This window comes from Cyprinodon tularosa, unplaced genomic scaffold, assembly GCF_016077235.1.
Source record: "Cyprinodon tularosa strain WSP-4 unplaced genomic scaffold, ASM1607723v1 ctg275, whole genome shotgun sequence".
Lineage (NCBI taxonomy): Eukaryota > Metazoa > Chordata > Actinopteri > Cyprinodontiformes > Cyprinodontidae > Cyprinodon > Cyprinodon tularosa.
In genome coordinates, this window is record NW_024038980.1 from 1,094,557 (window position 1) to 1,166,499 (window position 71,943).

Below are 71,943 nucleotides of genomic sequence, written 5' to 3' on the forward strand. Positions count from 1 at the left end.
GCTGTAAATAAATAAAGGTAACAACTATAAATCTAGAAATTCTTACTTAAAAATCAAATTTTGTTATTTAAAGCTTATTGTATCAGAGAATGTAAATTTGTAATCTAAATTTTTACATAACCCCTTTTTGTTTTAGATACAATTACATTTAAAGTTTTGAGCTTTCATGGTTATTCCAAGTAGCAAATGTTGCGCTTGGCCTCACCATGACAGCTCCAGGCCCTCATTACTGGTAACTTAACTATAGGTCAACGTTTAACTTAAATAAGAATTAAACAAGTTTTGTTTGTTTTTTTGATTGACAGCATCTCTTTAGCATGAATTTGTGTTGTTGAAATTGAATATTAAAAGAATATTGAGTCTGTAACCGAAAAGCTAACTCCAAAAGATGATTTTCTTGCATTTTATAATAAAAACATAAAAGTTAACTAAACTTTCACCTTTTGAAATAACCAACAACTTAAACATATAAAGACTGGCGACTCACTTGATAAAGTTTATGATTGCAACTACATTGGTTTGCTGAGCTGACTTAAATTACTGTCCTTGTATTTAACACTTTTTCATTTAACATTTTAGAAGACATTAAAATTACATTGTACTGTCCTTATGATAAAGATGAGGCTTTATCATAAAAGGATGAGGAGGACATTAGGAGGCCCTGAATTGGCTGAAATCTACCCGACCCCTTCTGTGTTACTGTTGGCAGAAGATAAAACAAAGAATGCAGGAAGTCATTATCTAAGCATCTGATTGCAGGCAGGGAAGATTTGAACACAGGAAAATACTTTTCTCTAACAGGAAGGAGAGATACATAAGAGCATGGAGAGAGAACAGAGGAGACAAGATGCATCATATAAATTATAAATCTGATGTTTGTAGTTTAATTTGTTTTTTCATGTTTCTCAGCTTAGATTAAACTGCATATAATTGTTTCAGGCTGTGAATTTATTTATGTTATTATTAAACCTAACTTAAATGCTTCAGAGAGCTTATACCTTAACTTGAGGCCGATCATTTTTCTTGTGTCTTTTTCTAACCATATTGTTCCAAATCCAGTTTTGATATGTTTGAGCAAAGATCAATAATCAGACAAGACAAAGAAAGATCTGCTTAACTAAAATAAAGAATGTTTGGAGTAGTTAATGTTAAACCTTCAGACCTAAAGGCATCAATTGTGATGGAGAACTACCTCCATTTTCAACAACATCATTTCAAATCAACAATTAAGATGTTAGAAACTTGAACCCAGTTTCTGATCTAACAGGAGTGCGACCCAAACCAGGCTCACTGCTGACTAAATTCAAAATTATCTAAATTGTGTTTTTCCCTTATTAAAGACTTCAGTTTAACATATAAATTGTCGTGTTAGTGTATGTAAACTTTTCAAATTCTTTTCTAATTATGTCCAGGTATGACTTGAATAATGGTCCTTTTAGTGCTTATAAGGTAGCAAATCCCTGTAATTTTAAAGGTTATTTTTAAAGTTTATCTAGCTTTCCTGATAATTTTGATAAGTCTCTGAAGTTTCATATCGTTATACAGCAGGTATGGTCTGTCAAACTCTAAACATAGCAGTGATACATTCAGTCAACTTTATTTATTTGTCTTTCCTCCACGGTGCAGCTTGGCTCTGCAGCCCCCCCACTTTGTGCAGCAGAACATTTCTCCATCAGTGACTCATTAAAAGAAAAAATGAAAAAGCTTTCAACATTAACAGTCCCCATTTAACTCAGACATCAGTAACAAAGCGAGCTTCAGGCTGCTGAAGAGCAGCTCCACTGTTCTTGAGATGCAAAGAGTAACAGGAGGGTAGTTTAATGTTAAAACAGTGATCAGTTTAAAAAAGTCTAGAGTTCTGTGAATGTTAAATTAAATGACAGCTCATGCCCCCCACCCCCTGTCTGTGATAAATACCTGGCGCATTAGCTTTCTGGACTTGCTGAGCACACACTGCTTTATAAGGAAGCTAAACGACTGGGCATAGAGATGGATGGGACCAGAGTTTGGGTGAAATGATCAAAAGAAAAAACAAAACTATTCTTTGGCAACTACAAGTAGAGCACTTTTGGCTTGGCATTAAAAACATAAAAACATACACACCCCATTTTAAGACCATACTACTAAAATTAACGTACTACTAGGTCTGTCTTTCCAGAGATCTGTGGACGCCTTGATCTTTTGTCTGCAGAGATTCCATATGTTGGTGAGAAACTCACACCGAAAGTCTAGCGCTGCTTTCTGATTAGCAAATGCTGCTTGAATAATTATCTGACTCTCTAAAGCATGAAGAAAACATGCTGTAAGCAAACTGATGAGGTGGGAACATATGGGACAAAAAGTAAAGTGCTAAAATGTCTGAAATTGGCACAAAATAAAATCTCTAGATTTCTGTTAAGCTTCATGATTTGTCACCAGTAAGAATTACAGAAGTCTTAAGTTAAGGATCTGTGTCACTACTTGGGAACTTTGTGCTCATGTATTTGTTTGTCTCCAGGGATACTCTCCGGGAGCCAAGAGTCCTTCATATTTCAAGCCCTTGCCAGGGAAAAAAAGTCACGGTAAACGAATGACGTGCAGATATCCGAGGTCCGGGTACAGGAGGTTGACCAGCAGTGCCAGGAGGCGGGGCCCATCTCTGACACAATGCCCTGGGTAACGGATGAATTGGATGGCCTTATCTAAAGCCTCTTGTAGGTCAGCGTACTGCTTATTACTGGACATGGTCTCCAACATCAGCAACATCTGCGCCCACAGAGGGACAAAACAACAAATCAAGGAGTTAGGTTTAAGGAAAATATTACACAGTAGCATAAATAAAGCTGGGGTTGTACCAACCTGTTGTGCTTTTGCAGAAAGTTGTAAATCTGTGGTGGGTTGGAGTCGAAGCTCGGTCTCTGATGGCACCTGGATGGACAGGAATGCTGAAAGGCTGCGGACCACCACCCTGAATCTACACAGAGACCAGTCATTTACTCACAGTGCCTAACCTGGGTTTCTGTAGGTAAAATCTATGACTAATAACAAATCTAGTTACTAGCTCCACAGGCACAAATTCTTTAACGCTTATAAGATTTACTTTTAGTATACTACTGACATCACTGTTTATAAGGGAGAGAAGATTTGGTCTGTATGTCTTCTAGGGCTGCAACTAACGGTCATTTTGCAAATCAATTATCTGTCGGTTACTTTTTTGATTAATGGATTAATAGTTGGACAGCAGCAGGTTCTTTACATAAGCTTTTTACAGAGTTAAGACCAGGTGAAAGTAAAAGTATTCCCTCTGAGGGTAGTTGTGGATAGTGTCATAAAACTGGACAGATGGAGCCAGTATTCACGGTAAGACAGGCAGCGGGAAAGTTCAAAGCATTTTTTTACAGAAAAAAGAGCATAACAGAACTGAACAGAAGCGCAGAGCTGTGGATCTGAGGGTCACAGCGGCTACAGGGGGGCGGGGCGCAACCCATCACTGGCACTCATGTATATATATATATATATATATATATATATATACACACATATACACTCACCGGCCACTTTATTAGGTACACCTGTCCAACTGCTCGTTAACACTTAATCTCTAAGCAGCCAATCACATGGCGGCAACTCAGTGCATTTAGGCATGTAGACATGGTCAAGACAATCTCCTGCAGTTCAAACCGAGCATCAGTATGGGAAAGAAAGGTGATTTGAGTGACTTTGAACGTGGCATGATTGTTGGTGCCAGAAGGGCTGGTCTGAGTATTTCAGAAACTGCTGATCTACTGGGATTTTCACGCACAACCATCTCTAGGGTTTACAGAGAATGGTCCGAAAAAGAAAAAACATCCAGTGAGCGGCAGTTCTGTGGGCGGAAATGCCTTGTTGATGCCAGAGGTCAGAGGAGAATGGCCAGACTGGTTCGAGCTGATAGAAGGGCAACAGTGACTCAAATAACCACCCGTTACAACCAAGGTGGGCAGAAGAGCATCTCTGAACGCACAGTACGTCGAACTTTGAGGCAGATGGGCTACAGCAGCAGAAGACCACACCGGGTGCCACTCCTTTCAGCTAAGAACAGGAAACTGAGGCTACAATTTGCACAAGCTCATCGAAATTGGACAATAGAAGATTGGAAAAACGTTGCCTGGTCTGATGAGTCTCGATTTCTGCTGCGACATTCGGATGGCAGGGTCAGAATTTGGCGTCTACAACATGAAAGCATGGATCCATCCTGCCTTGTATCAACGGTTCAGGCTGGTGGTCGTGGTGTCATGGTGTGGGGAATATTTTCTTGGCACTCTTTGGGCCCCTTGGTACCAATTGAGCATCGTTGCAACGCCACAGCCTACCTGAGTATTGTTGCTGACCATGTCCATCCCTTTATGACCACAATGTACCCAACTTCTGATGGCTACTTTCAGCAGGATAATGCGCCATGTCATAAAGCTGGAATCATCTCAGACTGGTTTCTTGAACATGACAATGAGTTCACTGTACTGAAATGGCCTCCACAGTCACCAGATCTCAATCCAATAGAGCATCTTTGGGATGTGGTGGAACGGGAGATTCGCATCATGGATGTGCAGCCGACAAATCTGCGGCAACTGTGTGATGCCATCATGTCAATATGGACCAAACTCCCTGAGGAATGCTTCCAGCACCTTGTTGAATCTATGCCACGAAGAATTGAGGCAGTTCTGAAGACAAAAGGGGGTCCAACCCGTTACTAGCATGGGGTACCTAATAAAGTGGCCTATGAGTGTGTATATATATATATATATATATATATATATATATATATATATATATATATATATATATATATATATATATATATATATATATATATACATATACAGACAGACACCCTGCTAATCCAGCCTCTAAGGGTTTATTCTTGTTAATACCATTGATGGAGGCTCACCTATTAGAAACAGGAGACCTCTTCCCAAGGCCTATGGCTCCCAGCAGCCCAGAGTTCAGCCTCTCTTCTCCCAGCTGAAGCAGCCTGCTCTGCAGCCGTGCCAGCCCCATGATGACCCCTGACACCTCTGTGTTTCCGGCCTGAGGCTGCAGCTGCTCTACAGACAGGTTCAGAGCTTTGTGCCACCAAAGGAACAGCTTTGCTTCGTCTCCTGGACCACTGAGGATGGATGAGAACCACCATATTACCCTTTCTTATCAGGCTGCAGGTAACAGAGCAGTTGGAATGAATTAAGGTCCAACCTGGGAAAGACCTGCATGGTCCATGTGTTGATGAGAGCAAGGATCCTCCTCTCATTGGCTGCTGTGTATTCACTATTGAGGCGTTGCAGAATGAAGGCATAGAGGGTCAGGAAGCTGCCTCCTGATTGGCTCTCGGAGAGGAAGTCGTCCATTGTGAGTTCAGGCACCTGCAGTGACGCCAACACAGGGCCCCAACCTACAGACTTTTCCTCAACTAAAACAAACAACAAGAAAGAAGTTCAGGAATTACACTGATTGTTAAACTGGTTCTTTCAAAATCTAGCGGTGAGGAAAAAATAAAAACATAATCCTAAGTTAAAGACTAACAGGGATATACAGTGGCACATTATTTTGAAAAGAAAGATGACATGATTAATCTTTTTTTTTCTAAATAAAAATCTAAAATGTGTTGCAACCTGCTTTGGTTTGTAGAACCACCTTCAAATCTTTAAGGCTAGATATTTACCAGGATTTACATCATAACAAAGACATTTTTGGCCAATCAGACTGGATGAGGAGCTTCTGTATTTTTTTCAGTCACGCCACAGCAGTTAAACTGGATTTAAGTCTGGACTTTGACTGGGTCATCAACATACTTCGTTCTACTTCATTCCACACTACCTCTGTCTGTATGCTGAGGGTTGTTCTACTGAAAGGTAAAGTCTCTGACTCAGTCTCAAGTATTGGAGACTCCAACATGGTTTCATCCAGGATTCTCCTGTATTTAGCTCCCATCAACTCAGCCTCCCTGCCCCCTCCTACTCTGAGACGATGGTGCGTTCAAGGTTATATTATGTTTCAGCATTTGTTCTCACTGACCAAAGCATCCTCTTTTACAAATTTGCCCTATAAATGGCTCTTGGTAAACCTTATTCTCGTGGATTGCTTTCAAAATCGAATTTTTTAAAAGCCATTTCATAAAACTGCCATGCTGATTTCACTTTCTGATGATGGTTTGAATTGCACAGATGGTCAAAGCTTTGGATTTTGTTTAATTACCTAACCCCAAGCTAAATTCTTTACGGTATTTGTTTTTCCACAAATACATGAGAATCCATCTCTTCCTGCCAGCTTCAAAACATGTCAGCCAATCGGGCTGCAGTATTATGACTTAAAGGCGGACACAAAAACTGTGACAAAAGCAAGAGCTGCTGAGCCCACGGCCAGACCAAAGTAAACATGGCAGCGCAGGAGAGATTTAATCTGTGAAAGAGGAAGAATGTAAAAGTGTGATGTGGTGGTTTCTCATGGCGTCTACTGGTATTTCATTTGTTACTGTGATTTGTTAAAACCAAAGATTGGTGGGTGGGCATTAGGTGTTGCTTTGCCCAATCAGCTCGGAAGGTTCTGCTCAATGTTCCTCCTTTCCCAAACAGATTTAAAATGTGCTCTACACATATTAATGTGCAGAACTAAATCAGAGTGCTAAGTATTATCAATCTGGCTTCACAGGTTATTCTTAATCATCTTTACAGCTTTTTCCCTGATCAGCCTGCTGTGACTCTTGGTTTTCTGGATGCTGTTTATTCACTAATCTTCTCTAAATAACTTCACAAAAGAGTTTTGACAATACATTTATTGCTCACTAATTGACCGACTTTAGAATACAACTGGTTTCACTGGACTCCATTTTGTTTTATTAGAGTTAAAGGAAATACATAACAATTAATTGAACAGTGTCTAGGCTTTTGTAAAAAACCTATAAAAAATGTTATTCTTTAATTTTACAAAGAATTGTTATTGTCATTATGAAAAAAATATCAAATATCAAAGGAGAATAAATACCTTTGTAGTTTCCAATATCCTACAAGTTTATGTAGTGAACTGAACAAATGAAAAGAGGGGTGAACGAAGCCCTTGCTTACCATGGTTGAAGTAAGCCGCGATGCATGCCTCCATGATACGCGTCATGTGTCGCACTGATGCAAGACAGCGAGAGCAGGCTGTGAGCAAAGGAAGAATTGGACAGCCCTTCCCTTTCCTGTCCAGCCAGCCAATGACGTGAGCAGCCAGCGCCTCGCCTGTTGAGACCCCAACTCCATTGAGCAAAGTCAAGGCATTGCTGAAAAGAGCGCAGAACGCCATGTGCCTCTGCTCTAAACCCACCTCTGCAGAGGGAGGGAAACGTGAACACAAGGCAGGGAGAAAATTACACAAAAAGCAGATGATGCCATCGTCAATAGAGACTGTCAGGCTGCTCAGGGCAGCTCACCTGGTGGGTTGAAAGTAACAACACTTTCCAGAAGTGTCTCTAGCTGAGCCTCCAGGCTATTAAGATTGATCCCACCTCCTTGCTCCAATGTCACCAGTGACTTCACAGACCAAGAGATGTAGCCTCCGGCCTTCAGGGTCTCCTCCTGACAGAAAAAGGATAACAGACGGTTTGCTTTCTCCACTTTCAGCTGAAATTATTTTTAATAATTAAACACATTTTTACAGAAACAGATTTGTAAAAAGAGGAATGTGAAACTCAATTCAAGTTGTTCAGGGGTGTTTTGCAAAGATTTTTATGGTTGTTCTATCAGTTAGCAGCAGGATCACCAAGACAAAGCACAGGAGCATTGACTTATCTGGTTACTTATCTAAAATAATTATCACGGCACGGTTTTCAGTTGCTCCTAATTCAAATTTGGTAATCAGAGCTGGCAAATAATCTGGCTCATTAAAGTTTGAAATTACTTTAGATGATGCACGGCTCCTATTGGAACAGAAAATGAAACCCTCCAAAAATGCACCAAGTAGAACCAATATTCACTGGTTTAACACTTTGCACACAAAATAGTCTGATTATGCAATTATTGTCAATGATTATTTTTATATTTTCTATATTTATTACAAGTTTAAAATAAAATACAGCATCTTGAGATCAAAAATGTCTCTGGTGCATTTTCAAGACTCCACAGGAGCACAGAGAGGGTCAAGGATCTGCTGAAGACTAGTGATTAAAAAGTTTCATCTTGTGTCCTCCATCAGGGTCATTACAAAAAAACTTGGAAAATACATTAAGATGTTGATTTGGTGAATAACAACGTAAAAAAAGCTTTATTATAGCAGACCTGGTGTGGAGCTTCGCTGGGATGTGGATGGAGCCCTGCAGCCCCACGGAGTAATTTCAGAAGCAGCTGAGGGGCAGAATCAGCACTGAGCAGCAGAGATGGTTGGTAATGGGTACCAACGTATCCCAGAATGCCCTGGTATGAGGACAGGTCCATTTGATACCAGGGCAGACAGGTTGACTGAACCAGCAGACTGAGCAGAGGGGAGTCCTGGGGATTTAGGGGGAAAACATGAACTGAGTAAATATCTCTGACAATGACCTGTTTCCAGATAGATCTAGAATCACCTGTTTGCTGAGGAGCTGCTCTTCTTTGGCCAGAAACACCAGCATGTATAACAGATAGACCAACATGGTGTGAGAGTCCTTCTGCGTAATCAGCCCTGCCACAGCTGGATATGTTGCAGAGCTGGGCGGTGTCTCTAAGTGGTCACTTAAAACACTGAGCCAGTTAACTTCACACATCAGTTCCCCCATAAACAGGAAGCAGCTCTTGGGACTTCCTCTCTCCACCTGAAGACATAAAGTTCAGTTAAAGTCTGTTCTGCCAAACACCAACAGACATGGGAGAGTTAAGCTTTAGCGGACTACTAAAAACACCTAGTCATACCCAGTTACATGTTTATAATGATGTTATCTTCTATGACTGCAGAACCAAGGTTAATTCAAAAAGAGGTTGGTTGAACTTTAATTGTTTTTTCTTTTTAGAAGTGAATTTGCCATATGATTGAACTAAGGTTAAAACAGTTATTATTTAATCAATGCAATGAAAACATGGAAATTGCAAATATACAGTTATCAAACTGAGTCAATATATTTTTAAAAGGTTTCAAAATGAATTATAGTTTGTTAAATGTGGGTTTTTAATATTTCATTAAGAGGCTAATTCCTTATAATTTAATGAGTATTTGATGTTGGGGTAAAATGATTTTTGTTTTGAGTTTTACTTATATACGTGTTTGTGTTGTTAGGTTTTTTCACCTTTTTGGCCCAAAATAAAAGAAAGAAAGCAGTAATTGTTTGTTATTGAGTGAAATCCTGCATATAGTCTTCTGAAACAAGCCATAATTTCAAGTGGAGCAAACAACAGCTTAAACAAAAATGGATAATGGATCTAAAACATATCCCCAAATCATAATACACAATAAATTAACTCAATTGACTTATAGTACCAGAAAACTTAGGAGTGAACTGGTGGGGTGAGGAAAAAAGAAGCAATAGAGAGGATCAAAAATATAAAAGTGAAAAAAAGAACAAGTCATCACAGAATGACAAAGTAAGATGTGCATCAAAGTATATGCATGCTAGACCTAGTGATATATATGCACTGGTAATTAGGTTAAACATGGTCATATTTAAAAAAAAAAACTGCTATTTTCCTTTATTGATACTAAAATAAAAATGGTAGTTTCTACATTTTTTACTGTAAGATTATCCTGTTGCAACAAAAGGCAGATTTATGTTTTTGGCACATCTTTACCAGGGCTGCCAAACCAATATTTCTATATACACATCATCACTCTCTTAAATCATCTTCCTAAGGAAAGATTTATGGTTTTAGTTGTGTACGGTATTCAGTACTAGTAATGCTGGGTCATTTTTACATCAACGTTAATTAACCCCTTCTCCTTAGGAGCTGAAAGGATCTTAGAGAGTCCTGCTATATAGTCCTGATTAGCTAGCTCAAAGCTCTCCCGTAGAACCCGTCCCCAGACCAAATGCAGGAGGAGATAAACTCACATTGAATAAGTGCTCCATGAGCTGAGTGTCGGGGTGCAGGTGTTTCCAGGGCAGGCTGCGGAGGTGTGTGTGGTACAGGTAGAGCAGATACTCAGGCGTACGAGGGGAGGTACAGCTCTCACAGTACTGCATTAAACAAAGCCACAGAGCTCCTCTCTGACCTGGTAGCAGGCGATCTGAAAAATGAACATCCACAGAGACAGGATGGGTCAGCTGTAAAAACGTAAAAGAGAAGATGTTTGGATTCATTTGGTACTAGCTCTCAGAGTAAAACACCGATAAAAACATACCTCTGAATTTATGATGCAGTGCGTCAGTGAGCTGAACGTACAGACCAACCAGACATCCTGCAGCACTTGCATCCGTCTCCAGCCACGGGTAACACTTGGCATTACTGTGACACAGTCATTTATAAATTGGTATTTACTTTATTTCTACTTTTTTGGGAAAAATTCTCAAATATTATTTATCATGACTATATTCATATTTTAACTTTCCAATAGAACTTGCAATTGTTTATTACCAATGTATATTTCAAAAGTTATGTCAACTGGATGTTTGTCTGTGTGTTGAACCTTTGCAACACAGCAAAATCCTTGCATGTGTAAAAACGTCTGAAGCAACGAGTCGTTAGGTTCACTTTTCATTCAAAAACGATTTTGAATGAGGTCAGTAGTGTCGTATAGCAAAGGCAAATGTTATATAAGGGCAAAGCCGAACTGGAGAAACTAAGTAAAAAAAAAACAAACTGAATAAACAGTTATATATGAGTTAAAATTGTGTTTATAAACTATGATTAATAATTTTTGGAAACCGTTGAGTTTCAGATTGTTAATTTTGCAGTTTAAAATATAAATTTAACGTTTAGTCACAAGAGAGCCTCAGCATATGATTATAAGACACGTCTGAATACAATAGTTGTGTTGCTTACTAACAATGCTATACTGTGGATACATGCTATATATGCAGATATAGAGGAACTACTGAAAAAAAATGTAAAAAGCTATTTATAATCACTCTTACTGATATCACAACAAATATAAAAGCATCTATAGTAAGCATCTGATGCAGAGAAACTCATTCAAACTGGCTGATTATCCATGAAGTGTAAATTATGATACAAGCGGAATACATAATGAAGCCCTGCTTTATTGATTGGTATTTACTAACTTTATTATTCATGCAAGCACATTTTAAAAGAAATACAGCATTTTTCCCCATCTAGAAAAAGCATCATAAGATTGAATATTGTAACACACTTACCCTCCATCAGTAGTGTCCAGAGGAAAGACCCATGGCGTAAACAACTTCACCAGCTTACAGTGTAAATCCTGCAGAGCTGTGGGAGGAATGACACATTTCTTCTTTCAAAATGACAGAAAGCAGGTTTTTTGCAGCTCTCTACAGTATCTTATCTTTTTACCTTTTGTTACTTTGCTGCTGCCTACTGGTTCTCTGCTGCAGCTGATAAGCTGTGTGTTAATAAGGCAACCAATCAGATGTTCCCAGAAGGTAACAACGTCACTTATGTAGGGAACCCAGGCTGAGTAGAGGCCAAAGCTGCGGAGGTCGGCCTTACCAAGGCGGCTCCGCAGGAAGAAGTCACTCAGCCAGTTCACTGTCTCCTCAACCTGTTGGCAGCAGGAAAAACATGACCAAATTTGTATATTATACTGGAAGATATTTCATCTGCACCATGTTTTTTTTCAACAACAAAAAGGAAAGCTTGAATAAAAACTGACACGAGTTACCTGCTGAGGAGAGAGACTTATGGAGGATCTATGAGGGGAAGCTGGGACTCCAACTGCCGAGCTGAAGGACTGTTCAGGTTTGCCCTTACTGCTGCGGGATGGAGGCAAGCAACCCAGCACTCGCAGTGTCACTTTCCAGCACTCTGGACTCAACAGCTGGTCCGCAGAACCTTGATGAGATTGTAAAATGCTTTTAATAAAGAAAATCCACATCGACACATCGAGATACAAGGAAAGAAATGTGCCAGCCTACAGATAAACACATAAGTCAGCTTTAAGGATTTTTTTTTTTAAAGATTTCTATCTATTAAGAGGCTTTGAAACAAAGGCATGCTTCTTAAACTTTCTGAACCTAATATACAACCTTTCATTTGGTTTATTAAATGATTTTAGTCAAAGCTCAAAAACCCATATAGCATAGCAATGCAACTTATTTTACACAAAGATTGACTCTAAATGGTCCGCAACCAGTTAAATGTGCAAATAAATTGTGTTAATAAACTATAATAGACCATGTATGCAGTTGGGATTGTTTATTATGTTTATAGTTTGAATATTAATTTAACTTTCTAACAAAGAAAAGCCTTTGAAAAAAAAAAATCAAGGTTTTTCTAAGACTTTTTACCAATAATCTAAAACTGTATTGGTTTATTACTTACAATCCCAACAAAATCTGTTTACGTTTGTAGTTTTAATGGTTTTGCAAACAATAAAACACAAAAAAATGTCATATTCATATATGAATCAAGTCTTGGGTCTTACTATGTTGCATATAGGCAGCAAAGATTTCTTTTACAGGTGGGAAAATATAACGGAATATAAACAGACCTAAACCAAGCATTTATCGATATGTTCAAACAAACGTACTAGTCATTAGCAGACGCAGGCAGTCGCTGTAATGGTCAGGAAAATGGTGGCGTAAAAGCATGGTCCAGTGTTTGGCAAAGAGGTGAAAAGGCGTGAGAAGTTCAGGCTCAGGGTTTCGGCCGCAGACACACAGAGCGCCGTGGACCAGCTCCAGCAAACGGGTTCGCTCCGAGAACACGGGATGAGCCTCATTCAGCCACTGTGACAAATCAAACTACAAGAGAGGATGGACAAGCTGAAAGGTTATGTATACCTAATGTGTTTGGCACATTTTAATATCTTTATTTGCATCTGTCATTTCTCATGCCACCAAGTCCTATGCATAAAATAATATCTTGTCACAAATGTATCCCTCTTCCCTCACGCCTCCCATCCCACATCTAAGCGGCACCAACAGCCCACTCTTCTTGTCATGGCCTGAGGGTATAAACGTATACAACATGTATATTGTCCCAGAAAGTGTTAGCCTAACTAGACCCACCCGCCAGCAACCAAAAACATTTTTGCCTGCAAATAGCTTTGAATTACTCATTTAATCTCACATTTAGTCTGGTTTATCAGGCTAAGAAAGTGTGCTTTCTATAATGCCCAATGCCTTCTCTATTAGTTGTAATCTAAAGTGGATATTAAATGCATTTTCCACCTTTTCATAAGATGGGCACCTTAAAGAACTTGGATGGACAATAAAAGAAAATAACGACATAAAATACAGGGGAAAAGATACATAGGTAAGTAAATAAATAAAGAATTGTTCAGCCTCCTCCTGACCAGAGGAATAGAATCCTAACTTAACTAAAAATATTTGCACCCCTTTGGTCCAGTCTGGATCAATTGTTGATCAAGCAAAGATAAAAAGGAATTTAGCTTCAGATCCCTTCATAGTGTATCTATTTCTTTCTAATTGTAAATTAGATATTGCCTCCCTTATCCAGTTACAAAAGGAAAGTGGGAGAACATCTTTCCACATTAAAAGAATCAGACACCACACTAGAAGAGTACAAAAAGCTATAATTTTTTTGCCCCCCCATGAAAACCTATAAATCGAGGTTGTTTCTGCTGATCTGCATCTGTTATATTCAGGATTAACATGTGAATACGTTTTAGCTAATTTAGTCGTTCCCACATCTTTTCTATACATTTGGACATGAGCAGACCTTAGTGAGCAGCATGAAAATGACATCAGCAGAGTCCAGGTGAAGGGAGGTCACCACGTCTTGGTAGAGGACGACAAACTGATCTGGAGCGGCATTTGGAGTGAAGAAAGGGGAAATGAGAGGACAGAGGAGCCTCTGCTCCAGGATGGTTTTTAGGACACGGCCGCACTCCTTTGGATTGCCCTGGATGAAAACCTGCACAACAAAAGCACAATCATGAATTTAAACTCATAAGAAAAGTAACAATATAACAGTAACATAAGAGCAAGTTTTCTCTCCGAGCTCCAGAAAGCAAAACTATCTAAACTCTCTATTCTCCAAACTACTGAAAATAGATAAATGACAAACGCCTTAGGAAAAAAGCCACTCAGGCCGAGGAAACCACAATGCAGGGGGGATTTATTATTAAATAGACAAATCTTGCTGATTTAAGTGCGTGTCTGTTGGCGTTTGCTGCATGTTTCGCACCTGTCCGAGGATCTCCACACAGGAAGAGAGATACTGACGTGTTGGGGGGTGTCGCAGGGTGTCCTCATTCACAAAAGAGACCACCTGGTAAAATGCGGACACGCCCACCTGCTGCACTGCCGGAGAGTTCTGCACTTTATAAATATTCACCAGAGCCCTGAGAAAATAAAGCAGGAGATCTCTTTTAAATGAGATAAGAAGTCCGTATCCACTCAACTTTCCTTGTAGCAACGGTAGCTGTAGGTGGAGCAGAAAGGTAGATTTTTACTGACGTGATGAAGTTCTCAGTGTGGACTGCAGCCTGGGCCAGGTTCTGAGGCGGAGCAGCCATAGCATCGGTCTGCAGCTTCTTGATATCCCTGCGTAGTGATGTTATCTGGTTGTGCACCGCCTCCTGTCTCTGGACACATTCACACTACACAGACACACACATCAGAAAAATTGAGCAAAATCATCCTTTAAGCCAGTGGTTCCCAAAGTGTGGGGCTCGCCCCCTAGGGGGGGCGCAATGCCATTGCAGGGGGGGCGCGGGAAGCGGTATGGATGAATGAAGAAAAAAAAAAAAAAAAAAAAAAAAAACAGCGCTTGCTTGACTGAGCATAATGGACAGTTGTGACACTGCAACCCAGATTTGAGAAGATCTACAGCAAAAAGCAGGCTCACTACAGCCACTGAAAAGATGGGAGGATTAAAGTACAAAGAACAAACTCTCAGGGAGCTGTTAAATGTTTTCACTCCATTTTGCACAGAGGCTTTTTTAATGTATAGATTATAGCAAAGTTCAATATTGTTACAAATAAAAAAAAAGAAATATGTTTAAAATAACACAGACAACAAAGAATCCTCTTCTAATCTACATTATAGAACTATGAAAAAAATACAGTTACACAAAAGTGTTCCACTGTAAAGATGGTGTAGTTTGTTTTGTTGCAACCTGAAGTGTGAAATAAACTTCAGTGGAGTTTGAAAACAAAATATGTGTATAGATTTATTATATCTGGTTGAACGATGTGTGTGCCCAGTTTATTCTTTTTTTTGTTTTTTGTTTTTTGGGGTCGGGGGGATGGGGGGGGCGTGGAAATTTTATTGTAATCCAAAGGGGGGCCCAGAAGAAAATCTTTGGGAACCACTGCTTTAAGCCATGATTTTCTCACCCTGAGATGCTCATACCGTGACGGTGATGTTTGCGGCTCCCTGACAAGGCTGCCCTCCCTTCCCTTTGCACTCCAGGGCCATGCTAACTTGCTCCGGTCGGTTCTTGAAGAGCAAAGGAAGACCCTCCAACAGCTCTTGCTCCATCGCCACCTGCTGTGCTTCACGTGAAACTGCACTCCTAGCAACAAGGTGAAGTATTTTTGAAGCCAAGGGGGAACCTTTTTATTCCACAACAAACTGCAAGTGAGGACAAAAAACTGTGTGAATGTTACCTGGCCTGATCCTGTAAAACGCTGAGGTCCTGCTGTAAAAGTTTAGCGGAAGCTTTAGAGTCACTGAGGCAGGAGGGGGGAACCTCAGCCACTGGAGCCTGAAGAACCTGGAGCCCAGGGGCTGGAAGGGGAACCGGGTGCTTCTCCAGGTTAGACATAATGCGCTCTCGTCCTGGATAACCAACCACAAAACATAAGTGTTAGGATAAATAGATAAACAGTTCAACAAAAAGACGATCGGACGTTGAGAAACTGATTAAAGGATTGATTTAAAGAAGACGGATGGTCATGTGGCCAGACAAGGTGGATGCACCTGTGAAAACATTTTAAGGTACATCTGTACATACCGTTGCTGAGGCAGGAGTAGTCCGTGAAGCCAAGGTTTTGGTTCTGCAGGAAGGTTGGCTCGCTTTGCACCTTTTCCCACAGAGACAGCACCTCCTGCTCATCATACTGCAGACGCTCCTGGTCCACATACTCCAGCCACAGTTCCTTCAACAAAACATCCGGATAATTTGAAAAGTAATGAGCCATAATAGTTTAATTCTCTCCAAACCCGATGATGAAAGATAGGGACCCGCTGACCTGCTGCCGCTGCATGACCTGGGCCAGTCTGTGAGGCTCATACTCTGGTTGAAGGGAGGGGAGGTAAACTTCCTGCTTTTGCAGAGACTCATCATCCAACCACAAAGCAAAGACGCCAAACAGCCTGCAGGCAAACAATTTGTCAATTCACTACAGTATAAAGGCTTTACAACAACAGTGGTTGGACCAATTATGACCAATTTACCTAACAAGCTCTGAGTGGAGCTGTGGAGAGGTGAGGTAAGGCGGTTGAGGGTTATTCGGGCTTTCGTCCTCCTGACTCTCTGATGAAGGCGTCTGTGGTTGGGGCACCCTAAGAGCCTGACTCGCTGTATGGTGGAAATCAGAAACCTCTTGTATTCTCTGCCTCAGATCTTTTAGCAAAGCAGTCTGAGAAGAAGTCTGGAAGAACCTCCTGCCGATGCATCCCCCAGCAGCCAGCCTATAGGGCCACCAGTAAACAGAAACTTCTGTTCCATTCACTTTTTCCACTCACTATAAGTTTTTACTTTTGTTTAAATAAGAAATGTATCTTACCCATACTCTGGCCCAGGCTGTCTGAGATGGAGCTGTAGGAACTTCTGCCAGATCAGGGGAAGGAGGGGGTGGTCCGGTGGTGTGGCCAAGGCCTGGTAAGCCCAGCGATACACCTGAAGACGCTGCAGAGACGGAGCTACGGGGAGCTTCAGCTTCTGCTGCGCTTTCTAGCTCAGAACCAGAAACACTGTTGTCATGTATCCCAGATCCAATCTCATCAATTTAAAATGCCTAACAGCTAAGATACACTAGCAGTGTTCATATCTCTAATATGCTAACATTTTGTTTCCAAGGAACCAAACAGAGCTAATCAAATACAAGGTCTTTTAGGAAAGCGTCTAAAGTTCTTTTGACTTTCTCTACTTTTTTAGTTTTCTGGAGTCTAGTTCTATAGGTGGGGTTCACCACAAAAATATCACAAATAAGTCATCTGCAAACTTTTTTAGCTTTGAATGTTAGTCCATGTTGACAGACAAGGCTAACCAAAATTTTACTTTGATTATAAGCATTGTTGTCATTCATTCACATTTTTTTTTCTGTGTGAAATGATTTAACAGCATATAACTTCTGTTATTTTTTGAAAATAAGTTGAAAGCACAACTAAAACTTGAATCCCAACAGGGAATCTATTGAGAAACCAAATGCTTTCTGGTACTATCATTATTGAAACATATACGCGACCACTTTTCTTACCAGAAATGAGTTCATTCAAAATCTAACAACAATTAAACATTTTAATCATAGTTTATTTTTTTTTTTTTTTTTTTTTTTTTACATACCTGAGATATTTTCAATATGTCCAACTTTAAACTAATTGAGCTAAATTGTCAGCCTTAGATTTAAGTAAAATATCAGAACCAACCTAGAAAAAACTTGAATCCAAGAGATTCAAGGCAAGAGATATATCATAAAATTGGAGCATGCTGGAAAACCAGCCTCAGTGTCCAAACTAATGTCAGAAATGATTGTTGCTTTAATTTGACAACGTCAAGTTTGAGGAAAATCTTCTGCTGCAGTAGGATGGGCAAAGCCAAAATGTATGCTGTTTTGCAGGAGTACCTCCAAACTCTTCAACCTGGCCTGATTTGGATAAATTTGGAAGCTTTAATACTATAATCAATGCAAACACATCAAAACGGGTTTAGGAATAGTTCTTAAGGGGGACCAGACCTTAAAAGTAGTGAATATTTATGGCCTGTAACGGAGAGAAGTCTGTTACAGAAGATACAGCTATCAACACCAATAGGAGTGTGTTGAAAACCAGACCATTAGTTACTTCAACATTTTATTTTCCTTTGGGATTAATAAAGTATTTTTTAAATTGAGTTGAATTGAAAGCAAGCTCCATTTCAGGAAAGCAACCAAGCAATAGAAGCTGTACAGTTGTTCATAAGTTGGTTTGTATGTTGTGAAAATTATGCCAGGACTTAATTTATAGTTAGAAAAAAAAACTTGAAACTTATTTTAATCCTGTTAAAGAGCATTTGATCAAATAATAGTAAATATATGTGTATATTTCAGTCTCTACAACTTGGTCCATTTTTTTAGGGAAAGTCCAAAGTAAAGTTCAACTGAAGTTAACTATATGTATACTTTGTTTTCTGTACTGTTGTAGTGTAAGGCAAACTATGCCATGAGTTAGACTTAGACAACTTTTAATGTAATTTTGTATACACAGAATGTATACAAACAAAATTTCATTTTGTAAAGCCTTCAGACAGTAAACGAACATTTCCATTCCATAAGTAGACTACAGAGTAAAGTAAAGTAGAAATAAACATGTCATAAACTAGAACTGGAACTTTCCTGAATGAATCTACCTTTAATGCTTGATCTGGGGAGATGCCGGGTTCAGACAGCAGCTCATTCTCAACGCAACGTCTCAACTGGGACTCTTCTTCAAACATGCCCTCCGTGTTCAGAACCAGCCATGCAAACCACACCTGTGGTAAATAGCAGCCCTGTGAGAACTAGAACCAATACGATCTACAGAGCCCGTATGGATGGTCGCTTTAGAAATCCTTACTTCTCCATTTAGGGAATGGCCCTCGATGAAGGATGGTGTGGCATTTCCAGCAATCCAGCCAACCAGAGAGGAAAGCAGACCGCGATCTCCATGGTAACCCAAAGCATTCTGTATGCAGCATGTAAACAGAGGATATTTTACTGGTGCAGATATTTAGGATCCCTCTCCTCTGAGATCAATTTTACAGTCTCCAGCCATTAGACTCTCAACAATCCCTGATTTATATAATCACTGCACATACCTTATGTTGCTGGTAGAGGAGCTTCTGCACACATTCTTCCTGGTGATGAATAAATGCAGCACAGCAGATCTGATCCATGAGGAAAAGGACCGTTTTGTCACGATACCAAACATTCTGCTGAGTGAGAATTCCCACCCAAAACTCCAACACGGCGGCGGCGCCAACACGCCCGGCCCGGGAGCTCTCCACCACATGACTCTGATGAAAAATAAAAAACAATTATTTAAATTCCTTTTTTTTAAACTAATATCTTAGGAGAAATCAATACATAATAAATCAAACATGTTTGACTCCTTCCCTCTTAAAAGTGGCAAAGCTTTTATTAGTTGGTTTCACGACACATATTTGGATTTTATTAAATGCAGCTACAATTTAAAGTCGAAACTTTGTATTTGTTAATTGATCCTTTTCAAAGCCAGAACTGGTTTTGATATATATATTTTTGGATCAATATCCCCTTGTAAATAAAAAACGTTAAAGACTCAAGCATGTAGCTAGAATAGATGAAGCAGGTAAACATTAAGTTTTGGAAAATGTTTAAATTAAGCTTAAAAGCCAGTTTTGTGGCAGGAAACTACCAGTTCTATAAGGAATAGTAGTGAAATATCCCGCTGCCAGATGGTTTTTATTGGTCGAAAAGAGCATCTAGTTACAGTGAATCAAATAGTAGCACTAGACTATGAAAATGAGAATCTTTGTGATTTTGATCCAATATGGATTAGATTGTAAAATTATAAAGTAAACTAGATTCTAGTTTAAAGTCATTGAGTAGTTTTCCATATCATTAGGGAAAATAATTTTTCAAATGCATACTAAACACTGGAATGCAGTTTTTAATAATTTTCCTTCTAGATAACAGGATGAGATCTAACCTGACAACAGCCAGATGCATGTCTCGCTCCGCCTAGCGAGACATGCATCTGGCTGTTGTCAGGTTAGATGAGATCTGCTCTCATTTTATAAACCAAAAAGATGTACCTGAATGACACTGTTTAGGAGACGGACGTTGTCACCATAGTTTGTTCCTGTGAGCAGCGGCGCCACCCGGTGAGTGACCTGCTGCGTCACTCCTTGAGGACACACACTGTCGTACTGTAAGAACAGCTGGATGCAGCTGACGAAGCTGGCAGAAGATGACAGTTGCAGAAAAAAGATGTTAGTTTGGGAGAAGATGCAGCTCCAGCCTCCACCTAGGAAAAGAATACTGTTCTGACTTACTGAGAGTTGTTCAAGAGGTAAAAGCTCAGAGGGTAGGTGGGGGGCAGGATGTTATCCAGCAGATGCACAGCGGCTCTCAGGTGGCGAGACTGAATCAGACTTTTTAGCAACTCAACTCCATCTGTGCAGAAGTTTTCCAGACTGAAACCAAAAAAATAAATGTGACTACAGACTGACTACTGACTAAAGATAAACATCACAACATTTAATGGTGAGAACAAACCTGTGCCCCACTTTTGTCATGGCAAGGGACAGGTAGCAACCAATGGGGAGGCCAGCTTTTACAGCCCTGAGAACAGAGTGCATGCTGGGAGCATGCGTAAGTTCTGGAGGAGGGTTGGAAGCCAATGCAGGAACCGTCCAGCCTCCTTTAGGATTCTGGGCATTACCATGGAGTTTCAGCCTCAGCAGCAGCTGCCACGCCCACTGAATAAAGGACGCCTCTGGAGACACGCCCAGGCGGAGAACGCTCGCTAGATAAGACACCTTAAGTGGACAAAAAAGGGGAACATTTTAGAAATAAGAATCAATTTAGTCCTTAAGCTGATTGTGAGAATAGAGGGATAAGTCACCTGTTTGATTCCCTCAGATATGAGCCCACTGTATGGTTTGTCTGTGAGGTATTTCTGATAAGCTTCAGCCACCAGCAGAGCCACCTCACTGTGGAGGACAGAGGCTAGCGCCAAAGAGCCATCCTGCAAAATCCCCCCAAAACATTTTAGACTTTTCTAAACTCCCAAATGGTTTTCAAAAGTACTTGGAAAACAATATATTTAAACATGATCACCTGAGTATAACCCCAGTTCAGACCCTCCAGGATAACACAAGCCAGTCTGTTCTCCACAGCAGACAGCGGATTCTGGAGCAGCCAGGCTCCAATCACCGATATTTCCTCCCTCTGCGGCCTCCACAAACTCAGAGGAAGCTCCTTACACAAGTACAACGCCACCTAAAACACAACAAACAACAACTAACAAATGTAACATTTGACAATTAAGACAGATATCAAGTTTTATTATTATTTTATTATGATTATCTCTACATTAAACTACATAATTTATTTAACAATATTCTATTTATTTATCTCATGATTAGAGGAACTCACCATTCCTACAGTCTGGATAGTTTCTCTCAGTTTCTCGAGGAGCACAGAGATGATGTAGGGATGAGCTGTTGCTATGGCAGCCAGCAACTCCCTTCCTACCTTAGAGTAAGTTTCTCTGGTAGACAAACTGACATAAGACACCTGAGGAAAACCAGAAAAGCTAAGTTACATAAAGAGAGATATCTATTGTTTTTAGTTAAAAGAGAAGAATTTATCATTAATCTGAGTTATGTGGTTTGATGAATTGGACTCAATGCAAGCAGAAAGCAAATTAAGTGCTCAATACAACTATAATTTTTACAGATATTCCATAATTATTTTCCTTAACAATCAGTGTTTGCCAAAGCCCTAATACCTTTTAATTCAAAGGCTTTATGAGGTTGGAAATTTTTAATCATGTTCTAATCACAAACTTGAATCCATTTTTATTTGACATTTTGGGCTTAAACTAAGTATAGCCCAGATAAGGAGTTAGTGCTAAATTGCTTTTGCAAACAAAAAAGCTGCAATCAGTGGCCATGTTCCAGCTCATCTACCAAGATTGTGTTCACAATTGAGGACAGGTGCAAAAGTAGTGCAAAACACCCTATTAAGATGAGGTTTTTGTCTTTTACTATCTAACATCACTTGGTGTTTGGTATATTTATTTTGCTTATCCTGAAGGCAGCCATGATTTGCAGCAGCACTGTGCACAGATGGTAGGTAGGATCTCAATGTGGAGAAGAGGAATAACTTTTTCCGTTTATATGAAAATAAGCTAATTTGAAGAGTTATAGGCACAATTATGGCAGAATAGTTTCTGACATCTGGATCGACCCAACTGTCCGTAGATTAATGTGGCTCAAGGTTTTATGCTAATAGATTCATGGGAATCTTTTTCAAATACCTGGTAAATCAGCAGAGTTATGGTTGTGATGAATGCAGGATCAAAGTGGGGAGTGGGTGTCGCCATGTGTGCCAGGGCAGTGAGGAGGGAGATGCCATCAGAACTGTTCACTTCACACAACCAACCTTCAAATCTCTCCTGGTGCTTTGGGTCTGGAACAGAAAAAAAAAGAATTAGAGCGATATTTCAGGGAACACTATAAGAAGTCCTACAGCACCAGAAGTACAAAAGTAAAAAGTAAATTGAGTCTCTGTGCTGAAGCATTAATGCAAAGCATTTGATATTCAAACATGTTGGGGTTTAGTAAGAGCAGCTCTTTGAGCTGTGTTTTTTAAAATAATACCTCTGAGAGCCTGAATGCAGGATTGTGTGTCGCCAACAGCATTGAGAGTTTCTGGTCCTGCTGTTTCTGCACACTGCATGACATAAAGGACCTTCCAAAGCATAGAGCTGGACAAAGTTCCATAGGGCATCTCAGACATAAACAACCAGATACCCAACCTGTAAGAAAATAATTACTTAATGATTGTCTGCAAGCTGGGAGAAAATATTTAATGACTGCTTCTCTCACCTTTTGTTTCTGAGAACATGCAAAACAGCTCTGAGGAAGAGATGATCGTATTCCAGCTGCAGTTTCTCCAGAGTTAAAGAGTGCACATGAGAGCTGGACCCACCAGCGTCAGTCACACTCCTATACTGGGCCCAGTGGTCACTGACGTAACATACCGTCATTCTGAAGGGCGGAAGGGAAGTAGAACATTTTAGTTTTGGTCATTTCTGTCATCCTGATCTAACAAAGGGAGAATGAATCTGTAATATTTGTTTATATGCCTCATAAACTGACCTTATGATGTGTCCTATTCGCTTGACTAGTTGCCTGTAACGTGCTCTGTTGTAGGTTTGGAGGCCAAGGGCGAGAATCTCAGTGAGCGAGGAGGCAAAAGCAAAAACACGCATCATCTTCTGACTGGAGCAGGCCTGAGGCTCATAGACACCTGGAGGCAGAGCAGTGTGTTAGCTCATGTAATCAGAGGCAACAGTTCTGGGAAAAAGGTGAAATTGATTCTTCTAAGATGTATTAATTTTTGGATTTTACTGATGCGGCTGAAAAACAACAAAAACTAAAAAACTAAGAAATACAACGTTTAAATTTACAGGCAGCACTAGAAACACTCCACTTCTACTTAATGTTGACTTTAGTTGATAATAAGAGGATCCGTTGTTCTCATACAATCTTTCTAATATCAGTAGAATGAAGTTCCAATAACAGTTTCATACCGTAAATGAAAAACTTTCATCCATATTTCTCTAGTATCAACAAGCCTACTGTTGTGGCTTTTCTGAAGTCATTACAGAAGTTTATGTTTGGATAATTTTCCTGTTCTGTTCTCTTGAGGTTTGGTTATAATCTAAAAACATTTCTACCTTATCGCTCTAACGTCTGCTTATTTCCGTTTACTGGGTTTAACACTTCGTAAAGAATCTTAAGAAACCCTGTCCTATAGATGGGTGGTTTGGTTTAAGGGGTAAGTTAGCGATTAAAAAATTATAATAATCCCCCAAAATAATAAAATGGTTTGAAATGAATAAAAAAGTCTAATATCAGGCAGCTGCAAGAACCATGATCATTGGACTATGCACAAACATCTTATAGATAAAAAAGTGAGAATGCACAATAAACCCTAATTTGTGCATCTTTTTATCTTGTCTTTTAAATCACTTAATCTAAATGCTATAAAATCAATTAATCTTAGAAAGAAGAAAGTTTCAATTCATTGGTTGAATTCAAATTAACATATTTTGTTTATGATACATGATTGTGATAATTTACTAAAGTATCTTGTTTGTTTCTATACCGTCACAAGAAAGGGGAGGACTGTTAAAATGCATACCCTGTTTGCTCATGCCTAGCATGTGTGAATAGAGTTGCTGGAAGGGGAACTGGTTCAGCAGGGAGATTAGATCTTCCTCACAGAGCAGCAGCCAACTGCTCTCTGGATCTTCATCCTAAATACAACCAAGGCAAAAAACAAAAAAAAAAACAAAAACAAAAAAATCAGTCAAAGATTTCACTAATTTTTTTATTTTTTTTTTACATGAAAAGTAAAAAAAAGTGCTAGGCCCTCACTTTTCTTTAAAACACAAACAGATGTTGGCATTAAAAATGAAACGCAATATAAACCAACGGATGAAATCAACTGTAAAAATCTTGCTCAAAGGCAGCCCTTTAGTACCAGTATCAATCATGGTTTTCAGCAAGATGATTGATATTTAAAAAGTCAAGTCACTGTTTTTTTTTTCCTTTTTAGTTTAAATCATTCTCAGTTTATCAAAACAAAATTAAAAAAACATCAAACTAAAACATCCTGATAAAAAAAAACCTCTAGGCCCCTCTGAGATAACCTTTCTTTAAACAAAAGACTATACCACAAGTTAAAAAAGAATCCAAATCAAATGAAGGTGTAAAGAATATTGTTCTCATTATATCTTGATAAAGTCCCTTGTGTATCATTTTTAGATGTGTTTTTAAAGCACAAACTGGTTGTTGACTAAAATCTTTTTATGCATTAGCAGAAGAAAAATAGCTACCTCCTCTCCTCCTTCATCAACAAGGGTCCAGTTGCCAGACTCAGGACCTGATGCTGCTGAACTCTGGCTCTCACAAGGTTTCATATGACTCAGAAACTCAGCACGGTGTCTTTGGGGAAAAAAAAAAAAAAAATTATATATATACACATTGAGAGGGGTCAAACATATATTAAGGTCTACGCTTACAGGTTTTATCTAGAAACACAATGATCCACAATGTTTGGTTTCCTTGTGATACAAATACGATGTGACACAGAGGTCTGTTTAGATTTAGCCATTAGGATGCAGGTTGGGCAGTGAGCCAATAGAGATAATAGGATTTTGTGCTTTGGTCAGACAGGGCTAAAAGCATTTCTTCAACAAAAAACTAAAACTGATCTGTCGTGAAAATGTTAACAGGAAAATATCCCAAAATGTACAGTATAAATATTTAATTCAAAGTATTTATTTCTGTTTATTTTTAATGTTTAAGCTTACCTCTCAATGCTAATGTTTATATATATACACATTCATATTAATTTGCATTGTAACCAGATCTTTTATGAATGTTCACTGCAAAAAATTGAAATCGAAAATAATCATCTTTTCTTAAAATAAGTGCATGTTCTTTTTGAAATGAGGAGGTAAATGACACACTTTGGCAATAGAACAAGAATTTAAAATAAAAAAAGAGAAAAGAATAAGAAAAAAAAAACAATTTTGTCTCATTGAAGCGTATATTATCTAATTGTTTTATTTTAAGAGAAAAATACTCATTCCATAGGTAAATCATCTTATTTACCTACTCTGTGTCTAGTCTGTTTCTGATCTCTGTGAAAATGGTTTCTGTGTGAAAAGTACCCTGTAAATAAGTTTGATTAATCAAAACCCTTGAAGCGTTATTAAAATGCATGGTGTCCTGGATTAAACCATTCCAGGACATTTTACATTAAAAAAGCTCTAAGCAGTGGGTAACAGAAAATTGATGAGGAGTTGCCAGCGCAGTTTCAGTGTAATAAGTATCCAAACCATATGTACAGCTAAACATAAAATAAAACCATCCTTCTTTAATGGCCAGTAAATCCTGCAGAAAAACAGTTAGTTGAGCTGGAGAGAAGAGAACATCTGAGGGAAACCAAGACTTTGGAGGAATTACAAAGATTGTGCAGAGATTAAAGATTAAAGATCTCTTTCTATGTTTTACTCAAAGCGTGTTAGATCTTACACAAGATAAAGTTGCTCCCCTGACCCTCCGATAAGCAGCAGAACAACAATTGATAATGGGGATTGTTAAAAATATGATATGCTGGGATGATATTCAGTGCGTTAAGAGCACTTATTTCTCAACCAGGAGACCATTTACTTCAATCCCAGGTTGATATTATCTGGAGTTGTTTTTATGTTAGATTTACCAACAACAATAAGGGTTTCTGCACATCTTTACCAGTGATCCTCCTAAATGTGAATGGAACTGTTTATCTAGCTGCATAAGAACTGCTAAAAAGTCCTTATACTCACCTGGCAGGTGACATCAAAATAGATAACGCTTGCATAAAATGTTGCACTCCAGAGCTGTCTCCCAAAACCTTAATCTGAAGCAAATAAAAAAATAAAACAGTGAAGGAAACAGTGTGCAAAAAAAAGAAAAAAATGAATGAAGAAGAAATATGTCTCTTAACTTACTTGAAGGAACGATGCTGCCCACTTCCCAACCCCAGCAGGACAACAGAGAAGATGGCAGAGCAGATAAAGTTGCTCCCCTGACCCTCCGATACGCAGCAGAACAACAACCTGGCAGACGGTTGAAAAGAAAACAACATTAACGATGTTGAAAAACAAAATAATTTAGCTTGTGAATGTGGCACTGAAATGTATTTACCAGCCTCTCCAGCCACTGATGGATGTCTGTCTGGAACTGTGTGTCATCCAGGACTCGACGTGTGAAGCTGAACAGGACACTGATTGCCTCTTTCAGAGGCTGGAGAGAACAGGGCTGGGTTTGGTTTCCAGAGCAATCTAAAACTGGAAAAATAAAATAAAATAAATAGAATCTAGTTTACATTACTGGAGTTATGTTTGGAATTATGTTAAAGTTTCTCTGAGGCAAGAAAGATATTAAAAGTCTCACCTTTTAGTAGGCGATACAAATAGGATTCAATCTGCAGACGTGACAGCAGAGCTGTGTAGGCATGCAGCACCACCTTCTGGTGGAGGAGCTCACTGCATGCCTCCAACAGCACTCGCAGCTCAGACAGAGCACTCTGATTAAACTCTGCCTGCTGGAAGCGATGGTATCCACAAACCTTAACCTGGTCTGCACATACACCCTGGAGGAAGAAAAGCAGAAGACATTCAAACAGTAGCTCATTTTATTCATCCAAAAGCAGAACAAAATAATAACAGACCTGAAGTGTGAGCTGTTCATCTCTGAAGCTCCAGAGGCGATTCTGTGTGCTCTTGCAGTCAGATGACTGAGTGTGCAGCTGCGTGTGCGACTGGTTCAGCTGTCTGCGGCAGCGCCAGTAGTTCTGGAGCAGTTCTGTCAGTTCATGGTTCTCCTGACGGGCCAGTGCACAGAACCGGGCGGCACAAACCTCTACGCCTTCCAGCCACATTCGCAGCCCTTCACCTGGCTCCCATACACTCAGCTGCTCCAGGGTGAATGCCTGCAGTAGAGACGACACAAGAGAGCCACACAGAAAATACGAATGAGTAGACAAAGTAGTTGTCACAGACTGAAGTCATTTTAATAGAGTACTAAAAAGCAAATATCCTACCTCAGTAACTTATAAAATTAACATAAATTTATGTTTTCAATATATGCTTGTACTGTTGAGGGTCAAATGATAACATATCCAGATAACACCTTTAGCAACCATTTAAAATAAAAGCTTACTAAGGGGATTTTGTGACTTCAAGCTACCAATCTTTGCTGTTCCTGTTAGCTTTGAGTAGTAATTTATTTACATTTTCTTTTACCTCCTCCTAATTGTGTGGAGTGGAAAAACAAATTTGACTGAAATTATTCCTTTGAATGTAGATTTCCAAACTGGAAAGATCAACATCTAATCTGCTTTGTTCTCTTGTCTCTTTCTAACAGAATGAGGCATCGGTGCCAAATCCTGGATTACTTATTAATATTTAGGACAGTGGTATTAATAATAATCTTATCAGTCATTTTGTTTAAAGAAGCAATTCTTAATGTACCAAATATTGGATATTTCTATTTCTTTTTATTCATTCTTATTTCCATTTCTTTCAATTAAACTGCTGCAGCAAAAGACTTAATTTTCCAGGGATACCAGTAAGAGTATGTGATGCTGCTGCTGGAATCAGTCTAAAACATGAAGTATATAGATCAGAGATGTCCAAGTCCAGTCCCTGAAAGCAACTATCTTGCAACATCTGGATGCATCCCTTCTCAAACACACCTGGACAAAATGGCTGATCAGTATTCACTTCTTCTGCTCCTGGTTATGAGCAATCAGTTGATTCAGGTGTGATGAGAAGAGATACATCCAAAGGTTGTAGGATAGTAGCTGAGGAGTATTGGTGTCCCTGTTATAGATGTTCCAATTACGATTTTATCTGGTTGAAAGTTAAGTGTTACAACTTTAACTTAATCGTATGACCACAGACAGACTAACTCTGTGTTAATACGGTCAATTCGTTGAGATTACCTGCATTTCTGGGGCTGTCTTTGGCAATTCTGGGTACAGTTTGCTCCTTGAAAGCTCAGTTACAGATTTCAAAGGATGCAAACACAGAGGAGAGGATTCTTGTTCCGGTAGTGCCAACACTGCTGGTTCCCTGGCACAGTTTTTCACTGCTTTGTCGTAGATCTGCATCATAGAATCCTCCTCCAGGACCGGAAGAGATGGGTACAGCGCAGGAGCACTTGGGTTGCCAAACTGAGCTGTTAAAAAAGGCTGTTTCCACATTTGCTCATCTTTTCCTGATGTAGCAGTTTGTGATGCAGCTTCCAGCGCAGCACCCTGAGCTTCCACACCATCATCTTTTTCCACCCTGTTTGACTCAGTCTGTTGCACTGTCTCTAATGGCGTCTCTGACAGCTTCAAACCTGACTGTAGAGTCTCAATCAGTTCTGATGTATTTTTAGTCTGTGCTGAGGAAGTCTCTTGTTTCTCTGTGGGCTTTTCTGATGGCTGTGTTGATGTTTCGGTGGTTTGGACAAGATTCTCTTGATCCTCTTCTGCCTCCTCAGGTGGACAAGGGGGCAGACTGAGGGGGATCTCCGTGAAGCCAGAGGTGTAAGCATCATCGCAGACGGCTGGTAGACATGGAGACTTCTTCTCCTCCTCTGCTTGCTTCTGCTTTTTTCCCAACTGAAAACATAAACATTTTCTTTAATAATAAAAACTATGTCATACATATATCCACAGACCAAAGAATATCAAATATTTACTGTGTTTTAACTAATAAACCTGGTGTTTAAAAAAAGACATGAAACAATCATGGATCTTCCTCGGCTACAGCCTGTCATAACAGGAAATCTGCAGAAATGCAAGAAAGGGAAATTCTAATTTGGGGTACGGTAAGTAAAATTTAGCCCTGGACGCAGGCGACCCGGGTTTGAATCCGGCCTGTGGTCCTTTCCTGCATGTCTCTCCCCCTCTCTCATACCCCCTTTCCTGTCAGCCTACTGTCCATAAAAACGAGACGCTAGTGCTGTAAAAGCTAAAAAAAAAACTAAACTAAAAAAAAATATATATATATATATATATATATATATATCAAATCAATTGGAAGAACATATAATTTTAATTAAACTAAATGATGTAGAAATTTACTTTCATTCATAGCAGAGCCATAAGTGGCTCTTTTATTCTCTGACTCTAATAATATATTTTAAATGATAAACTATTGGCCCTTTGTTACTGGTTCATGCTTTTTTGTGCCCACATGAAGACATGGTGGCCCCCACCTGGCTAGTAAATATTATCTAGAACCGCCACTGTTCCACCAACATACATCTAGACGGGCTCTGGGATGGACAAACAGGCAAACTTGATGCTTCTGCAAGCCCTGATGTTAACTATACTGACAAGTTGTGAAATGTACTTAAAAGTTCAACCATTCAAATCAAAATCTATCAATCCTACCAAGATGTTTAATGAAAATATTATTAAAATCTACAAAGATATTGTGATCAATGGATTTAACTTGCTAATTAAGGAACATAACCATGATGTAAATATATCTTAGCACACTTTAGTTATAATTCAATTATCGTGAAAAAATAATTATTGTTAGATGCCATTTATTTTGGATAAACAAATATTAATGTTTTTAAATAATGACAGCATATAGTAAGAGGTATTACTAGTAATATCTGTTCATTTATTTGACTATCTTTGTAAAATACAACGATCATTCAGTTTATTCTCTTTACTTCGTTCCTCAGATGAAGGTTGCAAAGGGTCCTTTTTATCTACTGGATCAGAATAAAACGTTTCAGAGAAGACAGTGCTGTTTGGGGTAATCACCTGAGATTTTCCGCTGGTTTTTGTTTTGGTCTTCTTCGGTCTCACAGCCTCCATTTTTTGCGGCCTGATCCCATCAGCTCAGATCGAAGCAGCACCGAGTCCTCTTAGAAGCGTGGAGACAATGATCGCATAACAACAAGTCATAGTCTGCTCTCAAGATAAACAATAAGCAGCAGCTGGAACAGTCAGTCAAGTTCCGGATGTGCAGCCGAGTTAAAAACAAGTTTTTACATATATAAAAGCGACATATGTATCCCCCGTTGGATAATATTTAGTGAGACATCTGAATGCCTAACATCGTATCCACTGTTTTTAAGAAAACGAAACCAGTGTCTGTTGATACCTAACTAAGCTAGGCTAATCCCCAGATCTTCGCTCGTAATGATAAACATATATTCATTTATGTCTACCCACACGTCTCTGGGTCTTCCTGCCTATTTCTTTAATCATTAAAATATCACTAAAACTCATAAACTACACTGTCACGCGGCAGAAACCCCAGTGTGGTGGTCAGCTGTCATTTGTTTTGTTTGCTCCAGGAACTACAAGATCGCAATCTGCAGGCACGTGAAAACTCCACCTCTCTACGGCAAACGGGAGCAGCCAAACGTTACCAAACTCAAACACTGTCCTCAAAGGTTATGTTTAAAACTCTTTAAAATTAAAACGGCACATTTTTTACATTTAAAAAAAGTAAGGAATTAAGAAGAATGTGTAATAACACAAATTTATATAAAAAAAGGAAATTCGACCATTTTACAACTAAATGCATAATAAAATTACATCAAAGTTATGTCTAAAAAAATAGAACAAAAAAAAAAAAAATGAACCCCCCAAAAACCCAGAAACAACCACCCTGTTTTTATGTTATATTATAAAACTGCCAGTATTTCTGTATCAATTAGAACACAAGACATGCAGACAAAAGCCTTCAATAGATTTTATCAGGATTTTATTTTGCAGATGAACAAATAATGCACAATAACATTAAAGGATAATGACACAGGTTTTGTACATTTTTTTTTACAAATGAAAATATTTTGGCTGTTTAGTGTGCCTTTGTATTCAGCCACTGAGGCCGATAATTGTTAATTGATAATTGCAATCATCTTATTACAAATAAAACTCCTTATGAGTAGGCTATGTCTCCACGACACAGCTTGTATTTCAAGACACTGAAAATGTTGTCAATTCTTTATTGCAATCAGCTTAAGATCAGCCAGATAGAAGAAAAAAATATTTTTTTTTGTCTTTCAAAAGAATTTTGATAGGATCTAACTCTGGGTTTGAATAAGGCAAATGTAGCTATTGGACTTCCCATCGAGCTTATCCCCGCTGGGGTTGCGAGGGGCGCTGGTGCCTCTCTGCAGCAGTCAATGGGTGAGAGGCGGGGTACCCAAACCATTATTTGTAGTATTAGCTATATGTTGGGACATTTCGCTCTGAAAGGATGCAGCATATTGGTCCTTAATTCATTTACAGTATTTAATAGTCTTTCTTTAAGTCCTTAATCATGTTTACTTCCATTTATCTCTTTATAAACTTACACCACTCTTCCAATATTTGAAGAACAACATACATACATAATGATGCAGCCACCATCTTGTTTCAGTATGAGGATGGTGTCTTAAGGTGGACATAATATGTTAGCTGTTCATCACATTAAGAATTTTGCTTGTTCTCCAAAAAATATTCTCCTTTGGTCTCATCTGAAATGAGCACTTTCTTCCACACACTTGCTTGGTTCCCTAATGCTCTTCTTCCCCGCTCTTTCAATTTAGATATCACTCATGCCCAAGTAGCTTTGCAGTTATACAATACTCTTCTCATCTCTGATGAAGAATTTAACAGATCTCCGTAAAATGATCACAAATTATCATCTAATTTCATACCCTAATACCGCGGTTCTCAAAGTGTGTGGCGCGACCCACTGGTGGGGAATTGAGACGTGACAGGTGGGGCGCGCCAAGTTCCGATGTGTGTGTGTGTGTGTGTGTGTTGTGTGACTATAAATGTAGAACATGTGAGAGCAAACTGTCCTTATAGCTGTATGTTGCCGCTTTTTAGACCAATCAAACCCACAAAGTAATCATTACTAGCCTACATGCAGTCTAATTAAAAGAACATTAGATATGAGAAACATTTCACCTGGAACTGAAGTGCCAAAATAATGATTGACGTGACGTCGGCATATTATTTGTAACGGAATAAACTTTCGCGCCCCAGTGTTGCCTTTGTCGCTATATTTCAGACCCCTCCAGCGACTCTTTTTCAAAAAAGCGACTAGCGACAAATTAGCGACTTTTGGAGACTCTTACGTGAAAGCACGTATCGTTCCTTTTCTTGTCCTCCAGCGGCAGGTGCTGCCGTGGGGCGCCTCCTCCGTCCCAACCCCATTCTCCCCCGCTATCGCAGGAGTCCCTCTCAGCGCTGCAGTCAGACACACAGCATGTTTACCCTCAGCGTCCAGACTGCAAATAAAGCGCATATGCGCCGGGATTGACGGCGCAGGTTGATCATAAATAACTGAATTTGAAATATTTTATCTTAAATAAATAACGGCGTTTGATTCACACAGCCACATGTTCATGTTTTACCGTGATTTGTAGGCTCCTTGGTGGACCAAAAGGGAAAAAAGAAAACATTTAAAAAAGTTTTTAAAAAATTGTAACTCCGCCATAGTGTCATATCTCACATCCTTCACTGAAAACAAAATACAGATCTCAGCTGAACATTGAGCATGACTTGAGAGTGGCAGTATCAAGCCTGCAACCCCGTTTTGAGAAACAGTGCAATGCAAAACAGGCTCATTGCAGCCACTAATGCAGGGATAAATAGACCTGTCTTGCCAGATGGATTTAACTTCTTTTCTTTGATTAACAGATTGCAGAGTGGCACTTAAATTTTTTCTATCTTTGAGCTTGATACAAATTTTGACACAGCTGCATTTTTATTTTCTTTTTTTTTAGCTTGCTGTTATTTGATGTAGATAGTTTGTATTTAGATACTACTTGTTACTTCAATAAAATTGGAACATTTTAAGATTGTTGCATATTTCATTAGCATTGTGTTGGGGCGATGGGGACAGGCGGGGCTTGAAAATTCCCCCTTGTCCAAAGTGGAGAATGACAGAAAAAGTTTGAGAACCACTGCCTTAATAGAACTTCCTTCCTGACCTGTCAGCCGTGTCCCTTAGTTTCCACAATGCTGATGGTTATTTATGTTTTCAGACAAACACCTGAAGCCTTCACAGAACAGATGGAGTTAAACTGAGGGTAAATTACACAAACACAGGTGGATGCTTTTGACCAATTTAGTGACTTCTGCAGTTTATTCCTTGCACAGAATTTTTGGGGGCATCAGATTAAAAGGGGACTGAATACAAACATTTCCACTGCATGACTTTAACTATAGTTTAAGAATCTTTTTGCAATTATTTTGTTAATCTAAAACTGAACATGTTGGTAAACACCGATCTGGTAAACAATAACCGATTGTGCTCAACAACCTAAAGTAAAAGACAACATTCCCTTTACACACACCATTTTAAGATATCGGGAAACTGTTATTAGACAAATTTATAAAAGACTGTTGCAGCATCTGGTAACAACTTTTTCTGACTTGGTATAAAGGTAAATATAACACCACTGACCTTTTTAGTGAGTAAAAAAAAAAAATAATAGAAAAAAACAAAACTTTTATAAGTTACAGGTAAAACTGTGTTGTAAAGTAGAAATAAACACATGGCAACAGAGTCAATGCTCAATGGAAATGCAGAAGAACCAGCATGCCTTTAGGTTAGAGTATAATTGATGCTACATCTCCTAAAATTTATTTCAGATTAATGGAAACTGCTTTTATTTTTAAAGCTGCACATGTCAGTTAGGTTTTATGGTATCATATAATTGGATTTTGAACATTGAGTGGTTTTCTACTGTTAATGATGTACGTTTAAAATCTCAGCTTCTTAATGAGTGCTTAAATCAGTAATAAAGGAACTAGAAACATAACACCCACTAGCATGTATCACAAACTCCGGTGCCACTGACACGGCATCACTAATTCATGCTCTGTGCTTTTTTAACCCCCTTTATTCAGGGTTATTTAAAGGCATGAACATGCACTGTGAATATAGTGCGGGACTGTTGGAGGGCATGTCTGAGGTAGAAGTTTGCAGGGGTGTCTGAACATCCGTATCTCGCCTGTATAAAATGTGTAAAGGGAGTTGTTCCTGTTGGCCTAGATACGGGCTGAAGAGTTCGGGTGTGTGGTGAATATATGCTTGACTCAGGGCTAAGCTGAGGATCTCTGTTTTTTCTTTGTAAAAGCGCAGCTCTATGCCTCGGCGTCGTGCCAACACTAGCGCCCTCTGCGCCATTTGCAGCTCCATTGCCAGCAACCCAGGAGCTTTCTGCTCCTTTCCCAGCCAATCCAGAGCCATGCTGCTCCGCATTGACTCATCCAACCCTCGCTGGGAGTAGTACGTAATCACACTCTGGAACAAAATGGAGATGGATTTACAACTGCAAAATAGCATATGAAATAGGTGGCAATGAAGCATAATAACAACAGAAATGTTGGAAATATGCTTCAAATATGGGACTTTTGCTCAAAATTTCAAAAGTTTAACTGAAATAACTGTTTTCAATAAAGAGAGATAGAAAAATACAGACTAATTAAGTAGTCCAAACTATAGAGCTGTTTTATGAAAACACCATTTTACCTAAATAATCTAATATTTTATTCTTTAAAATAGTTTTACAATAAGGCTAATCCCTGCTAATCCACTACTTTTTTCTCCATTGTTGTTTTGTATAACTTTTACCTGCCGGGAAAACTTCTTCTCCTTCAGAGCCTTCAGTGTCCCATTCCAGTGCAAAAGCTGGAAAACTGTCATCATCTCCTAAAGAAAATGAGGATAAGGAGGGTGAAACCAGGCTTTTCTTTTAAAAAAAAAGCAATCTTCAAAACTGTGAATTGTTTAAGTATTCATAAAGCCACAACAAGGATGTATTTTGTTAAAGTTATTTCTTTATGGGATAAACAAGCACAAAGTATTTTGGACAAGAAGGAAAAGTATAAGGTATAAGGCTTTCAGTTTCCCTTTAATCCCCTGCCTTAATCCTGATTCTTTTAAATAAAATCCTGAGCAATGCTATAAAACTTTTTGTATACATGCATGGTATCTAAAGATACATTTTAAAGGGCTTGAAGCTGTAATTGCAGCACAAGATAGTTGCAGGAAATATTAACTTTGGAGGGAACGAGTAGATATTTATGCCACATTTTCAGATAATTTTTGCTGTAGGTATTCTTTATGTCGACATTTAACCACTGCATTGTGTTTGTCTTTTACAGATAATACAAATAAAATGCATTGTACCTGTAGAGAAACCTGTTGACATTTTAATACCGTGGATAGTTGGTTTGAGAGATGTCACAAAGCACAAGTTTGACCTGCACTTATAAAAACAGCACCTGTCCAAACATTAAGAGCGGGGGATGCTAGGGTTAAACGCTGTGTTTAGATTGGATTTAACTGATTTAATGAGGCGCAGATAGAAAAGACTGGATTATTTTGGTTAAGACAGAAGTTTGTTGTTTATGTTGGTACATGTAACATATGCAACTCATCTTCCACTGACAATAAACATAAAATCTATGAAGGTGAAGCTTCTTTTTTACACCGTCGGTATGTCCAGATATCAACATATATGGACATGTGGGTATAATTATGATAATGGTGCTAATTAACTGCATATTATCTTCATGTCTGTGGATGTGTTTATTTAGTCAGTAGAAAGCTAAGGTGTTCTTGCCTCAGTTTCCCTGCCAGGGTTAAAGGTCGATGAGAAATATTTCAGTAAAGAACAGACTGGAGATGTAATGATGCCGTTAGAAGGTATAAATACCACCAACAGTTAAGGTTAATAGACTTAATAAAGTCAAAATATAACTATACAATTATTTAGAATAAGAAAATGTTGGATAACATTTTTCTTTTGGGGCAGAGGTTTAGTTCTCCTTACAGCAGTATCTATATGCTGCTCGATTATGTTTTTAACTGAAACTTTGTTCCAGTGTATTTTTGCTATCTACTTGGACAAGGTTCCCAGCTACAAATAAAAACCCACAATTGGTGCTTCAGGGCTCATGTTTTACAAAGTAGCTATGTTATACTACATTAAACTACAGGTAGGTATAACACATTTACAAATAAATAGTTACATAAACCACATGAATATTTGGGATTCTCTCCATTAAAAGACATTGCATCCCAGCGCTGAGTGTCCTAAGCCCGAAACCTGATCAATGACCCCTCACACCCCCACCATGGACTGTTCTCCCTGCTGCCCTCTGGGAAGAGGCTTTGCAGCATTTAATACAGGTCCAGCAGCTTCTGAAACAGCCTTTTCCCCACTACCATCAGTCAGCTGAACTGCTGAGAAGACTCTAAATCATGTCACAGACTCTGCATGACACTGATAACACTATACCAAAATACTGCATATTTGCATCACATATATTTAATGCTCTGAACTTCCATATCAATGCATTTTTGCACCATGTTTTTTCTCCCACAATGTTTACATTTGAACACTGCTGCACCTTAAGAAATGGAAATGTCATGAAAGATGTACAAAACACAATTTCGTTTTGTATACACTCTGTGTGTACAAAATAACAATAAAGATTGTCTAAGTCTAAGTAATATGTAGAGCTGAAAAAAGTTTTTAGTAGCTTTTTACCTGAAACTCCAGCATGGTCCGTCCCATGTAGGACTGAAGCAGCACACTGTAGGTTCCTAAGCTGGTGCTTGAGTCACATGCATCCTCCATAGGAACCTTTGAACAGAGACGTCAGGGTAGAGTTATACTAATTTTAAGTACAAATAAACCTAAAGAAATTGGTAGCTGCAAACACCCACTGAGCTTTCTGTGGCAGCTTGGTTCAGACTGTGAGTGATGAACTCAGCCGTGATGCAGCGACACGGCAGCTCATTCACCATTGAGTTCATCAGAGCCACACGGGCTGCATCCCTGCGTGCCTCTGCCTGAGTGTCACACACCTGAGGAGGCAATTAAAGAGCTGAGATGTAAAAAATAAAATTAGTATTTTACAATGCGAAGTAGACAAACATAAACTTTCTAATGGGATCAGATCTCAAAGCACTAACAAGATTAGAACATTGCAGACATAAATCACAATTACAAGAGCCCTTCTAGGCCAATAAGGCCCCTGAGAGGCAAAAAAAGATCTGATCTGAACAGCTATACAAGTGATCAGTAAGTGATCCAAATGTACGGTACTGTGAAGTAATAATAAATAATTCCTAATTTCTTTGTGCTTCCAATATCCAATTTTTTCTGTAACGTTTCAATAGTTTGGATTTCTTCTGCAATTTCATTGACTTTATTCAGCTGTACCTGATTATTATACTGAGCGTATTAAACAGTGTGTGCTTAAAAATGGTTGATTATGTAATAATACTCAGGAAGCTGAACCATATCTAAAAGTAGTATATTGGACATATAAAGACAATGATGTTCTGAAATGATGTTCACGCCTGAAACAGGACCAGGGAGATTAACTGTTCTTCATTCAGTTCTTTAATCCCTAGTTTTCATAATTTATATGAAACAGCCATTAAAACTATATTATATAAAGTAAGAAAACTATAGACAAAAACTAAAAACAATTCAATAAGACCAATAATGATAATAATAACAATAATAATTGAACTTTGGGGCAGTTTGGGGATAAGGGTTTTGCTCAGGAACCCTGATTGCAGGCTGTGGGGATCGAACCAGGTACTTGCAACCTTCTCAGAGCACAAGCCCCTTATTTGATTTTTTATTTTTATTTAATAATCGAATAAAACATGATAGCTTCAAAATGTACAACGTATATCTTCCATCTTGGCATACTGTATCTCCTGCCAGATAAGAGCAGTCAAAACTTAACTCAACTATTTATAAAACCCTTACCTTGTGTAGGTTTTTGTCAGGATGTTTAGTGATATTCTCTACATATCATCTTAATAGAGAAAAGTCACACTTTTTCAGGTGACAAATGACAATACCAATGTTTCAAAGTTAATAACTGATACGTTTAATCAGGACGAACAAAACCTGAACATACACAAAACATATGCTGACATAGAACCAAATGTATTTATGATACAGAAGCATTTCAAAGTAAAGGCATTTGGCGGATGAAATCACCTTATAGTTGCCAAAGCAGCTCCCTCCAGGCAATGTGACATAGCAGACATAAGGGGGACCAGCGGAAGGTGCCGACTCGTATAACAGCAGACTATCTGTTAGGCTGCCAGATTTCCCACAAATTTTTTCCAACTCGGCTGTGGAATCATCTGACTGAGCTGTTTGCTTCTGTTCCCAGAAGTTATGCAGAATACCCACCACATTAACTGCACACAGATAGATGTTCAAACATTAATATCATTCCTAAAGTAATCCAGTCAAATCATAAATTACTCTGTAATCACATTTTTACTAAATATTTTTGTTCTCTATATACTTTAACAATGTTAAATGTATATTTGGATGGATTAAAAACCTAAATAAAAAACCTAGACTGCATTTTACCCTGATCACCATATTCTGACCCATTTAAGGGTTTTAATGTTCCAGTCTCATTCATTTTGTGCAGTGTAGGTTACTGGAGTTCATTTTGCATCAGCCAGCAAGGCTTTTAATCCACTTGTTTAAAAGCTAGACCAGCTTTATTTATCAAGCACTTCAAAACAGCAGGCACAGACCCAAGTGCTTGTCTGCCACAATTAAAGCTAATAGACTATTCTTCAACATTTTGAAATTAGACTTAGTTTTAAAGCTACTATTCAGATATATAATTTTGATTAAGAAATGTCAAAAGACACATTGCTTTGCATTTGGGCAGATTAAAAAACTTTAAATTGTATGAATCTAACTGAACCCAAAGCCATTAAGGATTCAGGTGTTGATGGGAAAGCTGATGAAAACGGTGACAGATGCATCTTTTTTTTTTCAAATATCAAACTGTTGCAGAAAATATCTTGAAATTCATGCAGTGTTCTCAATTATATTTCTAATTATCTTCTCTTCCACAAATACAGGTTAACAGAATGGAAGTAAAAAAACAACAATCTAGATTACCCCTCAGCAAAAAAAACAAACAATGTTGGGTCAAAACTGAGACCCATTTATAAAGGCAGGTCAAAAGAAGTTTCCCCTTTGAAGAAACTCACAATCTTTGAGTCCGTCATCCGATTCACTCTGCGACAGGTACGTCATGATATCTGTCTCCAACTGCATGTAGCTCATCGTCATCCAAAGTTCAGTTCTGCTGCTGCTTCCAAAACATTCCATCCATGTTTATATCAAATCATCAAAACTAGAAACTATGACCCACTGGTAACATCTCAATGCAGAATATAAAGTAGTATCCTCCTCTCCAGTGTGAACATCCCATCAGGGTTTCTCTTTTGAAGCAAACCATCTTTGTGACTCTGCACCAATTAGCTCAGAGGGCCCCTCAGCACACAGACACAGAGGTGCAGGACAGGAATGCTGAGCCCCTCCTCTCTGGACTGAGCAGCTGGCTAATCCCCAAAGAGACGGAAAGTTTAGGATCTGCACAGATTTTTCAAAGAAAAATGCTGAACTATTCTAACACAAAAATAAATCTAAAGTGTAGAAAAAAAATTAAAATAAAAGCCATTACAAACCCCAAAGATTACAATAATAATAAAAATGGCATCAAAGGAACTATTCTTCTTGATTAGTAACCAGGACGTGTGGGGGTTGGAACATTTCTGACTTCACACTCAAATTTGAACCCACCGAGTTCAGAGTCTGAGCTCCATTCATCCCCTTCAATATGAATGGCTTTTGTTCATGTGTGAATTCACCTCCTTTATAAAAGCTGCTTACACATAAATTAGCCAGAGTTTCATAGTGAGCAAGTTTTACTTACTTCCTTTAATTACTTTACATAGCAGGTGTCTTATCGAAAGCTTTCGCAAAACTCATGTTTATATTGAGGGTTAATTTTGATTAAAACATCCACGTTATCAAATAAAAAAACAAAACATTTTGAAAAGCTGTACATCACACTTGTTCAGCTATGCAACAAATTGTTTCACTTAGATATTAATTTTCTACAACCAAAGCCACACTTTAATCACATAGGATTTAACTCTTAATTAAATTGCATCTATAAAATAAAGATATTTATAGCTCCGTTATGCAAAACAGTAGGTTGAACAGAAAAAGGACCTCTTCTGAGAAATATATTTTTATTATGATTATTGTTTGAGTCATTGTGTCCATTTCTCCAGCCATGATGAGAAAGTTATAGTTCTTTAGCTGAAGGAGCAGAGGATGCTAAAATAAAGACAATTGTGATTACAGGTTGATGCAGTCCACCTGCAATTACACATTATCCCCAGAACGAGGCAGTCTCCATGCTGGACTTGATGTTATTTTGGTTCTCCCTTCTTGATTTAGTGACCAGGTTAGCCTCGCCCTTCTGCAGACGTCTCCTCTGTGCCGCCTTCTGCTGTTTGGTGAGCTGCCGCCGCACTTTCTGACGGACAACTTCCTGCAGAACAAACATCAGCAGCAGATTGCATTAAGATAGTCAGTGTGTATACATAAGCAAAACACGGCAATATATTTTTTAAAAACTGCAACAACATGTGGGAAATCTGTAGCAAAGCATGCAGAAAATAAGAGATTTTGGTTGACTTCTCCTTTACCACTCCAATCAGAAGAATATTTGTAGCTATAATAGAATTTGTGTGAAAGCTGCCAGCATCTGTGGGAATCTTTACTTACAGGAGGAATGGTGGAACAACTCCCGATGCTTCCCATGGTGGCTTCACTGTCGGTTCTTCTTCTTCTATGTTCAGCAATCTGTTGAAGACTGTCCGAGTCTCTGGAAAAATAAAAGGAGGTGGCATTATATTCTGAATGTATACTTTGCACAAGAGAATTCCTCATATGATTATTGGTCTGGATTAAGGACTTTTTTTTTTTAAATAATAAAAAGGATAAGAAATTTAGGGTGAAATGAATAAAGTAATTTTTCTGATATTCCAACCACTGGTTGTAGTTGGCATATTGGTCAGTCAAAATGATGATAACACTAAATCGTAGGAGCAAGATATGCTTAAAGTCACTGTATCATCTCTATTGAGGAGCAGACACACAACATGCATGGAAGAAAGCAACTAACCATACACAGATAACTAATATGGCTTCTTAGCTTAAAACTTACAAAACTAGGAAAGCAAAAACATCTGCAAATTAAAAAACAAAAATAATATATAAAAAAAATTTAGTAAAAGTATTTTTTTGTTTTGGTTGTTTAAGTATGAGACAAGCATCAAATGTGGGGAAATGTAAAAATTATGACATATTTTAGAGCATTTTAAGATATAAAAGCTGAGGCTCCATCTAAGAGGCGCTTCCTCTCTAAGGAGCCATTTTGTAAGCATATGGCAGATCTTACCTGAACGGTTTGAACTCCTTGTTAGAGGAAGAAAGCTCAGCCAGCTCTGGACACTCATCCTCTGCTTCCTTCAACTCGTCCTCATATTCTGTTCCCGTTTCCTCCTGGCATCCAGCTTTGGACGCCTCCTCTGGAGCTTCTTTTGATTCCTTAATCCTTTCCTCCTCCTTAGGTGTTTCGCTGACTTTCAGTCCCTCCAGTTCCATCATTGCATGTTTATATTCATCCATGTTGAAGCTGCTGTCCTCCTTTTCTGCCTCATTGTCTGACGCTTCACCTTCACCGTTTTCATCATCATCATCTTCTAGTTCCTCTTCTTCATCGTCGTCGTCGTCTTCTTCAGGTCCAGCTGGATGTAGGAATTCAGCACTCTTCTCCAAATCTTTGGTAAAGCCGCTTGCTGACACCTCAATATCAAGAGAACAGGAGCGCCTGAGAGAGAAAACAGAGCACTTGTAAGAACTACTTTGCAACTTCCTGACCAGGAGGCAGGAGATACTTAATACACGTAATTTTAGAAACTCACATCTATATTAATGTGATATTAGTTTTCATTTTTTTTTAAACCTTTCAGCTTGCACATATAATAAATAATACCAAATACCAGGGACAATTTCTGGACCCATCCCAGCCCTGACTTCAAGCAACATTTTTTAACAGTTAAAGTGTCCCACATCGACAAAAACCTTGTGGAAGAGAGTTATAGAGGACCAATCCTGCCATAGTTAAAATTACATAAAGAAATAATTACACAGTGTAACAATCAACATATACCGAACCGAAAACTGTGACCACGAAACCGTAAACCGAACCGTGGATTTTGTGAACCGTTCCACCCCTAGTACATTCAACGCTTTTGCATATAGTTGAAGAATTGGATATAGCTGGATAAAATGCATGTGGAAAAACACAGAGCCCACTGTTTTCAAAGCATAGAACTCTGTATCAACTGTTATGCATGGTGGTGACCGCATCATGCCGAGGGTTGGTTATGCTACCACTTGTACCAGCTCATGGTAGATGGTAAAAAACTTGGACACAGCTGGGTGTCCAACAAGACAAAGATTGCAAACATACACTATATTGCCAAAAGTATTTGCTCACCCATCCAAATTATTGGAATCAGGTGTTCCAATCACTTCCATGGCCACAGGTGTATAAATTCAAGCACCTAGGCATGCAGACTGTTTTTACAAACATTTGTGAAAGAATGGGTCGCTCTCAGGAGCTCAGTGAATTCCAGCGTGGAACTGTGATAGGATGCCACCTGTGCAACAAATCCAGTCGTGAAATTTCCTCGCTCCTAAATATTCCACAGTCAACTGTCAGCTGTATTATAAGAAAATGGAAGTGTTTGGGAACGACAGCAACTCAGCCACGAAGTGGTAGGCCACGTAAACTGACGGAGCGGGGTCAGCGGATGCTGACGCGCATAGTGCGAAGAGGTCGCCAACTTTCTGCAGAGTCAATCACTACAGACCTCCAAACTTCATGTGGCCTTCAGATTAGCTCAAGAACAGTGCACAGAGAGCTTCATGGAATGGGTTTCCATGGTCGAGCAGCTGCATCCAAGCCATACATCACCAAGTGCAATGCAAAGCGTCGGATGCGGTGGTGTAAAGCACGCCGCCACTGGACTCTAGAGCAGTGGAGACGCGTTCTCTGGAGTGACGAATCGCGCTTCTCCATCTGGCAATCTGATGGACGAGTCTGGGTTTGGCGGTTGCCAGGAGAACGGTACTTGTCTGACTGCATTGTGCCAAGTGTAAAGTTTGGTGGAGGGGGGATTATGGTGTGGGGTTGTTTTTCAGGAGCTGGGCTTGGCCCCTTAGTTCCAGTGAAAGGAACTCTGAATGCTTCAGCATACCAAGACATTTTGGACAATTCCATGCTCCCAACTTTGTGGGAACAGTTTGGAGCTGGCCCCTTCCTCTTCCAACATGACTGTGCACCAGTGCACAAAGCAAGGTCCATAAAGACATGGATGACAGAGTCTGGTGTGGATGAACTTGACTGGCCTGCACAGAGTCCTGACCTCAACCCGATAGAACACCTTTGGGATGAATTAGAGCGGAGACTGAGAGCCAGGCCTTCTCGTCCAACATCAGTGTGCGACCTCACAAATGCGCTTCTGGAAGAATGGTCAAAAATTCCCATAAACACACTCCTAAACCTTGTGGACAGCCTTCCCAGAAGAGTTGAAGCTGTTCTAGCTGCAAAGGGTGGACCGACGTCATATTGAACCCTATGGATTAGGAACGGGATGTCACTTAAGCTCATATGTGAGTCAAGGCAGGTGAGCAAATACTTTTGGCAATATAGTGTACATCCAAACTGGATTTGAAATTTGATTTGACGCTTTCGAACAGAAATAAACAAATATGGCATTTGGCATTCCAGGAGACAGTTTTGAAATTGAAAACAACATTTTATATATTTGAAATGTGCAGTCCTTTTTTACCCTGATCTAATCTATTTATCCTGTGAATTCCCAGCAAATTTGGCTTCACACAAATTTTCTTTTACATTTTTTTTTTTTTAATCAGAGAAATGATGAGATGTTACCTGATATCTTTGAAAGTTGGAAAGAGCTCACTCTCATAATTAAATCTCTTAGCAAAGAAATCTCTGATGCATTTGACGTCACGGTCGAAGTACCTGCAGACAAAAGTTGGAGATGTGAGCAACCGTTTTCTTTTGAACTTTTGATCTCATCTTCAGGAGCATGGACGCACCATTCAGCATTTTGGTGTGATGTAGAAACCATCTGAGGGAAGTCGATCATCGTTATGTGGTCCTGGTCGTCCAGCATGAGGTTGAACTCATTAAAGTCTCCGTGAATCAGGCCATGATTGGCCAGTTTGACGATAAGCTCCATGAACTCGCTGTACAGTGCTGCAGGGTCCTGGAGCTCATGCACCTGACATCTGCAGCGTTGGGAAAATAGGCTTGAATTAGAACGCAGTTTTAACACGTCAATGTTGCCGTTTGCGGACAAGGGTGGAGGCCGCCCAGTTTACGCACAGAGGATATCCATTGATGAGCTCCATCACTACAGCGTGTCGGTTATAATCCACAGGTTTAGGAACAGGAAAGCCTCGGTCATACAGAGCCTGGTAAAGGAAGAGGAAAAACATTGCAACTGCTATTTTGCCACGATTTATGTTTTTTTTTCTTCCCCAAACTTCCACCGATTTAGCCCACTACCTTCATGTAGGCAAACTCCTTCATGGCAGAAAGACGTGAGAGGTACAACCAGGACATATTCCTCCTGTGTTTGTGGTAATCTCTCTTATTTTTAAGGTTTCTGAAGGAGGTGCGACCAAGCCTGTGCAGTTTCAGGGCGTACTGCTCCCCATCTGGACTTGCTACTATATAAATATCTAGACAGGAAACGGAAACAAACAGGGAGGAAAATTCTCATTAGGGATATAAGAGAACAACAGTTTAGTAGAGATTTCCACAGATTTCCACAGCAATAGTTTTAAAAGAATAAGTTAACAAAATCAGTTCAGAGTAATATATTGTCTAGCTTACATGATTTTTGTTTTTTTTCCCCTCACCTGACTCTTTGCCCACACCCATCTGGTTACCAACTGACAGAATCACTTCTCTGGAGCACAAAGTCTTTAAAGCCAGGTAGTCGTATCCTCCGTAGTTCAACCTGTAGCCCTGCACAGCTTAAAACAAACACATAATGCATATAATAAATGACCTCCATGCGTTAACGTCTTCTCCATTAGAAAGTAAGACACAAACGTATGATCTTACTTTTGGAGCGTTCGTAAACCACAAGTTTGTGTTTTACGAGTTCTCTGAGGATCTTGTTGCAGCCGCCATGTTTGAGGCTGGCAATGGATGAAAGAAGACTCACTGGGACAATTTCATGGTTTTTCATCCCCATCTCAACCTGTGAGGGAAGAATTTAGAGAAACAGGTTAACATCTGAGTGGGGAAGGATAGTAGCATAGAAACCTATTTTAGCAACGTTCTACCGTTTATTCAAATGTATCCAGGCTTTTTATGAGACTCCATGTCGTAATGAGAGCTGAAAACTAAGTTTGTTTTATATAATGTCTTTGATAAATTTGGATAGTGTATAAATATTTAGTACAGAAGTAATTACTGTAGTCAAGGTTTAGGCGCAGTCTTTCTGCTTCAGTAATAAACGGAACTGAGAAACATGGCTTATAATTCTAATCTTTGAGTTTTTTTACTACCAAAGCGGATTAATATTCTTTTCTCACCTAAACTTTACAATAAAAATGACACATTACATTTATTCCTTTTCAAGAACTAACTTAAAAGAATTATGTTTCACAACAAACAATTAAAATATAACACTAAATGATATCATACACAGAGAGCTGGTTTATCAGCTATGAGGGGACACACACATAAAATATAAAATTATTTCACTCTGAACTACAAAAGGACAAGGACAGGATTAGTTTAAAATCTTCAATTAAATCTTCATAGACAAAAACTTCGATTAATTAACAATATAGGAAATTTGTAAATCAAATAATTACGTCAACGCAACGGGGATATTGTTTTACGATTTTGAAATAAATGTTAATATAATCTAATTCACTGAGAATCTGGCTGCTTCCACTCCTTATATTTTCAATTGATTCAAGTAACTGATTTACTTACTGACTTAATACTAACTATATTTACACATTACAAGCCATAGAGGACAATGAAAATATTTAAATTGTAAAATAACCACTTATAATTGAGAAAGACACTGAAATTGTCCTGGAAGGTATTATTATCACTGCCACTTCTTATACTGCGGTAGATACTCTTCATTTTATTACGTTTTCAGCCCGAGCGACAGACCGATAAGTGCAATTATATTTGGAAAAATATTAATGACATACATAAAGTATTTTAAATGCCAATCAGCAACAGCGTAGTAACTAAAACACCGATGGTTTGATACACTGATGGATTGAGCTAAGCTAACTCATGCAGTATTAATGAAGCGGTTGGATCGTTACTTACAGCGGTAAGGACTCGGAAATCATCCCGAGATAAATATCTCAACACAATAACATTAAGCTTCCCCATGTTACAAAAAAGACGAGAACAGAACAATCCTATAAACTTGTTATTTGAACACCAATACTCTGAACTGTCTCGATAAACACATGTGCATTCTTCTTCTTCTGCTGTAGCTGCGGTGGGCATCCTGCGTATGCTCGCACTACGCCACCTGCTGGAGTCTTTTTAACATTACAAGAGAAATATGTTAAAATATTATGTCCCATTTATTTAGAACTGTGATCACGAGTATATCTTAGCATAGTTGGGGTTCTCCCTAACTTCTTCAAAATCATAAAGTAAGCATCTTTCTTATTTACACAAGAAAATTATTTTTATGTTTGAATTTTTTATTTTATGTTTATTTCAAATTTTTTTTCTGGCTGACAGGTGTCTGAACACAGAACAAGGAAATCTGTTGTTTAATGAAGTGAACTGCTTGTAGCTACATGCATCCTAGGCTGGTTTATGACTATTTCCTGTAGCTGATTCCTGCCCCAACATGACATTTTATCAGTTTAATTTTGTTTTGGAAAGGGTTTTCCTTTACTATTTAATCATCTTTGCTAATATATCACAAGTACTATTACTGTAAAAAAAATAAAATAATTAATAAATACCAACGACAGCTGAGAATCTGTCCTCCCCAGTGATATATCATCTAAGGTGTATATTATAATAACGTGAAAAAGTGTAGTGAAAACCACAGCTTGATGAAAGATGGAGAAAGATAAAAAAAAAAGGAGAGGTGGGAGACATTGCATATTTAGGTATTAATTAAATACCAGGTAAATACTTTGTCAATATAACTAATAGATGTGTGGCTCTACCGGAAAAAGAAAAATATATATAAAAATGCCATTTTGAAGTATTTGGAAACCTGGCAGACTGAATCAAGGAGGTGTAAAGGTTAGGGTAGCTAATTAACCTAAACAAGTTGTGTTGAAAACCATTTTATAAAATAAAGCCCAAAGTCTTCTTTGTGTCATAGTGTAAATGCTCATCACAGTCTGTTGAAAAAAAAAAAAAAAGTTGTTTATGACCATGTATGCTCACCCTTCTAGGAAACCTGTGTGCTGATTTTTATGCACCAATTCACCAGGCTTAAATTATCGCAGACTGGTGTCTTTGACATGTCAATCTTTTATCTAACACTCGCAGATTCAGTCAGCAGATCTCAATCCCACAGAGTAATGTAGGGATCTGGTGAAGCAGGAAATTTCCATCATGGATGTGTTTGAAAATTCCTCCTGTGTCACACTGTCATGTCAGTAATCTGAGAAATGTTTCCCCAACTTTTCCCCTACTTTTTGATAAGAATGATCTCTTTAAATCAAATGTATTTATCAACATACAAATTTCCCTCCAACTGCTTCTGTGCTTAAATACATTGAATGGTTCCAGAATAAATTTGTGATTTTACTTAAAAACAAACAAACAAACAAACGAAAACTAAACTAAAAAAGGAACAATATTTCTGAGTGGAACATTTCATACTTCAACATAATTCAAGCGCAGAACGCATCAAAAAAATGTCTGCTCAGAATGCATGCAAAGAAAAAGCTGAAACTTCCCAAACCCGACTGGCAACAACAGAATAATGTAATTTTATCTTGCAGCCAGGACATAGAGGCAATTTTTCTCCTACTTGCACATTTGTAATATCTTGATACCCAACTGAAGTGAACCACCTTCCAAGTTTAATGCATTCCTGAATCCTGAAGTCATTAATCACATCACTTATTTTTCTGTTCTCTGATTACCAGCAATAAAATTAACATCTATGTAGATCCTAGCTGAGTTGTTGGCTCTTCATCTCAAGCTCATCTAAAGGTTGGGATCTTTACCAGAGGGCTTGAGGGTTCTTCACAGTATCTTAGCTGCAGTGGTGAAAAAAGTACTCAGAAACGGTACAACTAAACAAACAAATAAATACTATAGTAAAAGTATCACACTGACATTTGTACCTAAGTAAAAGTAACAAAGTACTTGCTTTTAAAAATACTTAAAGTATTAGAAGTACTTTCCGAATGAACTGCAATGTTTCACAATGATTATCAATAATACTATATGTATATTTTCTTTAATACATCAATAATGTGGCTTTAATGAACAATGCTGTGGATAATGCATGTTTTGTTTTTACCTTCTGTCAAACTTCACACTTGGGACTTATAATTTTGGAATTTCAGGGATATCTGCTAAGTGAAATAATTTAACAAAAAATATGCCATGTTTTATTTAATCTAAAGTTAGCACATTGCTACAACATCAGACTCGCTAAACAGCACTGATCTTTTCAACTATGAATTTTAACTCCAGTTTAATCATGTACTCCAAAGTTTAACAATACTGTAAAAACAGCTTTGTAATTCAAGGCTGTCAAACTGTTGATGAGGTCCAGTGTCCTGTAACTTTTATATTTGTCTTTAATTCAACACACCATAATCAAATAATTAGAACTCTGAAAACTTCTTGTACCATTCCAGGTGAAGATTCTCAGTCTTCCAGGTCATAGTCATTACAAAAAAGTTAAACAAACCACGGGACTTTTTTTTCCAAGTTTGAAGACATTTTGCTTACCATGCAGAAAGCTTTCTCAATCAAAATGTCTGGAGTAGCGTTTGAGTTCCAGGCTTATGGAGCGGCCCAAACCAAAGCCTTGTTAAGCCTTGGGGGTTGAGATGATAGCAGAAAGGGATCATCTCTATCGCTGCATTATAGGTTTTTGAGAGCTAGAACCTGAGACAACCCCCTCTGTTTAAGATTGGTTTTACCTTAACATAAATGGCTTCCTTCATACCCCTTTTAAACCAACTGTCTTCTTTGACCAAAATGTGAACATTCTGGTCCTCAAACGAGTGTCCTTTGTCCTTAAGGTGTAGGTGGACAGTAGAGTCCTGTCCGGAGGAGGTAGCTCCCCTGTGTTGAGCCATGCATCTATAGAGAGGTTCTTAAGTTTCTCCACCATGAAGATCAGAGTATTCCTCACTGCACTGAACTGCATACACCACTCCACTCATCTTAGGTCTGGGTGTTTTTTGTTTAGGATGCACCAGCCTCTGTTTAAGGGTCTTGTTTGGTTTGAAATGTACTGGGATTTTCTGTTTGGAGAAAATCCTGTTGAGTTTTTCAGAGACTCCAGAAACATATAGGATGGCGATATTTTTGTGTTTAATCTTTTTGCTGTTATGATCTGATGCGTGTCTTTTGGACTTCCTTGCTTATTTGACAAACGCCCAGTTAGGATATCCACAGGTCTGGAGAGCATCTTTGATGTGTTTCTGTTCTTTGTGCTTCCCTTCTGTTTTAGTATTCTTGCATCATTCAGAAATGTAAAAGCTGCAGGATACCAGACCTCAAGGACAGAGTTCCCCTTCTCTGGCTCAGTAATGATCACCTCGCTCTTCTCGGGGGAGGCGGGTCCAATGTTACCTGCTCGCTTTGCAGTTGTTCAGTGGACCAATCCCCATCTAGCATTTAATTACTTTCAAACTCCCAAACAATCAATAAATAAATGTAAACACAATGTGACATGAATGTAACATGTAATGTAATATAAATTTGTGGTGCAGTTGAAAGTACAGGTACTTAATGTAAATTGTAGTTGAATAAAAGTAGAAAGTATCCATGATTAAATCTACTTAAGTAATCTTAGCTCTGTCATTCCCCCCCCACCCTGGAAGGTGGTTCTCATTTTGAGGGTCTCCTTTTTGTGTTCTGGATAGATGTTTCTGTGCTATATACCAGTCACTTGGTCACAAGGTTCTCTGTTTTCCTTTCCTGGCAGTATTTCACACCCTGCTGTTTGATTGTTTCTGTAGCATCTCTGCATGGCCTGCACGTAGGATCTTATTCTGTATGGTACATCTGGGCCTGTATTGCTCCTGTGCTGCCAGGATCGATGCTTCTGTGCTGTATTTCACTAGCCAGCCCTCTCTAACCATAAGGACAGACATTTTTAAGATTTGACAGTCACTGGCCCCTTTCTGTTACCACAGCAGCTGGATTCTGTACATTCCAGAGGCAGGTAGTCCAAACACATGGTGAGAGTGTTTTGGTGGCAGTTCAGCCATTGCTTCTCACTGAAAGCACAGCATTGACAATCAATGCCCTTTCTATCTCATGCTTAGATTTGACTTATATATTTCTCAGTTTATCCCTAGGCATTCAGTATGTATTAACCCCAGCAATCTTAGTGTTTGGTGAGCAACAGTGAGAAAATACAAGGGCTATAGTGTACGCTGCTTAAAGGAGTTTGGTCTGTTTATCTTGCAGCCAATCACATAAGCTTTGATTTCTGTTTTTTAATAACTTAGAGATCATGCAGATCTAAGGTTCACACCTTCAGGATTATATCACCCCTAATTTACCCAATACACATTATTTATTGCAAAATTAAAGCTGTAGAAAAGTACATCCAGATATAGAAATGTATTTGCACACAGCACTTGGTTAGAGTTAGTTTTGCATGAATCATTGCATCAGTTAGTCGAATGTTCTGCTGAATGTTGCAGATATCTGTCTTCTTCCTGGAAAAAAAAATCTTAAATTCTAGGGTTTAGGTTGGGTTAGTTTTCTGGCAAATTATAAATAATTATATTTTTCTCTATAAACCTTGTATTATACAGGTGCTGGTCATAAAATTAGAATATCATGAAAAAGTAGATTGATTTCAGTAATTCCATTTAAAAAGTGAAACTTGTATATTATATTCATACATTACATACAAACTCATATATTTCAGATGTTTATTTTGTTTAATTTTGATGATTACAAATGACAACAAATGAAAATCTCAAATTCATCATATCAGAAAATTAGAATATTACTGAAGACCAATAAAAACAAAGGATTTATAGAAATGTTGGCCAACTGAAAAGTATGAACATGAAAAGTATGAGCATGTACAGCACTCAGTATTTAGTTGGGCCTCCTTTGGCCTGTATTACTGCAGCAATGCGGCGTGGCATGGAGTCGATCAGTCTGTGGCACTGCTCAGGTGTTATGATAGCCCAGGTTGCTCTAATAGTGGCTTTTAGCTCTTCTGAATTGTTGGGTCTGGTGTATTGCATCTTCTTCTTCACAATACCCCATAGATTTTCTATGGGGTTAAGGTCAGGAGAGTTTGCTGGCCAATTAAGAACAGGGATACCATGGTCCTTCAACCAGGTACTGGTAGCTTTGGCACTGTGTGCAGGTGCCAAGTCCTGTTGGAAAATGAAATCTGCATCTCCAAAAAGTTGGTCAGCTGCAGGAAGCATGAAGTGCTCTAAAACTTCCTGGTATGTGGCTGCGTTGACCCTGGACCTCAGAAAACACAATGGACCAACACCAGCAGATGACATGGCACCCCAAACCATCACTGACTGTGGAAACTTTACACTGGACTTCAAGCAACGTGGATGAAGTGCCTCTCTTCTTTTCCTCCAGACTCTGGGACCTTGATTTCCAAAGGAAATGCAAAATTTACTTTCATCAGAGAACATGACTTTGGACCACTCACCAGCAGTCCAGTCCTGTTTCTCTTTAGCCCAGGCAAGACGCTTCTGACGCTGTCTGTGGTTCAAGAGTGGCTTGACACAAGGAATGCGACAGCAGAAACCCATGTCTTTCATACGTCTGTGTGTGGTGGTTCTTGAAGCACTCACTCCAGCTGCAGTCCAGTCTTTGTGAATCTCCCCCACATTTTTGAATGGGTTTTGTTTCACAATCCTCTCCAGGGTGCGGTTATCTCTCTTGCTTGTACACTTTTTTCGACCACATCTTTTCCTTCCCTTCGCCTCTCTATTAATGTGCTTGGACACTGAGCTCTGTGAACAGCCAGCCTCTTTAGCGATGACCTTTTGTGTCTTGCCCTCCTTGTGCAAGGTGTCGATGGTCGTCTTTTGGACAACTGTCAAGTCAGCAGTCTTCCCCATGATTGTGTAGCCTATAGAACTAGACTGAAAGACCATTTAAAGGCTTTTGCAGGTGGTTTGAGTTAATTAGCTGATTAGAGTGTGGCACCAGGGGCCATCAATTTTGAACCTTTTCACAATATTCTAATTTTCTGATATGATGAATTTGAGATTTTCATTTGTTGTCATTTGTAATCATCAAAATTAAACAAAATAAACATCTGAAATATATGAGTTTGTATGTAATGTATGAATATAATATACAAGTTTCACTTTTTAAATGGAATTACTGAAATCAATCTACTTTTTCATGATATTCTAATTTTATGACCAGCACCTGTACGTTTTGGAAGTGTGGGCAAATGCCAAGTCAAGCACAAAGCACTCATATTTTTCCGAAAAGGCGAATGCACTGAATTTTTTTACTTAAAAAGACACAGAGGACCAACACTGGCAGGGGACTTAGCTGCCAAAATCAACAGTGACTGTGGAGACTGAAAACTGGACCTCAAGCAGCATAGATTCTCTGCTTAGACACATTTCCAACAGACTGTAGGACATCTTTTTTTAAAAGAAAAAATTAGAATCACTCTCTGAGCAGGACTTTGGGCCACTGAGAAACAGTCAAGTCCAAATATGATTTTGTAAAAATTATGCTTCTTGTTCAATACTGGTTCAATAGAAGGAATGTGGCATCTGTAGCCCATGGCCCTGAATATATTTGTGTTGTGGCTGTAAATAGCTCTGCCTTGAGGTGATATCAAAGCTTTGTGATCCTCCCCCCATAACCATCAAAGCCTTCTTAAGGCTAAGATTATCTCTGTTGGTTGTTCACGCTTTTCTACCAAATTGTTTGATTCAACTAAACTACTGGTGTGCTTAAAAGAAGCTGCTGGAGAGCTATGACTGTGTGAGCTAAAACATGGCTGACTATTTGCCTTATGTGGAAGGGAAATTAGACTAACTGTTCAATTATGTTTACGTACATTTTTATTATAACAGCAAAAGTAGATGGTTTCATCGGATAAAACTTGAATCTATGTTGCAAACCATCTGCAGATGCAGGATAGGATGTGTAAGGACAGGATCTTGTTTGGACAATGGTAGATAACCCACAGTGCCATGATGAAGACATGATGGTATAATCCTTATTTTGAAGCTAGATGGCGCTGTAACACAATAAGAATCATATGAATGGTTGTTTATGTCTCAAAAATTGTTGCTTTATTAGACATTTTCTGAAGCAATCAATGCTCATTTTCTGTAAACACAATACCTATACCTTGTGTTTAGTAGTGATCTAAAATAGTGTTGTAAAAGAAAGTAATGGAATAAGGAGTCTTTAATTGTGGCCCTCTTTTCTTGAACAATTGCTGTTATTGGGATTAACTACAGTTTAGAGGATGGAGTGGTTTGGGTATGGTGGGTGAGTTGGGGACGGTCTTCATCACATCCTCTATTATCAACCTTGATTTTACAATGAGTTCCTGACTTCTTGTTTAATAATGTCATATTACTGGGCTCAGCAAGGCCTATTTTACTTGTCAGGTACTAACAACTGAGAACTGTACCTGCAAGCTCACTTTAGATGAATATCATGCTACATTTAAGAGGGATATTTTACATTTATTACAATTTCATTTACATCATAACAAATGTGTTGTTTTTTGGTTTGTGTTGTGCTTCTCCTTGTTCTAACGCCAAACATTTATACATTTGCTGTTCAATACTTTTTTCTATCATAATTTGGTGAGAGGAATTTGGATAATTGACTTAATTGGCTGCAAGAAATTAGAGGCCACATCTGATTCAGGCTGAATCATCATGCCATCCTATAACTCAATTTTACATCAGTCGTCTCTCACTGTTTTGTTTGTAGAAATTCCTGTTCTCTTGGCAGAGATTTGGATCGATTCATTCATATGACAGACTGAAAGCTCCGGCTCTCAGCTTACAAGAGTAAGGGTTTTGAAGAGAAAACATGTTGTTAAGCAGCCTCTGACAGAGCTTAGACAGAGCAGCCATAGATGTGCTGGGTTAACTGGGAACACACAGGGAAAATGCTGCCCCTCCTGCCCCAGTGTGGAATTATCTGGCGTAATGTGGCGTAACAGCCATTCCTGTGTGTGCACAGACCTATGCACAAAGAAACAGAGAGTGTCTTCTTTCCAGATGTATGGAAAAGAAAGCCCTTTGCTATGTGCTTCAAGTCTTAGCAGCTTCGTTTTAAGGTTTCATTGATTTTAAATATGGCCAAAGAAAGTGACGGATAGAATTCAACTCAAGTTTACGTGTTGATGACAGCTCTCAATGCTCCTTCTTGTTTAAAATGTGATGACCCCATCCCGCTTCTGTGTATAAATGGTTGAATATTCTCCACAGACCTGCAGTGAAAGTGTTTCCTTTGATAAGAAATTAATGAGGCTCTCGTTGGTGTGAGATGAAAGTGAGAAGAGGGCAGGTCAAAGTGATGAAAGGATCTCTGTAGCACTGACTGAGGGGATCGCTACGTCTGATGCACACACAGTATATCAAAGCATTCAGCCCTCCCCCTATTGATAGACCTAAAAATAATGTGGAAAAAAAACTTCAAAGCAATAAAATATCAACTCATATCATCCTGTCTGGCATAAAGAATTTACAACCTTACAAAATGTTTGTCTTCAAGTGTATTTTATTTTTATTTAAAAACAGAAAGTAGTAGATAATGGTAAAGTGGACTGGAAATCATACATAGTTTTCCATTTCTTTATAGCTAAAGCTTGCTTCCTCTTTTCAATATCTGTTGTTTTTTTAACTGATAAATGATAGTAGATGACCAGCATTCAAAGCACCTGAATAACTCTTTCATTATTAAGTTGCTCTGGATCCACAAGAAGGAAAAGCTTGAAATGTAATTTAATTTTTCTGATATTGTAATAACCACCAGGTAAATATATAAGATATCCACAACACAAACAATAATGTCTTTAGTTAAAACTATAATTTTTAAAATCGGTTCACAAGTACTGGAAATTCATATGTTCATTGCTAATCATAAGCAAACCTTTATGTCAAGTACAATTTGTAGACAGTGGAGTCGACAATTGCAGGACTCAAGGAGGACTGATGCTGGACACTGCATCCAAATTGTGTTCTTTACTCCTGCAGAGCTGTCAGCATAAAACTATAAAATAACAAAAAATATTTTTATATTGAAAGACTCATATTTAACAAAGTATGGTGAACACAAAAACCCAGTTTAAGGACACTATTCATTCTTTATGTATTCTGTTTGATCATCGGTTCTCATAGAAATGTCACTTCAGGGCGAGGGTGTAATTTTGCTATTAAAGTTGGTGCGGACACTCTACAAGGGTGGGTGCTGCAGCTACAGGAGCCGGCGGCTTTCGTTAGGTTTTGATATTTTTATAGAAAAGAGCGCAAACACAAATGGCAATGGCATATGTGTATTTAATGCTTTCCTATTGTTAAGAATGCAACAGCTGCATAATACACCTTTAAAATTGCAGATACATATACAGATACCTTTGAGTGACTCATTTATGAATTGCTCTAAATCATCAGGAACATTAATAAAAATTAGATTTTTTTATTTAAAAAATATTTAAATTAAAAGACAAATAGTAACAGGTGATACTGATTACAACAGCAATATATTGGGCATCCCTACATATATACAATTTCAAATAGGAAAACTATCCATCCATCCATCCATCCATCCATCCATCCATCCATCCATCCATCCATCCATCCATCCATCCATCCATCCATCCATCCATCCATCCATCCATCCATCCATCCATCCATCCATCCATCCATCCATCCATCCATCTCAGTACTATGAAAAATATGAAACACTGAAAGGTACTTAAACTAACAAAGACTGTAAATTATGATTCCCAGATAGATAGATGGCTTCCATTTCATCTGTATCATTGATTATTATTCTCCTTCAAAAGCAGCAAAATCTAATTATTTTTCTACCTTTCACAAAGTCTGAGTATTGAAGGTTTTATATCAAATCATTGATTCACGGATTTTTAGTCTTTGTTTGTACTTCGAATCTTGCAGGTTTTTTGTAAATTTAACTGTAAGTCTCTCTCGACTGCGAGTGTGGCTCTACTGCTAATTTGGCTGCTACAGCTATTTCTGAGTATTGCTGATTTAAAGAAGAAAAAAGTGCAATTTAAATATAACATGATTTTTCTGGTAAAATATTTCTGACATATTATTGCATGTTTCATATCCCAGTAAATCTGTTTTATCTTTAAATCTGAAGCTATTCCTTCTTATGTGTCTGTGCTCTGCTGAAAAACATGTGGCGTTACGATATCAACTAACATAATGATGCATGATAAACTAATATTCAAGTCACCTAAGCATGACTTTAAACTCTATAATTTGGGATCTCTAGAACTGTTGCAGTCTGGTAAATTTCTGTTAAGAAAACAATAAAGATAAGTTGATTTCTACCTGTAACTGAGTTAAGCTTAATTGCTGTTTTTTTTAACTAGTAAAGAGGAACACAACATTTAAATGCTATTTTGTGTCAAACATTTTGCCTCATAATACTAACCTGCGAAGCATAAACACTCTGTTGCTGCTGATTTTTTCTAAGCTGCATATGTCAAAAGGCTTTTGAGTTTATTTCTGTTGGGAGCTGGAGAAATTCCACCTTTCTCCAGCAGAGTCCGCCGTGGATCCTCTGAGGGAGCCTCCTGCACAGCTGCAGCTCGTCAGGATCATCAGAGGATCCACTACTTAAGCTGTCTTCAGACCTTGCCTCAACGCCGTAGTGTTGTTCCAGTTGGTCAGCGCTTAAGCCTAGATCCTCAGAGTAATTCGATGACTTTTGAATCCAGCTTGGATTCTAATCCTTGTTTCTGTTTTCCAGGAAACCTGTGCCTCCTCTGTGTAAGCTCAGGAAGAGCTAACCTGCCGAGCCGACCCTCAGAGCCAAACCTGAAGATTCACAGTGAACCTCCAAGCAGCTCTGGACTAGAGCTGGGAAACCCAAAGCCAAGGTCTGTTCAAATAAGACGTGAGACGCTGAAGCAGCAAACGGACTCTGCTGATGAACTCATCTCCAGAACCAACAGAGACTCTCCCAAAGCTAACCTCAAGAAACCTCAAGGTACAATCAGTAAACTTCAGGAAATCAAACCTCTGTTGGCAACGCTAACTGAACTGTCTCTCACGCAGACTCCGGTGAACCAGAACTGTTAAACTTTCATCCTTGTGTCCGTCAGTGGTGTTCTGCATTCTTGGGTCGCTTTATTGAACCCATCATGACAATTTCTTCTTTTTTTTTTTTAGACCAACCAGTCTCAAAACTCTTAATTTAAAATAAAATGCAAAGTAGCTTCCGCTTTAAATTTACTGCTACTGTGTGTTGCCTCTACTCCGATCAATACAACGCTGTTAGAGTTAGGAGTCTGACCCATAAGCCCTTATGGACTACTCTTTTAAAACTGTGCTGAGATCGGTAACCGAAATACCTTTTGAATGTAAATGGTACGCAGAACTGAACTGAATCACGCCAGACACAATTGAACCGGGCTAACATGGTACTAGTTCATCAGTAGGGCTTGGCGCAGTTCAGTTCTGGGGCGATTCACAGATAACAAAGAGCGTATGAGCAGACCATGACATTTAGGATACTCCATGCCACATGATTTCCAGTGATGATTCTACTTAAGCCGGGCATATACTGTGCGATTTTTTTCAATTGTTGCATGCAGCTACAGCTCACACTGTATGACAATTACGGAGGGTTTCGTTGTACAGTGTTCACAACTCAGGTTGCATGTTCAGCCCGTCGCTCTCATATGATCTACCTGCTGACACTGTACATCTAAAACCCTTGTCGGACTCAGCTCCGCAGTGAGATGGCGCTACTCAGATTCGTCTAACCGGAAGCCAAACGAGAAGAAGAGGAATATAAAGCTCACTAGAGTGAAACGCGCTGCCTTGGCAAAGACATGGCTGAGTAAATGTGGCTACTACGGTCAGTCAATTTTACAGAAGGAACTGCCTTTCACCCGTACCCCCGCCATGCTACCGTGTTTTGATCTGAGAGGAAGCAGAAAAATCCTTGTTTGCGCATGCCCACTGAGCGTTTTGCCCATGACAGCCAGCTAAAAATCAAACGTGTTTGATGTTCTCCCGACCTCACGATTCCTGATCGGGAGGTGGTCATGAGAGACTGATTGCCCCTCATTACCCCCTGTACACTACACAACGCACGATCACGCTGAAAGGCGGCCCAATCAAAAAAATTCTTGTACGACTAGGAAGTTGGCCTGAAAAAAGCAAAAAACCACACAGTGTAATGCCAGCTTTATCAGTGTGATGAACCTCAAGTCTGTCATTTCCTGCATTTGTAAGCCCCGATTAGACTATCGTTTGTCATATTCACTTACCAAAAGTCGACTCTGTCAAGTAAATTCATCAAAGTCTGCCTTCTTTGCCAGAGTCTCCGCAAACTTCCTGAATGTTATGGGCGCTGCCATGTTGGTTTGCTTGTTTACCTCTAGAGAGCAGGAGTACCACAGATCGTCACTAAGAGGCGAGGAACCGCACTAGCATGGTGTGTAAATGGTCTTAAGGAACAGAGCACGGCACGGTTAACTGATCCAAGCTCAGAACGGATAGGTTTTGTAAATGGGCCTATAGCCTGACCTACAGGGCTCCTGAAAGATCTAGTGATGTTATTTGGTGTAAGGTTACATCAGTAGATGGTACTTGGGAGCAGCGGAAAAGAGATAAAAAAAACGTTGGCTATAAACGCTCTGAACAGAGCTTCGCCCATCCTGAGTTTCTGTTGGCTGAATTAAATGAGTGGAAAGGAGAACAAGAGTGCAAATTATTGGAGGGGACTGTCCTCACCAGGCCAATGTTGGTTGGGACATGTCCCCCACAGTCCATCAGAAATTTACACATATGCTTCACGGGGAGCAGAATAATCACCAAGGACTATTTCATGGTGACGACCATGTTTGTTTGATTTGTACTGTTTGCCAACTTTCCTGCATGAAAATCGAGGCTGCTTGCTTGCTTAGTAAGTCAGCTCAGCAAATGACTCTAAACCTACAAACTGCACACACACCAATATATTTGTACCTGCATTATGTTAAATATGTGGTGGTTTGGGGCTTACAACCCATGTTTGTACATGTTATGAATTACCAAGCAGATTCATCCCAATTTGGATGACAAAATTCAAATTATGTAGCTTTTACTAGGAAAATCCTTCAAAATACATGTGATGTGTAAAAGCTATTTGGTCCATGATTTCCATACATCCACGTTTTTAAAGCTTTATAGAGCTCATGCTGTTGAGAGACATACAGAGATAACAAAGGCTGTCTTTCACATGTGCCTATATGTGTCTTGATGAATCTGTGTCTTATGGAAGGTTATGCTTCCTCCGGCTCATATTATCTCCAGGCCTCTCGTTTTTATAAGCCTCTTCTAGCGGCACCTGAGAGCATATTATTGTTTAGGAGACTGGCAGCAGAGCAGGCAGGGAAAGTGGATCCCTTCTCCTCTCTTTTAATCTAATCAAATTTGATGTTTCCAAACACACAGCGGCTGGTGAAGGCACTGCAATGATAACCCAGGAACAAAGCCCACGCTTGTTGCTGCAGACTCACCTAAGCTTCTCCAATTCCTGCCTCAATTTAGCATTCTCTCCCCGAGGCTTAGAGCTGGAAAACAACATGAAAGCAATTTAACCGGGTGACACTGCATGTATGTACTGTGCTGTGTGTGTGGATGTTGGGAGGGTATCTTTTTGTGGCGCAAACGGTTGGGTTATGGGGGCATTTTCTCTACGGTACTACTTTATAACAAAGAAACACATAAATCGAAACACTGAAACACTGAAATGGACAAGCAATCATGCTGCTTCTCCCTCTCTAACTCATCTTCATGCCACTCATATTCAAAGGCAGTGTTTGCAACTAAATATTGAATACTCCCTAAACAGTTTTCACTTTAGGGGCTTTTAGGATGTGATTTCAAAGTTTGGGTGACATTTCTATACATATTTATCATGGTAATTTCCTTTTCCTAGGGCTTTGGGTGCCTTGTGAGAGGTAGGTCATCAGACATTTTCCCAGGAATTGTAGAAAAGGCTGAGTTGTTTGTAGCAAGATATTCCACGCTGCATTGTGCCACAAATGGTGGCAGTAAATTAAGAAAGTGAGTGTACAAATTTCCTTTTTTATATTTTTGTCACAAAACAAGTTTTGAATTTGTGGGAAACTTTAAGTGAGACCTTTTGTCTTTGTTGTCGGTTTATCAAAAATTAGCCTATAGTGAAACATGCTTTTAGAGTTTTCAAAGTGGCAAAGCTTTATACTATCACGTGTGCTGGTACAGCTGGACTAGTTGTAATGTTAGCCAGGATATCAGCCATCTCCCATTAATTAATTGGACACAAAAGCTGCCATAAGACGAGTTTTCGGAGCAGCAAATCTCGCTGACAGGCCATTCTACCTGCTAAACTATTTAAGCCAAACAGGTGGTAGCTTTGGGGATGCCCAGTTACCAAAATCTTAACTTGGTAAACATAAATTGTTTATTAGTAAAAACTGAAAGTACTAGATTGTGGGGTCATAGGCTGTAATGTTTTGGAACCCCTGCTTAGTGAACCAGTGATCTAGAGGGATAATTCAGTTTGGTATGAAATGATCAGCAGTCAGACATATTAAGTGTCTTTATTTTATATTAATCAATTTAATCAGGGAAAATAAAAAATAATGTTATGCATATAAAGAGTAGCTGTTCTCTGTTGCTGAAAGCTATGAAATGTATTTGCTTTTGTTAGCTTTTAATTTCAGCAAAAAAAATAATACAAAGGGAGAGTAAATTAATTAATTATGCAAGCTCTATGAGATAATGTGCATCTGTGTTAACTTATTTGGTGTAATGTTTTTGTCCAATCCCTGGGTTTAATCTATGGTGCAAGTAATACTGGTGGTATTACAGTAAACTTTAGTGATACTCAGGGGATGCTATGTTCAGGGGAGGCTAACTTTCATTCACCTGTCTAGCTCTGCTCTCATCACTCATCAAATCCACCTGTTCTGGTTTCCTATTTAAGCTGCCTCTTTCCCAGCCATCTGCGCCAGATTATTCTTGAGCCTGTTGAGAGTTCTCTAGCGTTACTATAGTTTTCTGATTGTCTGGATCCTGATCTGTTTCTGTTTTTGGACATTTGAGCCTGCCTGCCCCTGGCTGATCTGTTTGCCTGCCTGTCTTCGGACTTCTGTCGGATTCTTCTGTTGACTTAACCTTAATCTGCCTCTTGACTTTGGCCTATGGATTATCCTGTCTTTCTTTGTCAGCTCAGATCTGATCTCCTGTCAGATCTGCAGCCTTCTAGGCTTCTGTGTCTGGAACTCTCTGGCAGCGTGCAGTGCAACTGTTCAGTCGACCGGCTGGAATTATCCTTGTTTTCTGGGCACAGACTGAAATGTCAAACCAGGTTAGTGACTTGTGCGTTTATAATCATCCTCCATCAGATTATCGCAGTCACTTACTTGTGTTTCTCTCTGACAGACGTTCATGTCTCAGTCCCTGGCTGCTACAGCCGCTGCCACTGCAGAATCGATCTGTCGTTGTTTGAATAAATGCTTTTTAAGCAATCCACTGTCTATCTTGCCTGAAGTCTGGGTCCTAATTTCTGAGCCATTACACCCTTATTGTCAATGTTACTTATTCTTTACGAAGCAGAGATTCTTTCAAACAGAATTTGAGATTTATAGGACTTCAAAATGTACAAAAAATGAAAAATGTCTATTTTCCCAAAAGTACTGCTACAATCTCGTGTCATCTCGTCATGGGCTAAATATTTCATTACACCCATATAGTCCCTATATATTTTATGCCTTTCTGTAAAATGAGCTATTTCTCATTTTAGGAGCTGTAACATTGAGATTCCATTCAAACTATTTTATCTACAAATTAGTTTCCTGCATCCCCATTTATTTTGCCCAGCTTTTTCAGACCTGGAGGTTGCTCGTTGATGTTGAAGAATGAAAAACACAGAAAACCAGTACAGATCTTTGAGCGTGTGTGCTGTTTATTTGGGAGCTAACACCCTTCACCCCTGTGTGTATGTGTAAGTATGAGTGATGTAACTAAGACTCCAACCAGATAATAACATGCCACAGTGATAGAGAGTGCAGCTAAATAACTGCAGTCCTGAGATGATCTTTTCCATCAAACACGCACACACAAATATGCCTTGCTTCCCAGGCTCTTGTAATGGGATCACCGGGTATTGGTCAAGCATTTGTCAAATGAATGGTATAAATCTGTGCACACACATGTAGGAACAGAAGCAGAACATGACTGCCTTACCGTAGCAGCAGGAAAAACAGGCCATCAGATTGTAGCCTCATGTGTCTGCTATGGGTTTGCACATATATCTGTATCGATGCCTTTGAGTAAATCTTTGTGTCTAGTTTAATAGCATTAGCTACTGCAAGCGTGAAATGAGACAGCGTTCCACTATCTGTCTTTGAGGGCAAAGAGAGCTGAAATTAAATAATGCATCATACAGGCAGAAGTGGGTAGAAAGGTGTTTCATTTACTTGAGTAACATTAAGAAGAAAAAAAGAGTGCTTCTAGTATGGGTAGACAGTAATTCAATATGATTATATATGGCAATATAAGTTTATTCAATAATTGTGATATGAGATTTTTGATATTTTAATATGCACTACAGTCTATGATTAAAGCATTTGTTGCTGACTGGCCTTCGGGTTTTATGTTTTTTTTTTAAAGAAAATATTTTTAAAATGTTAAGTATAAGGTTTTATAAACATGTCAAAATGGTTATATTTATAGGCATTTGTTGTGGGCATTAATGGCAGTAAATTAAGAAACATAGTGTGATATAAGTTTTGGAGTCATCATCTAGCTCTTGCTTCTAGGAGTGGTCTTACTGCTTAATACTTTTTAACATCTACATGAGTAACATTGTATTGATGTAATGCTACTCTTAATTGAACACAATTTATCACAACTTCTGAAGCTACTTCTCTGAAGTACACTTGCCTGTTAACAACTTTCCTTTTCCAAATGTTATTTACTATTTGCTGAGTTTGCATGTCACCTGAAAGTCAAATGAATGTTAATTAAAGGTAGATATTGTCATTGGAGGTACTTTGCACTGTTCTACATGCATACACCACATACCATAAGGATTGGTTTCAAAGGTATTACAGTATGTTTAAAAAACTGAAATTAACAAATTCATGTTTTTACTATATGATTACTAAATGTTTTTTTAATGAATGTATTTATCAATTAGATTTTTTTAATTTTGTAATTAAAAGTAGTAAAACCGGGAGATCATATTTCTGTTTTGTATATATAATTATATTATTTGGAATATTATAATGAGATCAAATGAAACAGTACTACTTCTCATGATCATTGTTTGTAAGTTGTATGTTTTCTGCTCTTTGTCGTTTATTTTATTCTATAAACTCGTGCCATATCAGGTTAATTTCTCTATGTTTGGTATATCTATTTAATGGGGCCATATTATTTATTTCCTTGTGCTTAGTTTCTTAGTATTTGTGCTTCTCCCTTGATAGGCTGTACTCTTGGGGCTCAGCTATTCTGTAATAATTAATCTTCCTCCCTTTGCTTCTCGTGCACACCCGGTGGCTCAGCTGTTCCATAATGTCTCCTGATTATAACACTAGCATCCTATGTCATTCTTCACACCTCAGCATATGAGCTGTCCGTTGGTCATTGTTTCTCACTGGATACTTGGTTGCGCTGGTCATCATCACCTATCTCTCTTGTTCCCCATCCTTTTTCTTTGTCTCCCTTTGAGTTTGTATCTTTTAATTTTTTTATGACTATTTTAGATTCATTTTTCCTTCCTTCCTTCCTTCCTTCCTTCCTTCCTTCCTTCCTTCCTTCCTTCCTTCCTTCCTTCCTTCCTTCCTTCCTTCCTTCCTTCCTTCCTTCCTTCCTTCCTTCCTTCCTTCCTTCCTTCCTTCCTTCCTTCCTTCCTTCCTTCCTCCCTTCCTTCCTTCAGAAGCCAAAGATTTTACTCAGAAGTAACGTACATAACATATCACTATATTTTTATTTAAGTAGTAGTCAGAAGTAGTCATCCAAAAATTGCACAAGTAAGAGTAAACAGGTATTTTCCATTTACAAGTGTGTATTTAAATATCTGGCTTCTCAATTGTTATCTAAATGCAGGCCTGCAGTTAGTTTGTCTAAACAGTTTTTGTTTGCCTAAAAGAGAAATTATATTGAAATCAAAACATGTATTACTTGTGTTTACTCTTGCTTAAAGGTATAGTGGAGGATGTTCTTTTTTTGGATCATCAAAATAATCAGTCCTCATAATTGTCCTTCACTATACCTTTAATTATTGTTTCCATATTGTTTTGATAAAAATCATATCGGACAAGTGAGACCTAACCCTACTCAGTTTAAAATCATCTTTAAGAAGTCAGGTGATCCAATACATGATATTATTTTATGTTTTTTTTTTTTTTTTTTTACTTTTGATTGCATTATTTGGTTATGTTATACTTCACATGGATTAAGCAAAAAATACAAAAGAAGCTTGCTGTCGTCTAGTGAAGTTTTCTTTGCATCTCAACAATAATTCAGACTTACAATCAATTAAAATAGACACAGAACATGTTAAGTTTGTCCTGCAGGACAGTGGGAACAATACCCACAAGATGCAATGTCAAAACTAATCTAAGAAGAACCCCCTAAGTAACTGTTTTTTCTTCCTAGGTTTCTACCTTAGGTTTAAAATAAGCTAATGGAACAGCATAATAATGTGCTCACAGACACTTCACACACAAGCAGTGACTTAACATCACAGTGATCTCAGGGCAGAGGATGCTGGGTAATTTGGTTAAAGAGGTAAGGAGTGTAAATCAACGTCAATCAGACTAGCTCTCTCATTGGTCAGTCTAACCCGCTTAGTGCATCGCTATTGGTTATTTGGCTTTCCCAATGAAACTCACTGCTTGGCTGCATCACAACAGGATAAAAACTGAATTTCCCCCAAGACTCGCTCGAAACATCAGAATTAAAAAATCTAAATCGAGCATGACGTTTTAACACATCACAATAAACAGTGGAACAATCTGCTTGTGACATCTCTATAGTTAACTCTATGACTAGTTTCTTTGTGTGTTTAAATATAGCCAAAACAAATTCCTACATCACATGCCATTCAGCTTTTTTCTTCATCAGTCTGCATCTGTATCTTACTCTATTTAAGTCTTGATCTTACTCTAAGTCAGCGCTGTGTGCTTTTGTTTCTTTACCATCTCTATGGCTGGATTATGTTCTGCGGTTTGTAAGATGTTATTAAAACTTTTAATTTATCCATAATTCCTCTGAGCATCTGTTAGCACTTTGATCACGAACGCGTCTTTGACAGAGGTCACCTACACCTTATCTCCAGCCACCAGAGAGAAAACATTGTATCAGTGCCACATCCCAAGCCTCTAGGGCACCTTGAAACTTCTCCAAGGCCGTCAAAGGTCAATGTTGCTCTTTTATCCTCCTCAGAGCTTCACCTCCAGGCACCAAAGCCACCAGTTTTGAGCACAGTATGCTCCTGTAGTTTTTTCTTTTTTTTTTTTTTACATTGAAGAAGGAATGTCTGAAGATCCTGTTTCCAAGCTTTTGTTTTTTTATTTCAACAGAGTACCTTGTTAAGGCACCTCAAAGAGGTCCGGGTGGGTTTGTTTCCTCGTGACGCCCTGTCCTATCTGGCCAGGTCACCAACAGAAGGAGCTTTGTCACTCTGCATCCCTAAGATCACCCTTCTGATCTCGGGTGCTGGTTTGTGTGGCCTTTTCTAGAAGATGAATTCTTCCCACAAGGTGAACTTGTCTGCAAGTTGATATCAGGGAGCTCTATCGTTTTAGAGTAAAACAGTGTAACTACTACTGATTTGCTACTCAATATTCAGCACTTGGCATGTTTCAATACTCTCTGCTGGGCTGCCCTTCTGAAAAAAAATCCTTTTTAATGTGAAATGGTCAGATCATCAGTCATTGAAAAGGTCATGTGACCCAGAACAGTACAAGCTAAAAGTTGTTGTTAGCCAACAAAACATATGTGATGCTTATGTGATTAGACATATTTTTGGTTCTCTGACAGCTATTGATGCAAATGGTCTAGTATCATATTCAAAAGCCTTGAGGGAGGCTGTTTAATGTTGCCACAGTGAGTGTTGCCAGTTTCCTTAAGTTTGCTAAACCTGTTACATGTTACGGATCAGAACTACAACTCCCATGTCAGAGCATCAGATTACGGATTGTCTTTTTCTTCCACTGGACAATGTGTCTTGAAGCAGTCCATCCCTCTGATATCACATGCTCATGCCGCGCCACCTTTAATACCTCCAGAAAACATTTTGTCTTTCTCTTCCAATGAACTATGGTCTGATGCAAGAAGAGACTGGTGTGCCTTTCTGCGCTGTGAGAGGTTCTCTTCACATGAACTTGCTGAGCTGCTGTGACTGTCTGTTGTCTCCGCTGTGAACTGCTGTAGAACTCAGATGAGAGCATCATGAGGGCATCTCTTAAAAGCTCCATTAGTGCCCCAAAAGTTGAAGATTCTACAATGTCACCTGTCCTATATTTTACTGAGTCTGAGTTTCCTAAGCGGCCGAGGAAAACATAGAATCCGGCCTTGATGGAGCAAAGCCGTATTAGAAGCAACTGCTCACACAGAACCGGACCAAAGCTTATCCCTTTCCCCTCATGTTGGACAGCAACATGTTGCCTGGGCAAGTATATTTATCAGCTAGATGCTGATGTGTGGGGTTGCATGTTGATGCACTGTTGCCTTGCAGCAAGAGGTTTATGTAAAAATATGTAACTAGTTTTTAATGGATTTTTCCCCCCTCAGTAATTATCTAAGGTGTTTTAGTTTACACAAGCAATGCATGGAAAAGTTTGATCTTTTCAGATGTCTCCCATGTTCATACCTATACTCTGCAATGGTTAGAGAAGACAATGCACACATGCAAGCTTTTGATTTACATTGCTTTCATTTTCCAATCAATGCTCCACAAAACAGACAACCTGACATCTTTAAACAATACCTGGACAACATAATGACACACTCTCTAAATACCTAGTGCTAGTAATTTCTGGTTATTTTTATGGACACTTCGGGAAAAATTACGGAGACAAAGGTAGAAGGTTGGACTTAGTAATTCTGCAAACGTTGTGCATCCCTTAGCTTTCCCTGTTTGGTCTTTCTGCCTTCGGGCAAGGACTTTCATCACACATCACCGTCGACTGGGACCATACACAGCATTAATAACTGAAATGCAGTCGGCATACTCACACAGGTAGAAAAATGTCTGACATTCCAGTGTCAGTTAAAAATTATGAGGAGAACATCAAACTGTGACAGTGTGTGTTTACTTTTCTGGACCAGGGGCAGCAGAGCTGACCCACAGTGAAAGGGGCATACAAATGAGCAGCCACCCACAGGGTAAAACTCTTCCCACCTTATATGTTTACTGCACAGGGACTGCGCTGTGTGAGACTGCGGTGCACAGTGAATATTTCAGGTATGTGAGTATGTGGTAGTGTAAGCTCCTGGGAGGCACTGCATGAAATTCAGCAGAAGAAAAACACTGTGTGTGTTTGTGTGTGTGTGTGTCTTGTCCAGGTGGATGTGTTCTGGTTCAGACTGTTTGTCAGAGCTGAGACCAGATCGATGGAGCTCTAATCTAAAGCTGTATGATGTGATTGATCACCTCATATTCTAAGAACCTGCACATAGACCTCGACCATCTGACATGGACTCTGACACACACGTACTCCCACACACACTATGTCCAGTTCATCCGAGAACAAATTGCATGGGATGAAAAAATAAGAGCAGATTGCTTTTGTAGGTGACATAGCTGGACACCCTATCCAAACAGGTCAGAAGAGATGATGGGAGAACAAAGTGGAGCGTGTTCATTGAAACCATCTTTCATGTGTGAAATGTCGACTTGTGTATTTTCTCTTAAATTGAGCTTTCTTAGAAGCATCTTTTTTGTCTGTTTCAGTCTCCCCAGCGTTTGGAGCGTATGCTGATGGAAATGTAAAATTTTACGATGTTGACAACATGTTTGTTTTGCGGAACATTGACTGATGAGAAAGTGGTTCCATCTCAACGGCGGGACGACTGAGTTAAATGAGCAGAACTGCTTGGCATCGCAGTGTTTGCATAATTCGGTGTGTTTGAAATGATAATGACAGCTGCAGGCTATGTCACACAGATTCTGAGTAAATAAAATGTTAAAGCGAGAAATGAGAGACGTGCACGTATTTGTCAGGATTTGGAGTCAACAGACTTTCTTGGTGAAAATCTTGTTTTGTTCTGAAGAGTTCTGCCAAGACTGTGAATGCCTGTGTGTGTTTTGTACTCTTCACCTTCTACTTATTGACATGCATGGTGCCAAGAGGCTCATTTGTACCACTGCTGTCTGTGTGCATGCCAAGCTCTAATGCTTTGTCTCCTCTGAGAACTTATGCATTGTTTATCCTCTGCTTATACTGTACTGTTGACTGAACCTATTAACTTCTATAAGCTTGTACCAATTAAAATATAGCTATTTGGCAGTTTAGCTTGGAGCATCAAGTATCATTTGTATTTAAAAAAAACCTTGTAAGCCATAGTGCTAGTTACTTTAGGAAGCAATAAACTCAAACCTCTAAAAATGTATGACGCATTAATTTAGTCCCATAAATAGGAATCTGCAACATTTTGTCATTTCTTTTTATGTTTAAAAAACATAAAAGATAGCAAAATAAGTTATTGTTTTTTTTAATGTAAGTAGAGATAAATAAGTTAATGCGCAACCCATGGTATGGACTTGAAACAGGAGACAATTGAATCACCAGATCTAAGCTTTGACTCCTCAGACATTTTACAAAAAGTGATACAATTGAATATTCTTGTTTTACTACTTGTGGTGCACATCCGATTATTTAAATTTTATTTTTCAAATTCACCAATAGCTCAGGTTGGGTCATATATAGGTCCATGTATTTCTCTTTAATAATTGGGTATTTCAAATCATTGCGCTCAAGGATAATATACATATACATCCTGTTTCCACATTATGACGGTAAATCTTGTTTTTTTAATCAGCTCGATTAAAAACTGATTAGAATACTCTGTTTCTACCTGATCAATGCAGTTCTAAAAAACAAGCATTTTCTAACCATGCAAACCACAAAACAATAAGTAATCATCTTAGCACTGTATTATAGACTACAAATGTCAGTCAATGTGTTTTACTTCAGCTGTTATTTTGTTTTCTTTTTCAATGTGTCATTTGACTCCTGTTTTTTTTATGTTTGTTTGAGAAAAGAACGACCTTGGAGCCCTTGTCTTCTCTAAGTTTAGAACAAATATTCAACTAAAAACATAACTTTTACAAATAATTATTTAAAAAAAAGCCTCCCATGAATAGGCAGGCATTCCATTTCCTTCCTTTGATCGATCGATCGATCGATCGATCGATCGATCGATCTATCTATCTATCTATCTATCTATCTATCTATCTATCTATCTATCTATCTATCTATCTATCTATCTATCTATCTATCTATCTATCTATCTATCTATCTATCTATCTATCTATCTATCTATCTATCTATCTATCTATCTATCTATCTATCTATCTATCTATCTATCTATCTATCTATCTATCTACACTCACCGGCCACTTTATTAGGTACCCCATACTAGTAACGGGTTGGACCCACTTTTGCGTTCAAAACTGCCTCAATTCTTCGTGGCATAGATTCAATAAGGTGCTGGAAGCATTCCTCAGGGAGTTTGGTCCATATTGACATGATGGCATCACACAGTTGCCGCAGATTTGTCGGCTGCACATCCATGATGCGAATCTCCCGTTCCACCACATCCCAAAGATGCTCTATTGGATTGAGATCTGGTGACTGTGGAGGCCATTTGAGTACAGTGAACTCATTGTCATGTTCAAGAAACCAGTCTGAGATGATTCCAGCTTTATGACATGGCACATTATCCTGCTGAAAGTAGCCATCAGAAGTTGGGTACATTGTGGTCATAAAGGGATGGACATGGTCAGCAACAATACTCAGGTAGGCTGTGGCGTTGCAACGATGCTCAATTGGTACCAAGGGGCCCAAAGAGTGCCAAGAAAATATTCCCCACACCATGACACCACCACCACCAGCCTGAACCGTTGATACAAGGCAGGATGGATCCATGCTTTCATGTTGTAGACGCCAAATTCTGACCCTACCATCCGAATGTCGCAGCAGAAATCGAGACTCATCAGACCAGGCAACGTTTTTCCAATCTTCTATTGTCCAATTTCGATGAGCTTGTGCAAATTGTAGCCTCAGTTTCCTGTTCTTAGCTGAAAGGAGTGGCACCCGGTGTGGTCTTCTGCTGCTGTAGCCATCTGCCTCAAAGTTCGACGTACTGTGTGTTCAGAGATGCTCTTCTACCCACCTTGGTTGTAATGGGTGGTTATTTGAGTCACTGTTGCCCTTCTATCAGCTCGAACCAGTCTGGCCATTCTCCTCTGACCTCTGGCATCAACAAGGCATTTCCGCCCACAGAACTGCCGCTCACTGGATATTTTTTCTTTTTCGGACCATTCTCTGTAAACCCTAGAGATGGTTGTGCGTGAAAATCCCAGTAGATCAGCAGTTTCTGAAATACTCAGACCAGCCCTTCTGGCACCAACAATCATGCCACGTTCAAAGTCACTCAAATCACCTTTCTTCCCCATACTGATGCTCGGTTTGAACTGCAGGAGATTGTCTTGACCATGTCTACATGCCTAAATGCACTTAGTTGCCGCCATGTGATTGGCTGCTTAGAAATTAAGTGTTAACGAGCAGTTGGACAGGTGTACCTAATAAAGTGGCCGGTGAGTGTATATATATATATATATATATATATATATATATATATATATATATATATATATATATATATATATATATATATATATATATATATATATATATATATATATATATATATATAATTTTTTTTATTTCTTATTCTATATCCAAACAAGGCAACCATAGACCAAGTTGT

General features: G+C 38.8%; 3 protein-coding genes across 3 annotated transcripts; all 3 read right to left on the reverse strand.

The window, feature by feature from the left end:
• Positions 1-1,581: 1,581 nt before the first annotated feature.
• Positions 1,582-30,911, reverse strand: epg5 (ectopic P-granules autophagy protein 5 homolog (C. elegans)). The gene is made up of 45 exons (XM_038290015.1): positions 30,344-30,911; positions 28,517-29,182; positions 27,242-27,502; positions 26,965-27,163; positions 26,716-26,858; positions 26,520-26,627; positions 26,355-26,428; positions 24,858-24,966; positions 24,161-24,275; positions 23,113-23,263; positions 22,840-23,001; positions 22,612-22,769; positions 22,269-22,420; positions 21,383-21,523; positions 21,065-21,226; positions 20,850-20,972; positions 20,501-20,763; positions 20,278-20,418; positions 20,038-20,182; positions 19,060-19,257; positions 18,819-18,926; positions 18,613-18,735; positions 16,793-16,959; positions 16,461-16,697; positions 16,256-16,379; positions 16,018-16,162; positions 15,671-15,842; positions 15,414-15,576; positions 14,516-14,658; positions 14,244-14,400; positions 13,776-13,970; positions 12,622-12,835; positions 11,755-11,924; positions 11,427-11,634; positions 11,267-11,342; positions 10,294-10,397; positions 10,004-10,179; positions 8,552-8,776; positions 8,265-8,474; positions 7,421-7,565; positions 7,074-7,316; positions 5,209-5,422; positions 4,907-5,125; positions 2,839-2,953; positions 1,582-2,745 (listed from the first exon to the last, which is right to left on the reverse strand). The coding sequence occupies exons 1-45, from the start codon at positions 30,395-30,397 to the stop codon at positions 2,557-2,559; spliced, it is 7,767 nt and encodes a 2,588-aa protein (XP_038145943.1). The 5' UTR covers positions 30,398-30,911; the 3' UTR covers positions 1,582-2,556.
• Positions 30,912-33,501: 2,590 nt separating this feature from the next.
• Positions 33,502-40,155, reverse strand: LOC119786592 (protein limb expression 1-like). Its single transcript, XM_038290054.1, has 6 exons — positions 39,594-40,155; positions 38,569-38,774; positions 37,272-37,412; positions 37,093-37,188; positions 35,169-35,246; positions 33,502-34,838 (listed from the first exon to the last, which is right to left on the reverse strand). Exons 1-6 carry the CDS (start codon positions 39,712-39,714, stop codon positions 34,434-34,436), a joined length of 1,047 nt encoding a protein of 348 aa, XP_038145982.1. The 5' UTR covers positions 39,715-40,155; the 3' UTR covers positions 33,502-34,433.
• A 152-nt stretch (positions 40,156-40,307) lies between these two features.
• On the reverse strand, positions 40,308-47,049 carry riok2 (RIO kinase 2 (yeast)). Its single transcript, XM_038290053.1, has 10 exons — positions 46,871-47,049; positions 45,632-45,770; positions 45,424-45,540; positions 45,068-45,243; positions 44,885-44,973; positions 44,596-44,787; positions 44,426-44,518; positions 41,861-42,292; positions 41,185-41,284; positions 40,308-40,948 (listed from the first exon to the last, which is right to left on the reverse strand). The coding sequence occupies exons 1-10, from the start codon at positions 46,934-46,936 to the stop codon at positions 40,787-40,789; spliced, it is 1,566 nt and encodes a 521-aa protein (XP_038145981.1). The 5' UTR covers positions 46,937-47,049; the 3' UTR covers positions 40,308-40,786.
• Positions 47,050-71,943: the final 24,894 nt, after the last annotated feature.

Excerpts from the sequence above, each read along its gene's own strand:
- riok2 (XM_038290053.1), bottom strand. The coding sequence starts at position 46,936 with ATGGGGAAGCTTAATGTTATTGTGTTGAGATATTTATCTCGGGATGAT. Across the intron at positions 45,244-45,423 it reads GGGTGTGGGCAAAGAGTCAG|ATATTTATATAGTAGCAAGT; the intron begins GTGAGGGGAAAA and ends TTTCCTGTCTAG. Across the intron at positions 40,949-41,184 it reads GTTGTTCCACCATTCCTCCT|GAAGTTGTCCGTCAGAAAGT; the intron begins GTAAGTAAAGAT and ends TTTGTTCTGCAG.
- LOC119786592 (XM_038290054.1), bottom strand. The coding sequence starts at position 39,714 with ATGGAATGTTTTGGAAGCAGCAGCAGAACTGAACTTTGGATGACGATG. Across the intron at positions 38,775-39,593 it reads GGATGACGGACTCAAAGATT|TTAATGTGGTGGGTATTCTG; the intron begins GTGAGTTTCTTC and ends ATCTGTGTGCAG. Across the intron at positions 34,839-35,168 it reads AGAAGAAGTTTTCCCGGCAG|AGTGTGATTACGTACTACTC; the intron begins GTAAAAGTTATA and ends ATTTTGTTCCAG.
- epg5 (XM_038290015.1), bottom strand. The coding sequence starts at position 30,397 with ATGGAGGCTGTGAGACCGAAGAAGACCAAAACAAAAACCAGCGGAAAA. Across the intron at positions 15,843-16,017 it reads CTACTCCTGCCTCAGCAACG|GACGAGAGCGCATTATGTCT; the intron begins GTATGTACAGAT and ends TTGGTTATCCAG. Across the intron at positions 13,971-14,243 it reads GTGTGGAGATCCTCGGACAG|GTTTTCATCCAGGGCAATCC; the intron begins GTGCGAAACATG and ends TTTGTTGTGCAG.